The following is a 69,555-nucleotide window of genomic DNA, read 5'->3' on the forward strand; positions in this document are numbered from 1 at the left end:
AGTGCAAGTCTGTGGTGAAGATGGACCTTACCAGCCTGGCTTCAGAATGGCACTGCAGGCCTGGCATCCCGGGCCCCGACCGGCTTCCTGCACAGACGCGTGCAGTGAATGTGGCTGCTCGCTGGCCTAGCCAGGGTGCAGAGGGGGTAAAAGAGCGACAGACTTAACTCCCCGGACTGGCCCATGCCATCCACCAGTGCTCACTCCGTGCTGACTGGGCCACCTCACAGAACCCTTACTGGCCACTGCTGGTTGGTGAGGCCATTGGCTACTGGAGCTGGGGCCAGGAGGAGCTTGCTGAGGCTGTGAAAAGGAGAAAGCTGCAGGAGGAGAGAAAGAATTGGGAAAAGCTGCTCCCAGCCAGGGGACTTGACAAGATGTAAAATGCTCCTCATGAGCGAGAAAATGCCCAGAGAAACCTCTAGTGAAAGCAGCACCTAGCAGGTCCCTGCGGAGATATAAACTCCTCCATCCTGCTCCCTTCCCTCTGTCAATGGAGCAAAAGTGGAATGGGCAAAATACAGTGCAAGAAAGCAATCAGATCCAAGCCCCGGCTGAATCCCGGAGCCTGCTCCAGGAGCCAGCAAGGCGCTTGTTCTAATTGGCAGGGCAGTGAGGAGGCATTTGAGGTTGGCATGGCGCTGAAGGCAAAGTCCTTGCCTCTCCTTTCCCCCGACCCACCCTGGTATCCATGGAGACCCTTCCAGCTGCATTCCTGTGGCTTGCAGGGCTGCTGTCAGCAGGTGTCTGTTCGTGGAGCCAGGCGTCACCCACACTGCAAGAGCCCAGCAGCAACTCTCAAAGTGAGGAGTGAGCGAGCCCCAGGCCAGGAAGCAGAAAGCACAAGCGCCCCGAGCAGCCCTGTCCCCTGGGGTGTGGTCCAGCCCCAGCCCAGCCCCAGCCCCAGGAGGAGGAACCTAGAGCAGGACATGGCTGAGAATTGTGCAAGTGGGGACGGCCCCCAGAGGAATGTGAAAGCAACTTCCTGCTTTCTTGGCACCCATTCTCAGTTCCCTTTTCCACCCTGCTATAAACACGCCGGTTATAGCAGCAGGATCGGAGGGGAGCATCGGCCAGCAGCCAGCTCAGCACGTCTTGGTGGCTGGACGGTACCTCCGCACTCCTGTAAGGATGGCAACGCGTCACCTGGCCCTGGCTGCCTCGGTGCTGGCCATCTGCATGGTGCTCACCAGGGCCACTAACCCCGGCTTTGTGGCCAGAATCACTGTTAAAGGCCTGGACTACGGTAGGTTCCCAATCTAATTTGTGTCTGTCTCACACCGAGCCTGGCGAGGGGGGCCATGTGGGCAGCTACCCAAAATGCATTGTAAGGGGAGTACGATAGGAACCAGTCGGCCAGTGGGATGGACATGACATGCAGGTGCTAGTCACAGCTGTGAGGATGGGTCCCAGGACCGTGTGGAGTGGCCTGTTCCCTTTCTGGGGCAGTCTCTGGAATGGGCCTTTTCATGGCAATGTCTCCCTGTGAAGGCGGGGAAGGAAACCTGGCAACCCCATTAGGGCACTCGGAACTTGCATCTCTCCAGGCGTCTTCTCTGTGGGGTACATGGTGGTTACATGGGCAGCATCCTCCCTGCATTCTCTCTGAGTGTGGCGGAAAGTGAGTGCGCTCTGCAACCCGGCTTGGAGGGATCTTTGGGGCTGGGGACCCCTCCCTGTCTCCCTTTGGCCCCCAGCTCTTGCCCCGTGTACTTCCCATCCTGGCAGCGCATGGGGCTGGTTAGCTGGCGAGGTGTCTCGCTCCTTCAGTGCATGACACCAGCTCCCGAAGAGCAGAGAGACTCACCCAGGTCAATGAGCTCCCAGGCTGAGATGAGTCCGTCACTGAAGTGAAATCACAGAACAAGCTCTTATGCAGCCCTGTTATGGATTGAACGAGACGCAGTTCCTCCCTCCCCACCCCCCAAGAGCTATCTGGAGAGCGGGAAGTGCCTTTCCCTCCCAGCTAGAGCCGGGGGCTGTCTACACTGCAGTCAGAGGGGTGATTGCAGCTCGCACTAGCTTTCGTCTAGGTCACGTGACTAGAAATAGCACACGCCGGCACGGAGACTGGTGCAGGCTGTACAAGCCCGCCGGAAAGCCTGGGTACATGCTCATGTTGCTAACCCATGCCAGGGCCATGCGGCCGCACTTCGCTGCTGCTTTTCGCCGCACTAGCTAAATTCAAGCTAGAGCAAGCAGCAGTCCCACCTCCGGTTGCAGTGGACACACACCTGTGCTGATCTCAGGAGAACCCTGGGCCCATCCTACCCGGCTCGGCTGTGCCTTGTGCAGTGCTCCGCACTGTCAAAGTGAGTGCCGTGTGCGAGCACTCAGATCTGGGGCCTCTTTGACACCAGCGTTCCCCCTGCTCTGCACTGGGGTAAATGACTGCCCAGAGTACAGGGCTGTGAAGAATGAGGCTCACTAGCATCCATTAGGAGCTGGAATTCATGCACGTTTTGGCATGCAGCCCACTTCCTGGATTCCCTTTCCCTTGGCAGCCGTGCAGCCTGCCCTGTGCCAATTGTCCACCTTGCTGCTGCCTTCCCCCATGGGCCCAGGTTAATCAATGTCACTTAGCGCAGCCCAGGCTGTAATGTTAGGGTTCTTTCTCGCAATCTGAGGCTTCGCACTAATAATCACACGTGGGATGGAAACCAGCTCCCTTCACTTACTGAATCAGCAGGTAAGTTACTAACTGGTTGTTCCTTTTGACACTTTCCTCGTGTGATGGCAAATATACCAGGGCTGTATCCAGCTGGCTCGCAAAGGGCCAGCCTGTGACGTGCGCTTTGTGTCCCTGCAGCTCGTCAGGAGGGCATCACTGCCCTGCAGAAGGAATTAGCCAAGCTGAAGCTGCCAGACTTCTCGGGGTCCTTTAAAGTCAAGGTCTTAGGGAAGGTGCGCTACACATTCTACAGGTGAGACCTTGGGGCTTCCACGTGCAGCCGTCCCCCGCCCCCAGTACGAGCTCTGAGTGCAAGCTGCGGGGCAGAGTCCTTCCCAGGGTGGGGCATGTCCCTGAGGGCCATTCCTCTCCCGCCGGAGAGCCAGGTGCAAGAGGGTTCAATAAGGTGGAGCAAGAGCTCCTGATGGAAAGTGAATTGCTGTGGTTCTGCCAAACCCATTTATCCAAACCTCCCAGCCGGAGCCAGGTAATATGTGACTTGGAGCCCAGGCACTCAAGGTTGGGATGGTGTTTGTGCAAAATCAGACCAATGGGTTTTGCCAAAAAGAAAACCTACCCCCAGCCCAGTTTGTCCCTGCCTGATTCCACAGCTAGCCCTTCCCCGGGGAGCAGAGCCCACTGACTAGAGCTCCCAGCGCTGCTGGGATGACCTCTCCTTTCAGGAGACCGCGAATAAGCCCACCCCCACCTCCAGCCCGTCTGACACAAGCAGGTTCCTGTGATGGCAAAAGCACTTTGTGGCTCTCTCCCAGGAGCGAGGTCACCTTGCTACGCTGAGAGAACGGCGGGTGGCCGGCAGAGTATTGTGTTCACAGAAGGGGGCGTAGCCCCAGGGGTACAGCCCCTTCTTGTGCCTCAGTCTGTCTGGGAGGGGTCACTCGCAAGGGAGGAAAGGAGTTTGTTCACCCTGACCTGCTCGGTCCTCGGCCCCGTGCGACCAGCAGTGCTGGTGGCTGTGGGGACATGGAGGCCTGTGCTCAGGGTTTTCCCGGGGAAGCTCTGGTTTTCTGCTGATAGAATTTCTCTCTCTTGCAGTCTGAACCTTCGCAGTTTCCAGTTGCCGAGTTCGCAGATTGCCCTGATCCCCAACGTGGGCCTGAAGGTCTCCATTGCCAACGCCTTTGCCCAGCTGACGGGGAAGTGGAAGGTGAAGAAGAGATTTCTGTAAGCGCCGTCCAGCTCTGTGCACCCTTTGTGTCCCGAAACGGCCCCATCTCTTTTATCTGCCCTCCCCGACCCCCTGCACACACATATACACACACACACTTGTTTCTCCTTGTCATTTCCTGCCCCACTAACTTGTTTCCCACATGTAGGGGGCTGATTCTCCTCTCATACTAGTTTTACACCAGTGCTGCCTCATTGACATCAGTGGGGTTACTCCGGATTTACACTAGCATAAGCGAGAGAAGGATCAGGCCCATCATCCACAGAGAGGCAGGCCCCAACACCCACCCATGGGTGGGGGTCACCCATAGGGCCTGTCTCCCTGGCGTGAGTATTCACAGTGATGGTTGGAGGGCAGTACCCAAGCCCAGCTTCTCATTTCCGGAGGGCAGCATTCTCGCAGTGCTGGGCAGGGGGCTGTGTTCTTCTCTGGATCTCCTCCAGAGTCACTCCTAAAGCCCTCGTAGGCTCTGGCCTCTGACATAGCCTGGCCTTTGCACTTCAGCCCTGGGTGATCCGTTGAGGGGCTCGGTCGCGTGGCTCCGGGGGGAAGAGCCATGGGGATGAGTGTGGAGGGAATTTCTTGCTGTGTTCTCCCCCACTGCCTCTTTAGAAATAGCTAGTAGGTGACATGGGGCAGCCCCAAGCTGATGCTCTGAGCTGGTTAGTCGGAAGCACTGGAGAATATCCTGCAGTGAGCCTCCATCCTGGGCATGGAACCAATGGCCTTACAGGTTATTTCCCACTCTCTAATTCCTGCTATAATGATGGACAAAGGAAACCGCAGGGTGACTGTGTATCCCGAATATTGCTCCAGCCTCAGGGATGTTCCTCGTGAATAATCAGTGCTCCAGGGATTAACATACAAGCCCTTTCCACCAGCATATGGCGTGTGCAGGGGTTTTAGGAGAGCCCCTGCCTGCAAATGCAATCTCTTCTGCTTCTTCCTTTCCCATTAGCAGGGACAGTGGTTCATTTGACCTGAAGGTTGAGGGTCTCTCTATCTCTGTTGGTCTGAAGCTGGGCAGCGACGCCTCTGGGAGACCCACCATTACCACCTCGGAGTGTGGAACCCACATCTCCAACGTTCGGGTGCACATTTCGGGCAGGTTTGGGTATGTAACTGCCCTTAATTGTCATGGCTTGGGGGTCATGTTGATTAGCCCATCTTCTACAAGGGCCTCCAGGGATATAAGTTACCTTCAGCCCATCTCTGCTGCGCCCACAGGTCTGTAAGCAGCACTGCCAGCCCTTCCAATTCTGCCTTCCTTCACAAAATGCTAGCGGGGTAAACTGAGTCCTGAAGTAATTGGCCCAGAGGCCCTGTAGCTGCACAGAGAGGCTAATTAAGGAAAAGCTCTGATACTGCCCAGGAGATTGGTTGGTGAAAGACGAATTTAATAAATAAACATACAGAACCAAATCATGAGCTAATGAATTATCTTGCACCAGGTCTGAATTTGGCCCACGGTGTTGTCCCTTTAGGAGACATGTTTTCAGCCCATCTCTAAATTTGGGTGCGCACATTTTGCAAGCCTATCTGCAAATGCAGCCATTGTATTAAAACAAAGCAAAGCAGCCAAAGATTTCAATCCAAACCATCCTGGGACAACATGCCCAGCGGTCACACACCTCTCTAGTGTCGCCCCTTTCCAAGGAAACGCTCCTCCGATATCCTCCCATGGGCAGGAGCATGACTTGATCGCACTGTGTTTTTCTCCATAGCTGGCTGTACAATCTCTTTCACAAGAAGATTGAGTCCAGCTTCAGGAGGACCATGGAAGGCAAGGTACGATATGCTAGGAGCACAGAATACCAACTCTTGATAGTGACCCCTCGTCCACTGTCCAGCTCTCCTGCGGCACTGACATGATTTCCAAATGGTCTGTGTCCACACGCTCTTGCTCTCAGGCAAGAGCTCGGGGCGCGGGGGGTGTCCTGGAGCTCGAGTTCTTGGGGAGAGGTGTGCGGTACAGAGATCAGTGCTGCAAAGTATCGTGAAAAAACACATAAACTGCAGTCACCTCGGCAGTGCACAGTTCTTATGGAATTCTAAACTTGCAACATTTGCCGATGCCTAATATCATTGGTCTCAATTAACAAAGACTTTTCTTTTCCCGGGGTCGTTAATTAGATCGCATGCCTCAGCCAAGCTCAGATCAAAAGAGAGAGCCCACTTAGAGCGAGGCTTTCAACGGCCTGTCACTCGTAGAGATTTTTAGGAGCTTTGGGGTAGAAATTCTCATTGCTGGATTTACAGTCATTTACTGGCTTATTTTAATGGGGCGCAGTGGCAACACCCGGGTACCTACAGCACAGTACAATAGCCTACCCTCAGGAAACCTGCACCAAGACGTGGAAACAAGCTGTTAGAAATAATTGCTACATGGCTAACTGGCCCGACTTGCTACAGCTCTTGATGTGAACCTCATTCAGGAAGGAGGCAGTTGGAGAACAGGGAAAAGTCCATTTATACAATAGATTTAAAATGCTGGACTGATTGTATTGAGCTACTTTTAGTGCCATCTAGTGGCTTTTTAAGGGCCATCTGGAAGCCCTTGGAGCAGATGGGCTGTCATTCGAAGCAAAGCCCGGGCCTATCAGAGAGGTGCTTCTGTTTAAGGCTTTTGTCTCCTGCCTCTCTGGAGGGGACACTGCTGGGGAACATTGGAGACGGGGTGAGAATCTCTCAGTAACTCCCCTCCTGCTCCTTTTGCAGCACATCAGGGTCCCCATCACCACATGCGAGAAACTTCCCTTAGGCAGAGGCCTAGCCCCCTGCTCTATAGCACCGGTTCCCATGTTCCCTGGTTAATCTGCTCATGCCTGTCCCAAGGAAGTCACGGAGATGCTTTGTTTCCCCTCCTTAGAACAGGGGGTGCATCCCGTCTCTCACCCTAACTCCCTGCACCCCCCAGCTCCCTGTCTGTCTCAGGGACTTGCCCACACCCTGCAGAGCTGAACCTCCGTTGCTTTACCTCTCTCCCCTTCCCACGCTCCGCTGGGCTGGCTCCCCCTTGACACACTCTGTGCACGAGGAGGGTATATGCATGCACAAGGGCTGTTATATGACTCAGCCCCCAACAAACCTTTCCCATTTCCCCATCAGTCTCAGGCCAGGTTTTGGCACTCCAGGGCCCTGCGTGGATGTGTCCTGTCTCTGCATAGCTGGGGGAAGGAACACACCTTCCCGTTCACAAGCTGTACAGCAGAGAGGAGGGAAAAGAACTGGTTTGACACCTAACAGGTGTGAGCGTGAGCTGATCACATGATGGATAACGGGGACCCGTGGACTAGAATAGTAACCGGACAGCTCCTGCCTCCTACCTCTCGAGGGAATTCCCCCCTTGTGCTCAGCTCTTTGTTTTCTGGTTACCATGCCCCTGTCTTGTGAAGCACTGGCTATTGCTCTTGGCCACTGCTGCAGGCCAGAGGCCAGACTGGAAAGACCAATGGTCCGATCCAGCGCGGCGGTTTCTGGGTCCTTACGGGAAACGGGACTGGAGAAGATCCCCAGCAGGTATTCTAGTGCATTGGCAGGGTTATTCCCTGCAGTCCATTTCCGACCACGCTGTACACGCTGGTTCAGTCTCCCAGTAACACCGAAGTGGCATTTCTGCCGAGCCCCTGGAGCTGGGCGAGGAGAGTCAATAGCGTGCTGTCGCTGAGAGCACAGAGCCCTTTGGGTTTTATCATCCCACTCCATCGAGCTGTTTCTCTCCCCCTCCCCAGGCAAGGCTGAATTAGCCCTTTCTGGTTGCCTGGGTAGGCTAAAAACTTGGCTACCCAGCCTGGCTTACCCAGGAGCAGTAAGTTAAAGACACCCCCGCCCCCCATGTGCTGCCTGGGGCATGAGTGCTGCATTTGGTGAACAGCCAAACTTCCAGTCTGCATGGTGGAGCTTTGGACATAGAGGTCCAGTGATCAGAGCTCATCCAGAGCAGGTTGGATTCCACGTACATATTCTCCAACATGTCCAGTCTAGAACATAGAACTGGGACTTAGGTCACAAGTGAGACCCTTTTCAAAGGAGCTCAACTGAGCCACTAGGCTGTGCTTGGAGTTGTTTGCATGAGCAAATATTTGCGCACGCAGCCCCCCTCTCCCCCCCCCTACACGATGCATGCATGCATGTTGGGCAGTCAGCCAGACCGCTGCCTCATTTGCAGGCAGAAATGTCACTTGCGTGTGCAAACACAGGCTTTTGCATAAGTAAAAAAGTTGTGCAGCATTGCAGAAACTGAGAGGCGGTTTGAGGACTTGCCACTCGGTGTGTGACTCAGACAGAGCTGCTGGTCAGTCACCAAGGGGTCACCTCTGTTTTCCACAGGTCTGCGAAGCAGTGACCAGCTCTGTCACCACCAAGCTGCAGCCCTATCTCCAGACTCTGCCAGGTACAACATGATGATGGCTTTGGATTTTTACAAGTCTTTCCCCCAGGCCAGGCACATGCCATGGAACACTGTTTTTCACCCCGCATTTAGCCTCTGGCCCACACTGAGGGCCATGGGGCACCACATCACCCCAAAGGGACCGTGTGAGCTGCCTGGTGGAGGCTGTCCCCCTCTGTATGTAGTCAGCTGCTCTCAGGACAGGAGGGTGCAAAGCCCTGCCTCCTCCCTGCAGCCTCTGGGGAGCATGGCAGGACCAGGCCCAGGGCTCCCCAGACGTTGGGACTGCAGGTGTCCTTAGCAGAAAGGACCCAGCTTGACTCTCCGGGCTGAGGGCTAGTTCCCAGAGCTGGTAGCTACAGAAAAACCCTGTCTCTTTGCTCTGAACTGAGCTGAGGGAGAATAAACCTGGCTCCCTAACTCCCCATGCCACTGGTAACTCCTCACTGGCTTGCTGCTCTGTGAGTCCCAGCTAGAGAGAGGGAACAGCTCACCCCCCAGTGATTTCCACTGGCATCTCAGCCCATCGGGTTTGTGTCTCTCCTGTTCTGTAGTCACAGCAAAGATAGACAAGGTGGCTGGGATTGATTACTCCCTGGTTGCACCTCCCGCGGCAACAGCCCAATCTCTGGATGTGAATCTGAAGGTGAGATGGGAACTGAGGGACACACACAACCCTGGGGGGATCAGTGAAGAATATATGTACGTTCCATTAGCATTTCTGCCTAGCGAGGGCCTGGAGCATCAACTACCAGGTGCCAGAGCATCCTAGGAGCTAGGGGCTGAAACTCAGGCCTCATTGATTCTGTTCCCAGATCTGCCACTGACTCTCAGTGTGGAATTGTGACCATTGGCGAGTCACTTAACCTCTCTGTGCCTCCAGTGACTTAGCTGCAGCTAAAAATGGGTAAAATGAGTAAAATGCAATCCACCCCTCTCTGGTGTCATGTACAGGGCACTTGAGCTCCTTCCCATGACAAGCTCCAGGCCATTCCAAAACATTAGCATTCTTTATATTGATCCAGTCCCGGGTTATTTTTAACATGCTCTGGTGTGAGTGCAGGGTGGGGAGAGCGGTGGGTAGACCTGGTTTTTATTTTCTTCCTCTGAACGCTTTGCTCCCAAGCTGGGACAGTGAAAACCAAGTGAATTCCAGCTCCCCCTGTTCTCCCCTCCCGCAGGCATCATTCTTTCTTTCCTTCCTCACTAGGGTGAATTTTTTTCCCTGGCCCATCGCTCTGCCGTCCCCTTTGCTCCTCCCATACTGGCCTTCCCCGTGGATCATGACCGCATGGTTTACTTCGCAGCCTCCAGTTACTTCTTCAACACAGCTGGCTTTGTGTACCACAAGGCCGGGGTCCTGCTCTTTGAGATCACTGATGCCATGGTAAGGGGTTGTGGGACTCAGGAGACCTGGGTTCCATTCCCATCTCAACCACAAGCTTCCTTGGTCATGTCGCTGAGTCTCTCCGGCCCATCTGTGAAATGGTTGAATCACCCTACTGCATGGGGTGAGGGTGAGATCAACCCATTGAGGACTGCATGGCGCTCAGACACTGGTGGTGAGGGCCATATGAGTACAAGATGGGTAGGGGCAGGGGTGCTGGGGTAAGTCAGTGGGGGATGTTTTCTCTCTCATCGGGCACCACATGTGGTGCTTGCAGTCATCCCCTGACAGGGTAAAAGGCAAGATCTCACGGGGACCCGCCCTTAGAGGCAGATCCCACCTTGCTGCTGGCAGACATGGGATTGAGAGCTCGTCTCACCACTCAGGGAGGGTCCCACAAACCCTGGGCTATGGCTGCTGGAGAAGGAGGTGGGGTGGTTAGTCACAGTTCCTGGGCTAATGGCACCCCTGAGCCCATCCACTTTCAGGCCTTGGGCTGCAACCGCCCTCAGGATGGATGCAGGCAATTCTCTCACTCTCAGACGGGGCCCTGGGCATCAGCTGTGGTCACCTCTGCAGGTCTTAATTCCAGCGTGACAGGCCTATCATAAACATGCCACTCCCAGTGGAGTTAGGTCGGACAGGAAAGTCTAATAACCCACCTGAGGTGTAGCGTCACTTTCCCTGCCTGACCAGGTCACGTACCAGGTTCATACTGGGCCCGGCTTTACACAGCAGTAGGCTTAGGTTATTGAGGATAGCGGAGGTGGGTTTGGTGGCTGATTTTGCCTCCGGCTCTTCCACTTGTCATTCCATACGGCAGGTCATTGCTCTGTTGAATTGACCCTCCGGCACCATTTGTGTTTCTCCTGCCACAGATTCCGAAGGAGATTAAATTCCATTTGAACACCTCCACTTTTTCAGCCTTCATTCCCCAGGTACGTGTCCTGCTCCCCTGAGAGAGCGTCGGTACTGAGCCAGCTGCTGGCCTGCCACACACAAACGACTGGGCACCGTGGTTTGCTGGGGGTGGCCTCAGGAAAGGGGTCTTCAGGAAAGACATGTCTGGAAATGTTGAGGTGGGGCGATGGTCACAGGAGGAACATGATGTGTTGTTTGATTAAAGGCTGCATCAGATTCCATTTCTCAGGGACTTTGCTTTATCACGGTACTGAGCTTGTGCAAATCTGTCGTCACCTTCCCCGGTGCTGACTGGCTCTCCTCTGCTCCGTCCCCAGCTGGAGAAGATGTACCCAGACAAGCTGATGAAGCTCAGGATTAAAACCTCTTCTGCTCCGTTCCTGACCATCGCGCCTGGGAACTTGTCGCTTACACCTGTTGTGGATATCCAAGCATACGTTATCCTACCCAACTCCTCCTTTGTCCCCGTCTTCCTCCTCAGCGTGGTAAGTCTGGGCATGGCTTATGGATATTGGCCCTGGGTGGAGAGACCTTAGTGTGGTTGCCCTGCTGATGATAGAGGAGGGATCTGGCATATGGACCTGGAATAGCTGCTAGCTCTCCTAAGCGCATATCCCTGTGTCTCCCCCTCTAGCGAGCTGACTCCTGCTGGGATCGGCTGGGACTGGATTGGCCATGAGCTGGGCCCCATCCCTTTGCCAAGTGCAGCAACCCTACTGCATTCCTCCAGCAGGAGAGGAGAGGGACCCCCCACATAACCTGCCTGACTGCCTTTCCCAGCACAGCCGCTCTGGTCTCCTCCCCGGGCCAGCGTGGCTCCACGTGCTGTCAGCAAGGTGACAGTGCAGGCTGTGCCCAGCCCTTCCCCTGCAGGAGCCAGATCTCTCTCCTGGCTCCCCGATCCCAGGGAAGGGCCTCTGCATTCACAGTCCCAGTCTCACGGGAACTGACGTCACTTCTCCTATTCCTAGACCAGCAGCGTTTCAGTCAAAATTATGGTGACCTCTGCCCAGATAGGTGGGACCCTGGAGCTTGGCAGGTAGGAGCCACAGCGAGGGTCGGGGTGGGGGTGGAGGGGAGTTCAACCTTTGTCCTTCCCTGCTAAGCCGCCGTCAGGTCATAAGAGGCTCGTAAAGGCTTGATAGAGAGCAGGGCGTCTCTGAGAGCAGCGTGGATCCTGGGGAACGGCGCTGCCAGAGGATACGGCTAAACTTTCTGCAGGGCCCAGGAGGTGTCGGAGTTTCCGTTCTGGGGGTGAGGGCAGGGAGAGGGTGAGAAGGAGGCTGAGAAGCATCCCAGAGCTGCCAGACTCCCTGCTGGCTAGTGGGCTAGCTGTGGCCATGGCCTTATTGGTGGGGTAAATGCAGCCCTTGTGTAAGCTACATTGGCGACAGGCCAGTTGCACTGGCTTGCATCTGAGCTGAATTTGGCCCTGTACCTGCCGGTGAAGGCCAGGGGTCACAGAGGGCGGGGGAGTGACGAAGCTGGGATGAAAGCTGTGGGATTCAAACTCCCAGCTCCCCTGGTATGTGACCTTCACTCCTCCCAGCGTGCCTGGGCATTACAGCAAACACAACACTGAGTATCACAGTGCACCGCCAGCCCCGGCCGCACCACAGCACCCGAGTATCCCTGCCCAGGGCCCGCCCCCGGCCGCCCCACAGTACCCGAGTATCACCACAGTACCCAAGTATCCCTGCCCAGGGCCCGCCCCCGGCCGTCCCACAGTACCTGAGTATCACCACAGTACCCGAGTATCCCTGCCCAGGGCCCGCCCCCGGCCGCCCCACAGTACCCGGGTATCACCACAGTACCCGAGTATCACTGCCCAGGGCCTGCCCCCGGCCGTCCCACAGTACCTGAGTATCACCACAGTACCCGAGTATCCCTGCCCAGGGCCCGCCCCCGGCCGTCCCACAGTACCTGAGTATCACCACAGTACCCGAGTATCACTGCCCAGGGCCTGCCCCCGGCCGTCCCACAGTACCTGAGTATCACCACAGTACCCGAGTATCACTGCCCAGGGCCCGCCCCCGGCCGCCCCACAGTACCCGAGTATCACCACAGCACCCGAGTATCACTGCCCAGGGCCTGCCCCCGGCCGTCCCACAGTACCCGAGTATCACTGCCCAGGGCCTGCCCCCGGCCGTCCCACAGTACCTGAGTATCACCACAGTACCCGAGTATCACTGCCCAGGGCCCGCCCCCAGCCACCCCACAGTGCCCGAGTATCACCACAGTGCCCGAGTATCCCTGCCCAGGGCCCGCCCCCGGCCGTCCCACAGTACCTGAGTATCACTGCCCAGGGCCTGCCTCTGGCCGCCCCACAGTACCCGAGTATCACCACAGCACCCGAGTATCACTGCCCAGGGCCCGCCTCCGGCCGCCCCCCAGTACCCGAGTATCACTGCCCAGGGCCCGCCTCCGGCCGCCCCCCAGTATCCGAGTATCACTGCCCAGGGCCCGCCTCCGGCCTCCCCACAGTGCCCGAGTATCACTGCCCAGGGCCTGCCTTTGGCTGCACCACACCCTGCACCCAAGCCAGCCGTGCCCATCGCTGCCCAGGGCCTGCTCCTGGCCGCACTCCAGTGCCTGCTGCTATCACAGAGGGACGGCAGCGCTCTGCTTGGCAGCCATTCCACTCTCTTTAAAGGCCGGGCTGGCTGCGGGTGGGGTTCAGACGCGAGCCCCCTCCTGGGGCCGAGCCCTGACAGTAGAGCTCCCTACGCGAGGGACGTGCCAAGTCTCCGTGTTTTTCTGCAGGCTGCAGCTGTCACTGAAGCACTCGGACGTCGGCCTTTTCTCTGTGAGTTCTCCTTGGAGGGACTTCACCCAGGCTCTGCTTGGAGGAGCTGCTGGGCTTGATTCACACCTCTGGGTGTGCCCCCAAGGGAGGGCTCCCGGGGGAGGGGAGATGGCGCCCCACTGCCTCCATTCTGTGGGGGTGCCGCCGGGCCAGGGCAGCTGTAAGTTCCAGCCAGGGTGCAAGAGGAGCTGCACCGCCGGGGTTCGTCTCATCTCCCAGGACGCTCTGGACTCCATCGTCGCTTCAGAGGTGCCCCCCACCCTGCCCCCGGGAAGTAGGGTTGCCAGTGGCTGGTGCACTGTGACTCCCTTCCAGCCACCGGGGGTCCCAAGCTGGGCTCGCCGGCAGAAAGACTCTAGCCCGATCTAAAGCGGTGAGGTGATGTCCACGCTGCGCCCCTCCTCCACCTGCTGGGTCAGCGCTTCTGGGAAACTTCCGCAGGCCCATCCCTTCCTCCTCCCTTGAGCACCAGGAGTGCGTGCGTGGGTCTACACTGCACCCTCAGCCCAGGCTGGCACTCAGGTTTCAGCCCCCCCTTCCATCAGCAAGCACTCAGGACCCGGGTCCTGGGACCCTGCTAGGGGACTGGGTCCCCTTCTGGGACCCCTCGGGGGCTTGGGTCAAAGCCCTGTCATTTTGCAGTGTGGGTGGAGGTCAAGCTGCAGGCCTGAGTCAGACGGTCTGCGTAGAGCAGTGTGGATGCGTTAGCCCAGCTGGGAGACCCCGGTGCAGTAATCACAAGCCCAGGGTTACAGGGCAGTGCGGTTGCTCAACATGGGCTTGGAACCACTGAGTCCCCCAGCCCAGCCAGGCTTAGCGTGCAGTATAGACATGCCGCCTGAGACCCAGGAGCCTGTGCACCCCCACCGGGCCTGCCTGTGGGCCCGGGGACGATGCTTCCCTAGCCCAGGATGTTGCAGTCTGTTGGACTCGGTTAGTTTCCAGGACGGCCCCTGTGTTTCGTCTCCTTGGTTCAAGCAGATTCTTACCGAGTTCCTGGCCCCCTAACGTGCAGCCACCCCCTCTCCCAGGACCTCCTCTGCTGCCAGCTGCAGAGGGTTACGCTCTCCCTTGCATCCCCAGGTGCAGCTGCTGCAGGTACTCATGAACTTCTATGGCTCCAGCATCCTGATCCCACGCATTAACGGTGAGGGGCTGGCGGGCCCAAGGGTATCTGCATCAGACCAGAGCCCTGACACCTCACTTATCAGCAGTGGGCAGAAGCTGCCGCAGGCAGAGGAGACCTAGATCCCGGAGCTTCCACCAGCATCCTGGGCCTGCTGCACACACAGGGTGGGGGGCTGGATAGAGTCCATCTCGGAGCAGTGACACGCAGGGAAGAGAACACAGTGGAAAGAATGGGAACGGCGCACGTCGTAATGCCTTCCAGATCCCGTCTCCCTAACGTGCTGCTTCTCGTTCTGCAGCTCGCAGGGCCAGAGCACTGGGACCAGCGCCTGTGTGTGTGTGCAGGGGCAGAGCGGCATGCGAGAAGTCTCCCCGCTTAGGCAGCTGCTGGGGGGGCTCCCAGCTCCTTCCCCCAGGGAGCAGGGTGCTAACATGGGGGCAGGGCTGGGCAGGTGTGAGTCGATGGTGCCTGGTTCGCTGCACAACCCCACAGCGACTCTGATTGTTCTGCCCCACCATTGCTCTCATGAATGTTTTATTTTGCAGCGCTACTCAGGGAGGGCTTCCCTCTCCCACTGCCGGCTCGCGTCCAGCTCTCCAACCTCGTCATACAGCCCCGCCAGGTCAGTGAACACAATCCCCTGTGCTGGGCAAAGGGGCACCTGGGCAATAATTTGGGGCAACAACTAATGCCAACGGCAGGACGGATCAGAGTGAGGAGCAAGGTGTGAGCCATGCCTGGAGCAACCACCACTGGATACCTTAGTATAGGCCCAGGGAAGGGCAGGGGAAGGCGAGGTGGCCTAATAAACCCTTTTCATCACTAGTGAAGCTCTTGCGGGGGGTGAGTAGGGCTGGAGAGGGAAGGAAGGGGTCTCTGAGCTGACACCCAGGTTGATGGAAGTGCTGTGAGGAGGAGCAGTGCCGTTCACAGGCAGGGGAACAGGCAGGAATCGCCCTGATTAGTTGGTGCTAGCTGGCAGGGAGAAGCTGGTCTGTACTAAGGGAGGAGAATGAGAGGTTCCCAGACAGGATAGATCATGAGTCCAAGTGTCAGGACTCATGGTCAAGCAACACACAGACTCCATGGGTGCCCAGGTTCATATAAAGCCCTCGGTCTACCCAAGATACATCCCTGGATTTCCTTGGGATTTACTGGGAGTGGGCAGACGGGGGTGGGAAGTGTCTCTCAGACAAGAACTTAGGAACTGAGCTGGTCTCAGCCCTGAGCGTCAGGGTCCAGATTTTCACAATTGCACAAGTATAGTTGCACACCAATCCCAGAACTGAACGTTCAGAGTCAGCATGCAAATGTACATGTGGTTTTGTGTTTTCTGAAAATCTGGTCTTAAATTTCACACAGCTCTCAATCATAGAATAGAATATCAGGGTAGGAAGGGACCTCAGGAGGTTCTAGTCCAACCCCCTGCTCAAAGCAGGACCAATCCCCAACTAAATCATCCCAGCCAGGGCTTTGTCAAGCCTGACCTTAAAAACAAGACGCTGAAAGAAACGACAGATATGAAAAGACAACGCTCCTCTTTCCCCTGAGCAGCACCTGGCCTTGTGAATGGATAACAGGCTCCCACCTTTCCTCTTTGCCTGCACCGCACCCATCCTCATGCCCAGAGAGGGCTCCAGATTCTCTCCCTCCCCCTGCAATTCACTGCTACCAAAGCTGTTTGTCCAGGAGTAAAAAACATGTGATTTGTCTCCAAAGAAATTTATAAAGAGCAGAGATTTGCTGTGATTTTTGGCCCTAAATTCCCACCATCTCCACCATCACTAACACACAGTCTTGCGATGTGCTATGTGTGGGTTTTCTATTGGGTGGCATCCTTCCCTGTCCCCACCCCCATGTTAGCAGTGGCTGCATTCCAGTGGCTTTGGGTGCACATACAGGGCTCAAGCCAATGCACACTGATATCAGCGCAAGGAGTCCTGTTAATTTCAACGGGGCTTGGATCGAGCCCAGACCTTGTGAAGTAGTTGGGATCCCTCAGCATGAGAGGAACTAAGGAAATGTAACATGTTAAGGAACTGAGTCCATTGGGTGTTGGCCAGGCACGTTTGTAAAGCTCTTCCAAAGCAAAGCAGCATGAGACTGTCGGTGCCTGTGACTATTGCAGCACGTCCAGCCTAGGGCGAAGGAGTAAAGTGCCAATGACAGAAACAGAGAAACAGCTGCTCACACAATGCTGAATAAATATAAACTTGGGAACAATAGCTGGGGAGAAACATGGATTTCCCTCTGATGTGAAGCCAACTCACACTCTTCATGGCCTGCAGCGTGCACCATACACACATGCTTACCGGCTTGCTGCTCTAGAGTACATATTCCCTGATTAAAGAGAGCCCGGCATTTACCGCCGAATGCAGGTGGGCTCTGCTGTTCTGTGACCAAAGGAAAGGCTTTGCCAGTGGCTTACATCATGATCTCTCTCCTAGAACTTCCTGCTGTTTGGAGCAGATGTTCGTTACATGTAGAGACGCTGAGGACGAGACGCTGAAAGAAACGACTGATACAAAAAGACAACGTTCCTCTTTCCCCTGAGCAGCACCTGGCCTTGTGAATGGATAACAGGCTCCCACCTTTCCTCTTTGCCTGCACCGCACCCATCCTTATGCCCAGAGAGGGCTCCAGATTCTCTCCTTCCCCCAGCAATTCACTGCTACCAAAGCTGTTTGTCCAGGAGTAAAAAACATGTGATTTGTCTCCAAAGAAATTCCTCCCCTGCCTGCTCAGTCTGGATCACTGGGCACTGGATAAACAGAGGAGCAGCATGAGCATTTGAACAGAAAGAAAAACCAAGCAAACGAGCTTCCCTTCCACAGACTTTGACCAATGTACATGGTAGAGGGGCATTGCTGGCACATGACGGCCAACATATCGTCAAGGATCTACAACCTATCCTGAAGGACGACCCATCACTCTCACAGATCTTAGGAGACAGGCCAGTCCTTGCTTACAGACAGCCCCCCAACCTGAAGCAAATACTCACCAGCAACCACACACCACACAACAGAACCACTAACCCAGGAACCTACCCTTGCAACAAAGCCTGTTGCCAACTGTGCCCACATATCTATTCAGGGGACACCATCACAGGGCCTAATCACATCAGCCACACTATCAGAGGCTCGTTCACCTGCACATCCACCAATGTGATATATGGCATCATGTGCCAGCAATGCCCCTCGGCCATGTACATTGGTCAAACTGGACAGTCTCTACGTAAAAGAATAAATGGACACAAATCAGATGTCAAGAATTATAACATTCATAAACCAGTCGGAGAACACTTCGATCTCTCTGGTCACTCGATTACAGACCTAAAAGTGGCAATTCTTCAACAAAAAAACTTCAAAAACAGACTCCAGCGAGAGATTGCTGAATTGGAATTAATTTGCAAACTGGATACAATTAACTTAGGCTTGAATAGAGACTGGGAGTGGTTGAGTCATTACACAAAGTAAAACTATTTCCCCATGTTTATCCCCCACCCCCACACCCCACTGCTCCTCGGATGTTCCTGTTAACTGCTGGAAATGGGCTACCTTGATTATCACTACAAAAATTTTTCTCCCCCCACTCTCCTGCTGGTAATAGCTCATCTTAAGTGATCACTCTCCTTACAGTGTGTATGGTAACACCCATTTTTTCATGTTCTGTGTGTATATAAATCTCCCCACTGTATTTTCCACTGCATGCATCCGATGAAGTGAGCTGTAGCTCACGAAAGCTTATGCTCAAATAAATTGGTTAGTCTCTAAGGTGCCACAAGTCCTCCTGTTCTTTTCATGGATAAGTAACACATGGAAGCATTTACTGTATCTGTTGCTGTCTTTTTAATGCAGTGTAGCAGCTGGCAATGATGGGGGGTGGGAGAAGGAGAACTAGCACCATCTGACCTGCCAGCTTGCTGCACATTTTGGAATGATGAGAAAACCCTGGGAAAAGGGCGCATTGGAATTGTGAGTTCCTCAGAACAGGGCTCCCAACCCCGCATCTCCCCCGATCCACTTTTCGCTCCGACCAGCTGTAAGCTATTTATTCACGGTGCAACGTGCTCCAGTTGAAAGTATGTTAGAAAGAGGAACACACATTTTATTGTGTTGTTGGAAAATAAAACACTCTGATAAAGGCAGAGGTTGCAGAAGGGGTTTGTCATCTATTTCCGTGGCCCCTCAGCAGAATTTTTACTCAGCGGAAATACCTGACATAACAATAATACTTTACACTTACATGCCTCTCATATACACCATGCCAGCGTTTGCGTGTAACACACTAGCCAACTGGGAAATTTTCCACTGCCTTCGGTGGGTTTTGCGTCTGGTCCAGAATGGCTTTCATCCAAGCAGTTGAAAGCTCCATTACACACAGTAATGAACAGAGCTGACTGAAAACATTCTGTCAAAAAACATTTTTTTCCAATGAAAACCAATGTTTTGACATCCAGGAAATTTTGGGGGGGAAACTATGAAATCCAACAAATTTTCTGTTTTCAGTAACGAAAAACCAAGTGCATTTATTAATTAATTTATTGTTTAAAATGAAAATTTTTGATGATCAGGTTTTCAACAAAACAAAACAAATTAAGACTTTTTATGAGAAGAAAAACAACAAAAATCATTTTCTTCAGAATTTGTCAAGGGAGGGGTGAATCATTGTCCAAGCAGCACGACTGATTCAGAAGGTCTGGGGGGTAGGCAGCCACCTTACAGGTGAGTAAACTGAGGCACGGAGTGGTTAAGTCACATGCTCGGTTTTAGAGCAAAGCCAAAAATCAAACGCAGGAGTCCTGACTCTCAGACCCCTCCCCTACCTGCCAGGCGACACACAAATCTGTAGGAAATACTAACCCCGCATTCAGTAAATATTTTTTCTTTAGTAGTTTGAACGCAGATTAACCTTCCCACCCACTGCTGAACTCTGGTGTTACGTGGGTCGCTCAGAGCAGTCCCGAGACAGTAACTTCTGCCTGAGAGTCTCTTGAGGAGGGTAGGGACTGATTTCCCCAGCCCTGTTCTGTAATTCTCGGAGAGGATGGGGTTCAGGGAGCTGTTGGTGTAGGCAATGCTGGAGACCAGGGCCCTGTCTTCCCGCAAAGCAGCCCACACAGACCCCCCACTGCCAGAAGTATGCCGGGGAGGAAGAAGGATGCCCCTGCAGCCAGGCTGGTCCTGCAGGGCTTGAGGGAGGTTTGCCTGGCAGGCAGTGATGAACGTGGGCACAGCCAGGGTGTCAGAAGCATGAAAAAGCCGACAGCAGGACGAACAGACCTTGCGTTGGAACGTCAGGCCCGCATGTCACAGGCAGCGAGATGGTTTCCAGAGCAGCTGTCCAGGCTGCAGCCAGCGCTTAGAGGCAGGTTTCAGGGGCCCAGTTTGCTGGCGGTGGGATTCAGGCCATGGGGCCTGGAGGCAGGTGCTGTGGAGCTGAGATGGGTGAGGCGTGAACCCTGTGGAGGTCTGCGTCTGAACCACGGCAATGGCCCCCGCTGGCCCCACACTCCGATTCTCTGGCCCAGCTGCTGCGTGCTCCGGCACACAGAGACATTTGGAAGCAACGGAGAGTCTATGTGGGCAGGCTCGGCCTCTCTGGGAAAAGGCACCGAGAACACAGGGGCCTGGCACATCAACAAAGGGGAGCTGAGGAGCGTGAGAACTAGCCACAGCAAGAGGCAGGCCGGCCACTGGTTCCGGTCCCACCTCGGCTTCTGTACTGCCCCAGCCCAGCCCAGGGGGACGGCTGTGAGCAGCAACGTGTGGACGTACAAGAGGGAGACAAAGGCAAAGCTGTGCACTCGGTGGAACGCTCTGCCAAACGGCCACTAGCCTGGGCAGAGAGCTGCAGGATAGAGGGGCAAACACAGCAACTGGCAACTGCCAGGGTCAGGAACCAAATGGTGCCGCCCCCCCGCCCCCGGCTGCTTTCACCTCGACTCCAGTGATCCAGAACAGTCCCATTTCCAGCCTAGAGAGGTGACTCTCTGGGCAGAGCCGGTAGGAGAGGGACGGTGGAGCCACGAAGCGGGGAGGTGCCTGGTTCTGAGTGAGAACTGGGATCCCGGGAAGCAGGCGAGGCTGGGGTGACCAGATGCCCCGATTTTATAGGGACACTCCTGATATTTGGGGCTTTTTCTTATGTAGTCTCCTATTACCCCCACCCCGTTCTGATTTTTCACCCTTGCTGTCTGGTCACCCTAGGCGAGGCCCGCCTCACTGCCATCCACCTCCCTTTCAACCGGGCCCCTGGGCCAGTGCTGGCCGTTTAGCATTGAATTAAGGATCATCTTACAGCCCAACAGCGGGAACCCTGCCTGTGCGGAGGGGCCCTGGCCTGCTGGGTGTTTGCCCCACGCTCTCCTGCGGGGGTGGTTTCTGGGGGTGGATGTTCACTCTGGGGGGCCGTGCTGGGCCGGGGGAAGCTCCAGGCTAGGGGTCCGGGGACGGCCCTTTCGTGTAAGCAAGTGTCACTCCACTGCCCGCCCCAGGAGTGCAGAAGCCCTGTGCCAGGCGCCCAGCAGCAGGGGAGGTTTTTGTTTCTGGGAACGGCCGAGCTGGCCGGCGCCCCAGGGCGCTCGGCCTCCCGCCTGCCCCACAGCCGGGGGAGCGGGGCACGGGCTGAGTTTTCGGGCCAGGGGCCAGGGCAGACCCTGAGCGAGGCGTTGGGAGCCGCCCCCCCAGGGCGCCGGCCCCGAGAGCGGGTCCCAGCCGGGAAAGCTGTCAGCCCCCCCCGCCGCCAGCGTGCTCGCCTCCCAGGTGCCACCAGGCGGCCCCCTCGCCGGGGCTCGGCGGAGCCGGGCAGGCAGGAACTGCGCTCGCCCGGCGGCCGCCCGGGGAGCCCTTTGCGCAGCCACGAGCCGGGGCCGGCGGGCGGCCGGGCCGGGTCGGGTCGGAGCGGGCGAGCCGGCAGCGGGGCCGCGGAGCCGCCGCTTGCCCAGGTACAGCCTGGGCCGCCGGGCTGGGGAGCTCGGGGGCCTGGCCCCCGTTCGCCAGGGCGACGCAGCCCCAGCGACCCGGCCGGGCCCCGGGGCGGGGCTGGTTCGGGGGCGCCCCCAGGCTCGCTGCAGCCTTTCCGCCCCGCGCGCCCAGGGCGCGCCCCCGCCCCGGGTTCGCTGCCTTGGCTTGGCCGGGGCCCGGCAGCTCGCCCTGGCCCCCGGGGCGCCCGCCTGGGCTGGGGGCGAGGCCAGCGGCCCCCCGGGACCCGACTGGCAAGGAGGCCTCCCCAGCACTCCCCCCGCCCCCCCGTTAGCCCCCTCTCCGTTTGCACGGGCCCCAGGGAAGCGCGTCTCTGCATCACTGGAAAGGCTGTCAGGCCCCGATTCTGCAGCGAGCTCCGCCTGGGCAGGGGCCCTGCCGCCCCACTGGCGTCCCCGGCCCGTCCGCGCCGAGGTGCGGGGGCAGGAGCGCAGCCCGTGTCCTGAAACCCGCACGCCGGGGACTGCGCCCAGGTCATCGCAGGTGGCTGTCAGTGAAGTGGGGCTGGCTAGTGAATGCCCGGCTCTCTGGGCTTTTGCAGGGTGTCTGGTCTCTCGCCCATCGGCCGCGATGCTCCAGCCCTTACAACGCGTCTTGGGAGCAGCTGGGACGTTCCCCGGGAGGCCCTTGTCCTGGGCCGCTCGTTCCCAGGGCCGAGCTCGCCTGTCCACCCGGGGCCCGGGCGAGCGGGACGGGGGCCTGGCGGACTTCAGCGCCCGGCTGGCAGCGGGGCCAACGCTGCGGCACTTCTTAAGAAACGCGTCCCCAGCTCAGGGAACTCGCCATCAGCTGGAGGAGCCGGAGGAGCCAGCGCCCTATCTCACCTCCAGCATCCTGGAGGAAGCCAGGAGGAAAGGTCAGTGTTACTGCCCTGTCTGCGCCCCTTCTCGGCCCCACTCACCCCTTTCCTCAGGGCTGCCTCACACCTGTTCATTGCACCAGCTGTCTGGTTCTCCCCTGCGCCTGTCCCCACATCCTGGGCGTTGTGACAGGCCGCGGTCGTGCCAGAGTCCAGCCGTCAGTCACCTAGAGCTAGGCTGTCGTCGGGGGCTAGCGAGTCTCGCCCTGCGAACCAGTGACCGATGGGCTAGCGTAATCAGTCCCAGGGCTAGGCAGCGCTGGGAAGTGCCCAGCCAGGGGCTGTTCCTGCTCATTTCTTTGTCTGAAATTAGGAAAATGTGACTGCCCTTTCCCCTGTGTCTTGGGGTGGAAGGAGCCAGCGTGGAGGGTGAGGCAATTGGTGAGCTGTCTGCGTGAATCTGAGCCCAGGTGGGAGAGCAGCGGGTTGGCTATGAGAGGCACAAGGCAGAGCCAAATGTGACAGACGGGCTGAGTGATGGGATCCCGTCTCCCTCGAGCATCTGGCCCCAGAAACTGCTGCCTCTGTGCAGCCAACCACTTTATGCCTGTCGGTCAGGTGGAAGGGGCTCGTGTGTTCAGGGCTGCAGGTCCAGGCCCAGCTGGGGCCTGAGCACACGTGGCCAGTTCGTTACATCCTTGGCCTCCTCGCCATTCCAGCAGGATTTCCATCCTCACTAAGCCACTGTCATTAGGCTACGTTGGCTCTCTGGGTTCATGCAGCGCACCCAGGTTAGGGTACAACTTGTCTGAATCTTTCGGCAGACCACTGAGCGGGTTTGCCCAATGGGTGAGTCTCCGAACGCCCCCTGCAATCAGCAGGGACAGGTGCAGCCTTGCTTTGCCGGGTCAGGATTTGGAGAGCTTATCATAGAATACCAGGGTTGGAAGGGACCTCAGGAGGTCATCTAGTCCAACCCCCTGCTCAAAGCAGGACCAATCCCCAATTTTTGCCCCAGATCCCAAATGGCCCCCTCAGGGATTGAACTCACAACCCTGGGTTTAGCAGGCCAGTGCTCAAACCACTGAGGTATCCCTCCCCCCAAGGAGGAAGTGCAATTAGCATGTAAGGCCCTCACCAGGGGGCCCATGCCACCAAGTATTAATAGCTGTCCCCAGCCTGAATGGCTGAATGGCTACAGAACTTTGGGAAAGGAAACTGGAGCTGAACCCTCCCCTATCTGTCCCGGTCATGACCGGGAGCTGCCTTCTGTTTAATTGCAGTGTATCTGGAGACCTATGGCTGCCAAATGAACGTTAATGACACCGAGATTGCCTGGGCCATCCTACAGAAGAGTGGCTACCTGAGGACACACCAGCTGGAGGAGGTATGGCACTGTGTTAGCTATCCTGACATCCAGGGTCTGCACAAGGACTTGCTATGGTGCTGCACCATGAACCCCTGGGGCCAAGTCTCCCAGCATGGGTCGAGAAGCACTTTACATGAAGGGTCAGTGGGGTCTCCTCTGCAGAGCACCCTGCCGGTTCAAGTGCTATCTCTGTGGGAAGCCCTGCTCGGCAGCGGGAATGGAACAATGTGCTGGGCACAATAATAAAGCTTGATTTATATTTTTTAACTGTTGCGTCTGTCCTGGCTGCGAAGGGGAGTGGGCCCCGCGTGAAGCAGGTGGCCGGGCTATCGCTCATCCATTCAGTGGAGCACGCTGCCTGTTTTCCATTATGCTTTTTCTCCGCTCTGTTTCCTGGATCCCTGGGTGGAGTTGTAGCAATCGCTGACCTAGCTGGTAGCTGTGATGCTGGTGGTGCCTGAGTTCCAGCTTGCGTGGAGACCTGATCTTCCTTCTCTCATTTCTGCTGTCTTCTCCACTGTAGGCGGACGTGATTCTCCTGGTCACCTGCTCTGTCAGGTAAGGAACTTTGCTTTCTTAGAAAGGGTTATTTGGAAACCCTGGAGGGTGAATGTCCCGGAGATCAGAGCCAGGAGCTTGGAGACCTGGAACTGCCCACCTAAAGAGCTGGACTGACCTTATTACGGTGCTAGCCTTGTGGCACGTCAGCATTCCCCGTCATGGTCACCCTGGTCTCTGCTGTCGCGCAGGCCCGAAGTGAACATGAAATGGCAGGAGAGAGATCACTTCATCGTTGCCTGTTAGGTTCACTCCCTCTGGGGCACCTGGCATTGGCCAGTGTTGGCAGACAGGATGCTGGGCTGGATGGGCCCTTGGTCTGACCCAGCCTGGCCGCTCTTATGTTCTTAACATAACGGGTGTCCCTGTGACGACTGCCATCCTGGCTGACACGCTGGCGACTGAACCAAGGAGCTCCCGAGCTAGAAGTCGAGTTGCTACAGTCTGAGCTAAAGAGAGAAGGTTCTGTAGGTGGGACCTGTGACAACTCTTCTCCTCTGCCAATCAGTAACGAGAGGGCCCCACAACACACACTCACCAGCAGAGACACTTAAAGCAGCCTTCTACAGGAGGAAGCCACTTTCTTTTTACTACTTAATCTGCATCTGTTTTTGCTTCTGTGCTTCTCGCCTCTTTTCTCCATCTCCTCCTCTCGTCACAGTAGCTCGTGGGATGTAATCCAGTGCTTGTGGTAAAATTGCATGCGGTTTCTGAATGCATCGCAGAATGCTGATGGTCAGCTGGGATGCAGTTTGTGTCACCAGTAAAGTCCGATTTTTCCTCTGAAAGACCTCAGTCTCGCTGATTCAGAAGAATTTCCGCCGTGTCGCTGTGGCCTACTGGCAATACCTGTGCAAGCAAACAAAACAGCACGTGGTGATGCGGTGCCGAAATAATGCCGTCTGTGCGCTGTAACCGTGCCCACCCTGCACAACGGGCCCAGGCCATGGTACTCCGTCCCTACAAGTATCCTCCTTCATTTTCGTGGGGTCAGAATGGGGAAAAATTGGAAAGGGTTCTGGAAAGAACAACAAGAAGAGTCTGAGGTCTGGAAAACAGGCCTTCTAATGAGTGATTTAAGAAGCTCCTCAGTTTATTTATTGTATCCAAGAGCGGGTACGGGGTGCTTTCGTCGTGGTACGTCCCACGTAACCCGCATGGAGAAGCGGTTTCTGATAGCAGATGGCTCTCTAATCTAGCAAAACAAAACCTCATGAGTTTCAATGGTTGGAAGATGAAGCTGGACACATTGGGCCTAGAGAGATGGTGCAGGCTTTTACCAGGGGTGTGGGATTAACCATCAGAACAACTGACCTGGGCGTGTGCTGGGGTCTTGGTCTCTCGCATGCCCTAAGTCAGGACTGGATATTTGCCCAGTAGATCTGTTCCAGCTCAGCGCATGCTGCAGGCTGCATGCCAAGGGCACAGGTGAGGTTCTCTGGCACATGTGACAGGCCAGCTAATCGAAAGGGTCCCTCTGGCTTAATCTAGGGCTCCAGGGTGTGATTACAGTGGACGAGGTTCAGGGTCCAGGCTGCGGAGATGGGGGCTGAGCTCTTTCCCTGGCCGTGTCACACACGTGGGTGTGTCACTCGGCAGCCAGGTGCCTTGTTTGTGGAAGGAGGCTGATAACCTTCCCTGCCTCTAGTTCCCAGTGTTCAACCAGTGCCTGGGGCCCGTGGCTGGACGGGGCATGGGAAGAGCCGTAGGCGTCACTGACTGCCGTTTCTCATGGCTCCCCAGGGAGAAGGCTGAGCAGGCGATCTGGAACCGCCTGCGGCACCTCACGGCTCTGAAATCCAAGCGGCTGCGGTCCCAGGCACCTCTCCGCATCGGGATTCTAGGTACGTGGCCGTATGTACAGCGTTCCCGTGTGGCCACGGCAAGAGGTGGGTGGGGGTTACATCCATTGTTGAGGGGACAAAAAGCTACATCCCAGGACGCTGGCTTCATGGGGCACTGAGCCTTCTCTGATGGGGAAGAGCCGGCTGTGGGGGGCGGGGGGGTTTGAGGGTGAGGGGCCTCTCGACACTGACCATTCTCCTCTGGCCGCAGGCTGCATGGCTGAGAGGCTGAGGGAGGAGATCCTGCACAGGGAGAAGCTGGTGGATATCGTGGCAGGCCCTGATGCTTACCGTGACCTGCCCCGGCTGCTGACTGTGGCCGAATCGGGCCAGCAGGCTGCCAACGTCCTGCTCTCCTTAGACGAGACGTATGCAGATGTCCTGCCTGTCCAGACCAGCCCGGATGCCACCTCTGCGTTTGTGTAAGAGCCGAGGAGTCTCTCTCTCCCACCTGCCCTGCTCTGCAGGGCTCTGATTTCGGAGGGTCGTGGGGAAGCAGACGTGAGAGATGGCAGAGACCTGTCAGCTAGTCTCTGTACCGTGCTCGTCCCTGGCGATGCGGACCCAGGCCATCACCCAGCTGATGCAAGCCTGTTACACAGTCGCTCCTGCTTTATCCCCGGTGATCAGACTCCCCCCCAGCCCTGGTGAGGCTGCCTGACAGTTCTGACTGTCAGGGAGCTTTTCCAAATAGCCGGCCTTGGTTTCCCTTCCAGTGCTTGGTCCCACTACCCCAGCACCACTCCAGGCGATTCCCCTGCCTCTGATATTTGCACTTCTCCCAGGTGGGCGGCTGCCTCGCCCTCCCTGCCCAGTCCTGGGCACCCAAGTTGTGCGTATTTTATCCTGCCTTGTACATCGCTCCTTCCAGGGCAGCGCCCCCCTTTCTGCTACGGAGCCGCCCAGCTGTGAAGCCACGTCCTAGGTGTGGATGTGCCGTCGGGGTGCAGACGGGGTGGTTACCACCCTGCCCTGGGAGGGAGGGAGGAAGATGTGGGCACCTCCCACGCGGGGCAGGTTCGCCCAGAGGCAGTGGGTCCGCGTGGTGAGCGTGCTCAGCCAGTGGCTTTCCTAGCGTGACCGGCGCCCGCTCTTCGCCGTGTCCCCTCCGCAGATCGATCACGCGCGGCTGTGACAACATGTGTAGCTACTGCATCGTCCCCTTCACCCGCGGCCGCGAGAGGAGCCGGCCCGTGGCCTCCATCCTGCGGGCCGTGCGGATGCTGTCTGATCAGGTGCGCTGCCCTGGGCACCCTGCCCGGCCCAGCCCGGGGCAGTGGGAGCTCTTGGGGCAGGCTGCTTGGCAGTGCTGATCTTTGCGCCGGCAGCCCCAAGCGCCGCACTGAGCCAAGCCCCCGGAGGCGTGTGGTGACCAGCCCCGCGCGGGGATCAGTGGCGAGTGCTCACTGGGGCTGGTTCTTTAGATAAACATAGAGCCATGGCTCTCCCTACGGGACAGCCCAGAAGGGAGTGACCAAAGGCTGTTCCCTGTCCCCCCTACAGGGCGGGGCCCTTGGGCCCGGGCAGTGAGAGGGGGGCTGGCTGCAGAGCAGAGGATCTGGGACCAGCTGGCTCAGGGAGTTGTGCTGTGGTGGGGTACGGAGGCAGTCACCTCTTCAAATCCAGCCCAGGCCAGTGGCGCCCCCGAATCCTTCCCATCTGTTCGATGGCCCATGGGAACAGGTTGGATGGTCCCCGGCTTGTTCCGGGTGCAGAGGCGTCTACGTCACAAAACCTCCCTCCCGGTCTGTGCTCCTGTAGGCTGGACGGTCTTGGCCGAGAGGCCAAGGCTTGACAAGGCCGTGGAGAGGGAGCTGCCCCTTGGCCCTCGAGGGCATCACGCCGGCAGGGCGGTGAGCTCGTCCTGCTGCTCCCAGGGCTCTGGCAGGTCTGTGCATGAAGTGCAGGCGTCGGCCCCCGCCCCTTCCCACCAGCGCACCAAACCTGCCCCCTTGGCGATGGCTTTGCAAAGCTGGGGTTTTTCCGGAGGCTTGTCTTGGTTTGCTGGCTAGGCTTATATTTCCCTTTTGACTCGTCTTGACGGCTCCACAGGGGGTGAAAGAAGTGACCCTCCTGGGTCAAAACGTCAATAGCTTCCGAGACACCTCCGAGGTCCAGTTCCGCTCGGCAGCCGCACCTGGCCTGAGCCGCGGCTTTAGCACCATCTACAAGGCTAAAGAGGGGGGCTTGCGCTTCACACATCTGCTGGATCAGGTCTCCAGAGTCGACCCGGAAATGCGGATCCGTTTCACCTCCCCGCACCCCAAGGACTTTCCTGACGAGGTGCGTGTGAAGGGACTGCCCAGATCCCTCCCTGTGGAGCACACAGCTGCGGGATTTCACCTCCTCGCCATGGGAGCTGCAGCTCCCCTCAAAGGGAGCCAGGCTGAGATCATCCCCAGCGGCTGATGCCGAGCGGCAGCTGTGTCTTTGCAATTGCTGTTTGCTCCCCGTCGCTTAGGGAGGTTGTTCCCTTTATCTGGGCCAGAGCAGTGCGCAGCTGGGCAGCTCTGTGACCACCCGTCCGCTCTCCTCTCGGCAGGTCCTGCAACTCATCCAGGAGAGGCACAACATCTGCAAACAGCTCCACCTCCCGGCCCAGAGCGGGAGCTCCCGAATCCTGGAGGCCATGAGGCGAGGGTGAGTCTGACTGAGGGGACGCGTTCCCCTCCTGGCTGCACTGCAGCCTGCCCCTCGGCTCGGAGATGGGGGAGCGGGAGCCTTCCAGGGCCGCCGTCTCGGCCAGACGCAGCTTCAGGAGCTGCACGCTCCTCAGACATGGCTGTTGGCGTGTGTAATGACTGTGCGTTGGCCAGGCAGGCGTGGGATGGCAGCAAAGTCTGGTTCAGAGGCCCGGGGGAACATTTTGCCTGTCAGTTTAACGACCCCCCCCCCCGACGTTTTGGTGGGGGAGGATTCCGGCAGCCCCTCTCCAGCTCTGTCTGAGTCTCAGTCCTGACGTGGCGAACACGCCTTGCAGTCACGCCTCTCCAAGCAGTGTTCACTTCCGTCGGCCAGATTTTGTTCCATGCCCTTTTGGTTCTGCCTCAGCACCTCCCCTCGCAGTGTTTGCAAAGGCCGGTGCCCCCCTCTGCGTGGCCCCCAAGCCATTGCAGGGCTGTGGTAATGGTGCCTTGAGCTTTGTCATGGGCGTGTCGCCCGCCTGGCCCAGTGCGGCAGGGAGGGAGATGGAGGAGACGCATTCACCCGCTCCATTCCTCTTGAGCTTCGGGTCCAGCCAGAGGAATCCCCGGGTTTGGGGGAGACCCTGCAGATGCTGCTTTTGTTTCCTGTCTCCCTGATGACATCAGAGCTTCATAACCAACCCGTCCTTGTGCGTTTCCTGACAGCTACACAAGAGAAGCGTATTTAGAGCTCGTACAGCATGTGCGGGATTCCATACCAGGTAAGGGTTTCCTTTCGCCTGGACCTGACCTGTCTGTGTCTCACTTCCCCTGCTAGAATCCCTCGCTCATCCTCACACATGGGCAGCAGTGCTGGGATTGGCTAGATCAAGGTTTGGGCTTTGCATTTGAAGGGGCCCAAGGGAAGAACCAGGATGTTCCTCCAAATGAAACGAGATCAGCGGGGTGGCCTGCCCGACCCTCACCCTCTCCTCATGGCAGTGACTGTGCACCCAAAGCCAGCCCCTGGCCTCGCTCTGTCCTTATGCATGCTGGGAAAGGGTCCTGGCAGGTAGGGCTGATGGGGAATAAAGCTGCTCACAGCTGCCCTGGGTATTCCCTTCTTCTCTGTGCTTTGTGGGGCGAAGGGTCCACTCCCTGGCTGTGTAACCGTGTGCCTCTCGGTGCCAGGAGTGAGTCTCAGCAGCGATTTCATCGCTGGCTTCTGCGGCGAGACCGAGGGCGATCACCAGCAGACAGTGTCTTTGCTCAGGCAAGTCCGCTACAACGTGGGTTTCCTCTTTGCCTACAGCATGAGGCAGGTGAGTGCGGGGCCTGGGGGAGAAGCCTCCGTTGTCCCTCACGTGGTCATCCTGGTCCGTGTCAGCTCTTGCCTGTTTCCCCCTCCCTCCCCTCAAGTGAATGGCAGTGACAGTGTTATTGAGCCCCAGTCTCTTGGACAGCACCGTGCACGTGAATGGCTTGTATGCAGTCCCACTGTCAGCATCCGTGGGGCTGTGCTGCCCAAGTGAGGATGTTCCCAGCCCACGGGGATTATGGCTGTGGAGCATGAGCTGATACAGTCCAGCTCAGCAAAGCAGCCCGTGGGGCAGCCTTTCCCGGAAGCAATTTGTGCCCTTGCTCAGCGCAGTCCACGTGCGAAACGCCATGTGAGCATCCAGGCTGCCAGCTGGGGGAGCTGGTTTTGCAGCACAGTTTGCACCCCAGCATGAGGTGTGGCCCCCGAGCTGAGCCTCGGGGGCTGATCGCAGCACATTTGGCTTTGCTGGAGGGGAATTTTGCAGATGCAGTGCGTAGCCAGGTATCAGCCCTCTGCACGTGGAACTGGTCGGCTTTTGGCAGAAGAGGCAGGAGGTCTCCTGGTGGCTGTCCCAGGAGTGCCAGGTGGTGGGAAAGAAGGCGGGAGGTCGGCAGTGGCTGAAGGGGACAAAGGAAGATAAATCTCCTCCTTGGGGTGGGAGTTAACTGGCCACCTGTGCAAAGTTTTTTCCTGGTTTGAGTGGCATCTGAGCCCCGCTGGCTCAGACAGGACAGGGCTCCTACCCCTGGCAACCTGGCCGAGAAAGGGCTTTTAATCTGTTCATTGTTTCAGAAAACCCGGGCTTATCACCGGCTGCAGGACGACGTACCGGCTGAGGTGAAGCGAAGGCGGCTGGAGGAACTCATCTCCGTCTTCCGGGAGGAGGCCACCAGGGTGAACGGGGCCATGGTGGGTCGGTCACAGCTCGTGCTGGTGGAGGGGGTGAGTGGAACTTTAACACCACGCTGGGTCTGCTTCCCACCCCCGGCCCAAGAGGCTCTGAAGCCATTCGACCTCCCCAGCACATACGCCCTCGAGTCCAGGGCCAGTGATACGTACCTAAAGAAGTGCCCTGCTCTTCAGAAGGGCAGAGCAAAGTACTTAGAAGCACCCATTAAAAATCAGGCCACTTTTCTGTAGGGACATAACTCCATGCACTTGGTTTGGAAAATCTTGGCTTTGGGGAGGTCGTGAAATAGGACTTTTGGCAGGCTGCAGAAGAATTCTTTCAGGGTGTGGCTGCAGGGGATGCTTGACAAGAGCCCAGACTGGAGGAGTTGGTATAATATGTCTGTCCGTTGGATGCGTTACAGACAGATGTGAAGACAGGGTCCCTGCCCTGAAGAGTTGACAGTCCCGCTGGGGGTGGGGTTTAGACATGTCTCAAGTTGGGCACCCACAAGCAGTGGAGGCTTTTTGGCTGCCTCATCCTCGGTGTCCCTCTCCCAGCACAGCTGCTGCAGCCAGAGCTCTTGCTTAACGACATGGAAGGTGGATTTTAATACTGGCCGCAGCGCTCAACCCCCCGGGCAGTAGAGTCCAGCCGTGCGTCGAGGCTGATGCTGTGCCGATAATGCTCCCTGTCCCCCTCCCAGCCCAGCAAGCGCTCTGCCGCCCAGCTGTGCGGTCGGAACGACGGAAACATCAGAGTGGTCTTCCCCGACACGGAGATGGAGGACGGCCCTGGCTCAGGGGCTCTGGTCAGAGCCCAGCCAGGGGACTATGTGCTGGTGAAGGTAAGGCTCGTGTAGCTCTCGTTTCCAGGAGGGAGCGGCGTTCAGGGGGGTGGTTTTCAAAGGACCGGGGCCAGCTCTCCCTTTTTGCGTGTGCTTTTTTGCGCTTGCAAACCAAGAGTGAGCACAAAGCTGAGCAGACGAGCTGCACTGCCGCCTGCCTGGTGCTGGGGGTGCTGCGGGTTCCCTCTCCCAGGGATTCTGGCATGGCTGGGAGCGCCCGCCACTGCGAGCGCTGCTGCCCGGCTCCCTGCGGTGCCTGGTGGGGTGAGGCTGGGAGTTCACACACGGCCTGTGCACTGTTCATTCCTGCCAGCTCCAGGGCTGGGACTCCAGCAGACGTCCTCCTTCAGCATTCCCTGTCGTGAATCTGTCTCGGACCAGCAGAGCTGGGCCATTGCCCTGCCCCACACAGCCAGCTCTCCTGACCTGCTCCCTACTGCAAGGGGGGGGGGCGTCCCTCCCCGCTCCCAGCTCGTCTAGTGACCATCCCATGCCGCTGCCTTTCAGATTACCTCCGCCAGCTCCCAGACGCTGAAGGGAGTTCTGCTTCGCCGCACCACCCTCAGAGAATCAGCAGCGCGCCTTTGACGCCGCACAAGGGGCAAGCGACTCTTCCCCGGGCCGGATGGGGGTGGAGATGGGCCTGGTGTTTACTCCCTGAGATGCCCTCTCAGCTGGAGCCGTGCAAACTCCTGAGCAAAAGGCGACGGACACGTGCGCCCGCCCTGGGCAGAGCTGCTTGGAGTCCTTCGAGAATCGCCACAGCCAGGAAGTGTTTTGTTCCTGCTTTTCATTTGCTATCTTGGCTGCGCCTTCTTGGGCTTGGAGGCAGCTCACACCCCACACCCCACCCCACCATCCTACTAGGCAATTTCACGGGGGTGCGGAGGCAGCCAGAGCCGCTTAGCTGGGAGATTATTCCCAGCAATCTGTGCCCAAGGAATTGTTAACGTCCATCGGAATCCCAGATTGACTTGGGAATTCCTCGCTGGTTCTCCGCTGGTTTGTGGGGCAGAGCAGGGTTTTGAAATCAAATCAATACCTGTACCTGTTAGGTGGGGCTGAGCTAATTCCTGCAGTGGGTCACAGGACATAATGACCAGAAGGTGAGGACATTGATAAAAGATTCACACCGCCTATGAAATGTGTTGTGTTTTTAATTCTGTGGCAAGCTAAAAACTATAGCGAACTTTGTATGGAAAATTCAACAGCTCATCTCCCTGTAAAGTAGGAAGGAATCGACCCTATAACTGGGCCCCACCTGAGAGCCCCAAGCTGGGCTGCAGGGAATTCAGAGCTCCGCGTCCCTGAGATGGAGCCTGCACCGTGCCGGAGTGTGGAATCACCTTGACAGGGCGGTGGAAGGGTGAGCGAGGGGCAGAGACTCCACAGCTTCACTGGCCATGGGGCTAGGTCTGTGGTGGATCCCAGGGCCTGACCCACAGATGCTGCCAGCTGGAGGATGGGCAAATAATCTTCCTTCTCCCTCCAAATAATTGAGGCGCAAATCACAGAGGGGAATGTTCCAGAGTCCGTCCCGCATTCCTGCCCCCACGTTCTCTCTGCAGAAAGGGGCAGCTATGCCCCAGCTTCCAAACTCGGGGGGAGCAGCAGCAGTTTCCTCTCGGGGTTCTCGGGGTTCTCAGGTTCTTTGCTTGCTGCATCAGCGATGGGCAGCACGTTGTTTCTAAACAAACACCCCCCTCTCTCAATGAACCAAAACATGCTCTTTGCCTCATTTCCTCAGTGAAAAAGGAGGCAGACGGGCTGCCCTGAGAATTGGGAATTTCTCAGCACCAAGATACAAAGGCGCAGTCCCTTCCGTTGTGTCTGGTGCCGACTTTTCCTCTTGTGTGCACTGCAAAGTGGCAGAAGAGAAAGTCACTGGTGCAGTGCAGACATTGTGCTTTCCCACCCTTAGAACAACCCACTAGGGCTGCTCGGCGTGGGAGGGGATTGAACCCTCCTTTCCATGCAGGCTATGGCCTTTCCCCTCGGAGCGGAAGCACCTGCTCCCACGGCACTGAGCACTCCCACAAGGAGCGAGCCAGCCAGGAAGGTGCTGTCTCCCCGTCACGCTGGACACTGAGGTTCTTTGGCTGTAACTATGTGAAGAGGGGGTGAGCTGGGTGTGTATCGTCTCTCCGCCCGCAGACGCTCAGCTCAGCGCCCAGCTTGGGTGCTTAGTGTTAAAGGCCTGGTGAGTGACCTTTGGGGCTTTAAAGCATTTAGGAGGCTTCCACGGTGCCCCTTGGCAGCTGAGGCAGGCAGCACTGCCCAGAGCAGCTGTTTCACCAGGCGCGGTTTGGGGTGTGTGATGGGAGCTCGGTATTCCTGGTAGCGGGTTTGCACGTTTCCTTCAGCTGTAACATGCCCCATACCCTGTCCCGTGTCGCTTCCCAGCAGTGGGAGCAGGCCGTAGGCTGCCGTCCCAGGGCAGCAGGCTCCCCCAGAGACTGGATCGTGGCCAACAAGTGATCTCAGTGCTTGCAACAGCTACGGGCATCGGGAGCCAGCGGCCTGCGGAGCTTCGAACACCTGGGTGGCGATTGCGGTGGCGGGGCTCAGTGTCGCCATCAGGCATACTTCAGGGGGGCCGACTCGGACGCACAGAGCAGAGCCAGGCCGGGAACAGATGGCCTGGTGTGCCGCACAGCTGGGGTGAGAACAAGGCTGGTAAAAGGAGGGACAGAGGCGGTGGGGAGCTGGAGCCGGTTCGCGCGACCCGGTGGTTAACCCGCTTCCCTGCAGGGGGCGCTGAGGCTTCGCTGGGCTCTGGCTGGGAGGTGATGTGATTCCTCCTCCGGCCACCGGGGGCGCTGCGCTGCGGGAGCCATGTGGGCTGCCCCCTGGCCCTGGGGCTCCCGCTGCTGCCGGGTGGGTCCCCGGCTGCTCTGCTGGGCCTGGGCTGCTCCGAGCCGCTCTGCCCGTGAGCGCTCCCCACCCTGCCCGCAGCCAGCCCCGCACCCCTTGCCTGCAGCCAGCCCTGCACCCCCTGCCCTGCCCGCAGCCACCCCCTGCACCTCCTGCCCGCAGCCAGCCCTGCACCCTCTGCCCTGCCTCCAGCCACCCCCTGCACCCCCTGCCCTGCCTCCAGCCCCCCCCCGCACCCCTTGCCCGCAGCCAGCTCTGCACCCCCTGCCTCCAGCCACCCCCTGCCCTGCCTCCAGCCCCCCCCCGCACCCCTTGCCCGCAGCCACTCCCTGCCTCCAGCCACCCCCACACCCAGCCCCTGTCTCCAGCCACCCCTGCACCTCCTGCCCACAGCCAGCCCATCTCCAGCCACTCCCTGCCCTGTATCCAGCCACCCCCACACCCCCTGCTTGCAGCTAGTCCCTGCCTCCAGCCACCCCCTCACCCCCCTGTCCTGCCCGCACCAGCCCCTGCCTCCAGCCACCCCCACACCCCCTGCCCTGCCCGCAGCCAGTCCCACACCCCCTGCCTCCAGCTGGCCCTGCCCCATGCCCCTGCCTGCAGCTGGCCCCACGTCGACTGGTGTCCTGCAGTTCCCAGGGCAGTAACCCTGCACACCTGCTTCAAGGAGGGGGGCAGGGAGCAGCTGGGCCCCACATGTGCACACCCTAGGGTGACCAGAAAGCAAGTGTGAAAAATCAGGACAGGGGTGGGGGGGTAATAGGAGCCTATATAAGAAAAAGACCCCAAAATCGGGACATCTGGTCCCCCTAGCACACCCCCAAGGAGTGGCAGGGCCCCACACATGGGAAACGGAGCTCATTTCTAGCTCAGGCCCATCTTTTTAAAAAAGAGCTTTCGGCAGGGTTAACACACACCCATATTTTCCTGGACAGGTCAGGCTTTTTGGTTCTTAAATCGCCATCCGGGAGGAATTTTTAAATATGGTAACCCTGTGGGTGCAAAAAATACATACTGGGGCACATCCCTTACATCAGAACTTTTTATAGGGAACCGGTTGTTAAGATTGTGACAGCTCATCACTGGATAGAGGACAAGACCCCGTCCCTGTACTCACACCAAGGGACAGCAAAGATACTTGTCGCTTCAGACAATGGTAACTTCTGACACATCTGAGCTGGAGGGCGGACAAACCATAACCAGCATCATCTGAAGCGAGGGAGGTTCAGGTTAGATGTTAGGCGAAACTTTCTAACTTCGAGGGCGGTTAAACTCTGGAATTGGCTTCCAAGGGAGGTTGTGGAATCCTGGCACTGAAAGTTTTTCAGAACAGGTTGGACAAACACCTGTCGGGGATGGTCTAGGTCAGCCGTTCTCAACCAGCGGTCCGGCTGAAGCCCAGAATCTGCTTGCCAGTGTCCCGTTTTTCCCCCCCCGCCCCTCCCCTGTCGGGAGTTGAAGCTGTGATCCCCTGGACTCGTGTGCGGCTGAAGCCCGGAGCCCACGGGCAGAGTTGAGGGGCACGGGGCTGTTGCCCCCCCAAAAAATTGCAATGCAAGAACAGGATAGTACTGGGGACAGCTCTGGGGCTGGCAGCCCTCTGAGAACAGGGACCACAGAGGAGCCCTCTGGGCCCCCAGCCCCCAGCTACCTGCACCCTGAGCTACACACCCTGCCGCACACAGCCCCCAGCTACCCCCCACAGCTATCCCCCTGCCCGCACACAGCCCCCAGCTACCCCCGCACAGCTATTCCCCTGCCCGCTCAGCCCCCCGCTACCCCCGCACAGCTATTCCCCTGCCCGCTCAGCCCCCCGCTACCCCCACAGCTATCCCCCTGCCCGCACACAGCCCCCAGCTATCCCCCTGCCCGCACACAGCCCCCAGCTACCCCCGCACAGCTATTCCCCTGCCCGCTCAGCCCCCCGCTACCCCCACAGCTATCCCCCTGCCCGCACACAGCCCCCAGCTATCCCCCTGCCCGCACACAGCCCCCCCCAGCTACCCCCACACAGCCCCTAGCTGCACTCTGAGCTAACCCCCTGCCCACACACAGCCCCCCCCCAGCTACCCCCAGAGCTATCTCCCTGCCCGCACACAGGCCCCCCCCCCCCCCCCCCCCCCCCCCCCCCCGCCTGCACCCTGAGCTACTCCCTGGGAGTAGCATTGGGGACAGCGCCACTCCCTGCCCCCCCACCATGGCTCCGGGGCTGGCAGAGAACAGAGGAGCCCTCCGGGCACACAGCCCCTCGCTAGCCCCTCCTGCCCGTGCACAGCCCTTAGCTACCTCCTCCCTGAGCTAGCCCTCGCCTTGCACCTTGTGATGCCCCCTGCCCACACATGGCCCCTAGCTACAGCCTGCTTGCACCCTGAGCTTCCTGTGTGGGGGCGGGAGGGGGAGCTCAGGGATCTCAGATAGCTGGTATTGAGGAATGGTACAGGGAGGGGGTAGCGAGGCGATGTGTAGGGGGCAGGGGAGTAGCTCAGGGTGCAAGAAGGGGGGTAGCTAGGGGGCGTGGGGGGAGCACCCTGAGCTGTTTTCCAGCCTTTTGCACTTAATGCATGGTGTGTGTTTGCGGGGCGCTGGGGGGGGGGGCTACAGGCCCTCACGAAGGCCCTGCCAGCCTTCTATGCTGAGCCTGCTCCAGTGAGTAAGTGCTACGCACTATAAGGGTGAAAAAAAGCTGCCCTTGAATTCGCACATGAAGTGTCTTCCATTTCAAGGGGTTTTCCTAGCTGCCCGTGGCCTCTCGGCCCATGTCGCACGCAGGGCACTGACTTGCCGTGCAGAAACTGCTGGTATTGACCAGCTCATTGGGCTTCCCAGGCTCCGTTATACACGCGTGTGACACGCAGATGGATCCCCGTGCATGCCACCTCCCCCCCCCCCCGCTCTGCATGTTTCCCAGCACGCCTGACAGGCCCACCAGCACTTTAGTGATGCCAGCCCATTGCTTTGTCTGAACAAGGTGGCACCTGCCTTCTCCCAGCTGTTTGATTTAGCTTGGATTTTGTGTTATTTAAAGCTGGGGCCTGAGCCCCAAGGAGACATTAGTTGATATGTGTTTGGCAGATCCAGGAACATCAGTAAAACAATTAGCAGACGCTTTCGCAAGACTTTTTCCCCCTCAGTTGGCTGAAATTTGTAATAACCGGCCACTGCTCAAAGCTTTGCACGTAATGGCCACAGCCTGACCTGCAGCAACGCGGGGCTGCGGTGAGTGATTACTTCAGGCCTCCTTTGCACTCCCCTAATCCTGGGCTGGTTCCCCCATTTCTTCCAAAGCTGCACAATTCAGTGGTGCAATTCTGTGATGCTGAGATGGAGCAATTTGTCTGGAGAAAAAGACAATGTCTCAAAGCTCAGGCCCTGTCTGGAGGGAGCCAGGTCTGGCCCACAGTAAGGGGAGGGTCACTTCAGCTCTCTTCTCACCTTCCCAAACCTCAGGTCCCCCTGCCCCTGTCTTAGCAGGGCCCCCTACCAGTCTCCTTCTAACTCTGCACCTGGACAACCCCCCCAGTTTTGCAATCAGGGGGCTGCTATCGGCATACCCAGGCCGCTGCCCAGTGCAGCACATTGCTGGGAGAATGTTTGCCTGGCAAAATTGAGTGTGTGTGTGGGGGGCGGGGGTCATCTCAGGGCTGCCATCTTCTGCTGGGCCTGACCCACTCTCTTGTGCTTGGGCAGAGCGTTGTGCCGAGGGGCAGGCAGCCAATGTGTGAGCTGACACACACAGAGCACATCGAGGTCACCTCCTAACCCCGGGCCGGAGGCTTTACCCCTTCAACGCCTAGCAATGACTGTCCCTCTAGGTGTTTGCTCGGTGAGGTACAGGTGGGGCCTCAAGGCCTGTAAGACACTAGCTTAGCCAAACTCATCAAGGCAGAAGGCCCCAAAACCCTTAGCGTAACTGTACCCCAGAGTAACCCTAGCTCCTCAGCTACCCCACTGCGGCTGCAGTGACTGGACTGGTGGGAGGTATCACAAAGGGCTAGTTCAGTGGTCCCCAAACTTTTGAGGCTCATGCTCCCTTTTACCCCATCCACATGCCCTACCCGTTAGGCCAAGAGTGGGGCTGCGATTCGGGGAGGAGGAGACTCGGCCAGGGGTAAGGGGGCCGAGGCTGTGACTGCAGCTGGGGATGGGGCCAAGGACAGAGCTGCGGCCAGGGGCTGAGGAGGCGGGAGCGGAGCCACAGCTGGGCCGTGGTGGGGGGCCGGCAGCTGGGCCATGGTGGGGGGCTGGCAGCTAGGCCACCCGTGGGTGCAGAGTCACGCCGAGGCTGGGGCCATGGCCAGGTGCAGGGGCCACGGCCGGAGCAGAGCTCGGGGCGGGGCTGGGTCATGCTCCCTCCCTGTCCCCCATGGGGGCTGGCCTGGTCCCCACTGAAGATTCTGGTGTGCCTCCTTTGGGGGGCGCGCCCCACAGTTTGGGGGGCCTCGGTGCTAGTTTCTAGCAGCTTGGGATATAATTAGTTAGGGACATCAGGAAAGTCTGCCCACAAGAATGGTAACTGACTGATGTCAATGCTAATAAGCTGGAAGTAACAGGATGAGTAACCTGTGGGAGGGGGACACCCCAGCACTACAAAGAAGAGAACAGGGTGGAGGGAAGATGATTTAGTTGGGGATTGGCCCTGCTTTGAGCAGGGGGTTGGACTAGATGACCTCCTGAGATCCCTTCCAACCCTGATCTTCTATGATTCTATGTATCCCCCCGGTGCTGCGAGCCGGGAGGTGTCACCCTGGGGAGATGTCAGGAGGACAACCCCTGGTGAGGGGACGCTGAGAATGAACACTGCAGGTTGTTTGACAGGGGAAGGGGTAAGGCCAGGGATGCGCCGTGCTGCCTGCCTGGCTGGGGTGGAGTGTTTGGAAGTTTGATGGCTGTACTAATAAAAAGATTACAATGATAGTGTGAGGGTTGCAGCCATGCACACCGGGACAGTAATTCTGATAACACTGGGCATGCTTTTGGGATAGGAACCTACCAACTTTCAGAGTGCTAACTGCGGGGAGTAATGTAGTAATATAATCAATATACAATCAGTAGGTCAGCCAACATTACTCACCAAAGTAGACTCAGTGAAGCCAATAAGACTACTTGTGAGAGTCAGCACCGCTCACTGTGACGATGGGTTGGAGACTCTCACTCTCTGTCGTCGCTTTGAAAGGTGCTGGATTAGCCTGGCCCAAACGGTGTCTAATAAACCCATGGTTGCTGCTTTTTGCCCCAGTGTCCATATATTGGACCTGATTCTCATCATACTTCAGTCATGAGTACCGCCACTGAAGTCAACGGAGTTGCTATATCTTCGCAATACTGGCGTAAGTGAACTCAGAATCAAGTGCATTGAATCCCTTATTATATTCCTGGCATCTTCCGTACGAGTGATTTACATGCCAGTTTTCAGACATCAGTGTAAACACTGCTGTGACCAGCAAGAGACAATGAGAGAGGAGCAGAGCTACAAAGTCCTGAATGAATACAGATGCAAATGTTTCTGAACGTTTAAGGCGTTCCAGGGCCCATGTTTCAGTTACGCTCACGTATAGAGAAAAAGGCAGAGGTGGAACTGAGCTCTGAACACAGGTCTGAACAGGGGAGTTAGGATCTGGAATTTTGATTCAGGCCCTAATAATAAGACTCTAGGAATTTGGGAAACATTGGAAAAGGTAAGTAGAGAGGAAGAGGGAATAGCCTCTTTATTGAAGGAGAAATACTGTATCGTCATCCATGATATGACAATTTACTGTTCAGGGTAGAAGTCAATGCTGTAATTTTATATAGACAATTCATAGGATCAAACACCAGAATAGAATTCATGATCACATTTAGCATACATTTCCAAAGATTCAAAAGATAAAGAAGCATGTTTGTTTCCAAGAAATACCCTTAAGGGTTCACAACAGCGGAACATTTTGGAGGCGTGAAAGGCTTAAGTCGATGTTAAGGCAACAGGACAAACACAGCTCAGCAGTCTCCAGACATGGTGGCCCTGGTACTGAGGCTCAGTCTTGGGGGACAGGCAGCAGGGCAGCATTCTGCAAAGCAAGGAACAATCACAATCACTTCACATGCCAGAGACATTTGCAGCTTCTTGACAACGGCACCTTTATGATACACAGCATCCTGGGTGATGGCGCAAGTCAGAAATGGGTGTTCGTAATTTTTGTTTTCATTATGAAAAAGTACAAAAAGGGCGCAAGTGATAATGTTACAGATAAAAATTACAAACACCTCCCAGGGGAGAGGAAATCAATCGTTGCTTGGCCAGAGCTACTGCCTTCTGCAATTGGCAGTGGGACCCCTTGATCTAGCTTAGCTGAAATGAACAAATACGGCTTTTCTTTCTGCCCCAGCGGAAGAAAGCTGGCTGTATTGTTTCATGAGCCTGATAGATCTTTTCTGCCGATGACTGGAAATTGGAAGGGAACCATTATTAAAGTGTTGCCCGCAATCAGACATGTCCATTCCCATTGGGCAGATTTTCCAGCACAGGGACAGACAGAAGACAAGGCTTCCAGGACAACAAAGTGACTGGCAGCAGCAGAGCCACGACATCCTTAGACTGCTGTGTGTTTATTTCAGTCCTTGGTTGTGTCCTTAATGGTGTCAAAATGAACCTGCAAATATCTTTATACAGATTGTGAAAGCACATTTAATGCTGGTATGGTTGCTAGGCTGTGTGTGTCTGCACTGCAGGAGAATTAGCCATCGAATAAATAATAAACTCAGGGAGCTCTGAGTTGTATTGTTGTGCTAGACCAACGCACCCTATGTTACACTATGTTACACCAATGGCCATGGATTCTGGCAGTTCTCTTTTAGCAGCTGTACTTTGCTCAGGACACCTACCACTTCATCCGGCGGACGTTCATCCTGCAACCACTGGAAGCAACCCTGTAAGCAACTCTACAGTAGGTCCTGCTTAAGTGTTCCCCTCCCAATACATAACACAGGTTAGATTTTAACTGGTCAGACATGGTTCTCCAGCTGCTTTGGTTTCTAGGAGTGCCATCTGTCCACAGCGGCTCTGAAAGGTTTTCTGTGTTTCCATGGTAGGGAACGGGAAAGTTGAAGCAGTTACGCCGTGGGAAAAGCCTGTCACCAGAGAGGAGCGAGTGGGTGGCGTACAAATGCAACGCACTCACCTCAGTGGTATTTTCGGGAAGCAGAGGCAGTATTTCTTCAATAAGACTGCGACCCTGTGAAATAAAAGAGACCATGTGGTTACAAGCTAGCGCTCTGTTTAGCTTCCTGGGCAGGACCCTGCACCGCGCCCTTGGACACACCTCCCTGGCCTGGTCTCTGTGCAGGTGAACTGGGCCGCAGGCTGGCCCTGTACCAAGTCACTGCCTCCCGAGCTCCAATTCATGGCCGTCAGCACCCATGCCTCAGCTCCCCTCTCCTTAGGGTTCCTCACTGAAGCCTCAAAGGCTGTCTCGTTGCCAATGAGCCGCTTGCTTGGTCTGGTTCACTGAGCAAACGGTTCCAAAATAAAGTCCTCAACGTCCAGAGCAAAAGTAAGTTCTTCCGCCTGCACGCTTCAGCCAGCCACTCCCAGCCCTGCCTGCCTGGAGTCTTTGCTCCGCGGTGTCTCACGGTACCCTGTGGGCCCCTTCTAACGGCCTGCAGCCCCCCAGTCCGGAGTCTCTCCCCAGGCCTGCCTGGGTCACATGCCTTTCTTCATTTCCCCGCCCGGGGAGAAGCGTTGGTTGTAGCACAGGTGGGGCTGACCCAGAGCCCCCGTTAGAGGGCCAGCGATCCGGTAATGGGCCTTACATCTGTATCCCTGCCTGGCGTGAGAAACGGAACCCAGCTCTGAACGTGGAGGCACAAGGCAGTTCTTCTCAATCCAGCAAGCTGACAGAAAGGGCCAGTGAGGCCCCTACAGCGAATTACACACAGGGAAGGGGGCACTGCATGCTCAGGCATCTCCAGAGGGGAGTGAATGATAACAGGGACACTCAGTGGCCGCGCGCTTCCCCGCCGGGTACGTGGGAGCGATTGTTATGGGGCTCAGCGGCGTGCAAGCCAGACATGGCTCTGTTAACTCTCTCGGGCAGCGCCAGGTCAGCAGTGGGGCTGTTCCTCTGTGGCGGATGAGACGCCAGGCCGGAGCTCCTGGGAAGAGCAGCGTACGGGCGCGTTCCCCTGGGAGCCACAGCTCATATTAAAAAGAAAACGGCAGGCAGAAGAGGGAAAGTGTTTTGCTGAAAAGAAACCCCCTAAGGGAGTGTTTTATTTGCTACAAACATAGTGAGTTTGGGGCAATTCCTTGCCAGGTGTGAGACACCCCGCCTGGGGTCCTCTCCCCAGATCATAAAATCACTAACGCTGTGAGAGGGGAGCAGCTGGTGTGCGGTTCTGCCTGAGCTTCAGGACAGAGTTGTACTGGGCCGGAGCCAATGCCCAGACACTGGTGGAAAAACTCAGTGCGCCTTGGATCAAGTCTTCAGTCTTTGGAAAGTGATGCACTGAGCACAACGGCAGCCAAGGAGAAGCTACTTGTTCCTGGGACTTCTCTGCCTCTAAGCCACAGGGAACAAGGCAGCACCTCCAAGAAACAGAAGACTCTCTTGGGTCAGGAAACATCCTCGCTGTGTCTGCATCGGAGCAAACACATGTTATTCCTAGCCCAGCCTCTCTGGGACAGCAAATCCATTGACAGGGTAGCTGGGAGTCCCCAGACGCTCGATCTCCAGTCCCTAGCATATGGGCCAGATCCTCCACTGCTGTAGCTCTGTTGACTTCAGTGGAGCTGAGCGAATTGACAACAGCTCTGGATCTGCCCCTCCATAATTAGCTGATTCCTTCTGGGCCAGGAAGTCCTATGCTCCCCCTCATGAGGAGCTCATAAAGCCCGAGCCCTGCAGCAAGAGGTGCCCACCACACCTTTGCCTAGGCAAGGTGGAAGCACTTACGGTCAGTTCTAGCACGATGACGTCAGGGTCAAACGACATTTTAAAGACGGAAGATGGGCTGTTTCCTGCAGGAGGGGACGTCGCACCTGCAGAGACACAAAGCGCACAGGAGCAATGAATGTGGCCAAGCGGTCTGGCAGCTGCTGAACTCTCGGAGGCATAAAGAAATGAAAGTCCTAGTGCAGGTTAGCAGATTGGTTTGGGCTTCAGCAGTGACCTGAGAGAGGGAGATGAGAAACTATTGCCCCCTTCAGAGCCCGCCCCCAAACACCTGATCCACTGAAGGATTTTGCTCTTCAGGCCCTGGTACCGTTTCCCCCAGGAGTAGGAGACTGTAAATGTCTCTGGGGTACCAGTTTTGGGGTAATACCTTACTGCCCAAGCGGTGAGGGATGGGGAGGAGGGGCAGAATCTGGGCCCTGAAAAGAAAGAGGGAGAAGTAGCAAAGAAGGAACTTACGTCTTGCTGTGCTTAAGGATGCGTCATACAAGCCGGACACGACAGCATTTATCACTGGGCACAGCTGTAACACAAAGTAACACAAGCGTAGCCACCGCTTATCAGTCATGGTGCCCAGATAGCAGTGCGGACATGACACCGGGGCGGTTTAGTAATGTTGCCATTGTTTTTATCACTGAGATGTTTAATCAAGGGACTGATTAAACAAAAGGAATACAACTCGGAGTCTGCACTGCTTCCGAAGCCTCAGGTAACTCGGGTTAAAGGGCAGTGGCCCAGGCAGGCAGTTTGGAGAGCCTCTGTGTCTGTATTTCCCAACGTGTTTTCACTGGCACGTCATAACCAAAGCTTTCTTAAGTTAAGCCTGGGAAGGTGCCAGTCAGCTCCTTCACAACTGCCTTTTTCTTAATAAATCTGTGACCCTGACGATGTTCGTGGGGTGCAATTTAGGGCACAAGCTGGCCCGGGCCCGGGGACAGGCGGGATGACCTAGGAAGCTGACTTGATATTGGGCATCCCGGCAGGCTGACCAGCTCTGACTTCAAACCATGAAATCAGACTGAGCTTCTTCGCAGTGCGCCCCTCCTGTAGGTTGCTGTCATTGACCTGATGTTCCCATCGCCACAGCAGCTCTGCTCTTCTGGTGCTTTGGGGGTTCTGCTGCGTTTCCTCCTGGGAATCCCCTCCCACCCTGGGTCTCGCTTAGGTTTTTCCACCAGTGAGGTGCTATTAGGGTCTAGTTGTGGCTGTCTCCTGGTCAAGCCCTGCACACAACTGCTGCAACAGATGCAAGCAGCCATTGTTCAGGATTTAAGATAAGAATTGTGCCTAGTCACAAATACTCCGACATAGTTCACACATGACCCCGGCATCATGCATGTGCAGTCGGGCACTCGTCCTGGGATGGGTACGTTTACATTCTGGAGAGCTGCTGACATCCTGTGAGATCAACTGCTCCCATGAGACTTCATGTCAAACTAGTGGAAATCTCCTGAGCTTTGCTGATATTACAATAGTTCTGCCATCTTGAATGGTCAAAACCTCAGCACAGATCAGTTGTTCTGAAGAGATTCAGAGAAAAACACTTAACACCTGAAAAGAAACTTTTGATTCCCTGCCAGCTCTCTCTGGGCAGTCAGTGACAGCTGGAACTAACTGAAAGGCTAGTCATCCATCAATGCATTTTTAAGAGGTGTCCTTATTCAGCTCAACCTGGAGCAGAAACTCTTTTTAGACTTACAATCTTTTGCAGGATCTGAGGCAGGGTTCTGTCCAGTACACACGTTACGAGGGTCAGGATTTCATTCTCCAATGGCAGGGAAGATCTGCGTAGGTTAAACATTCAATGGTTAATAGCGGCAGCTTGCTTAGCAGTGGAGTTAGGAGTCACAATACAGGAGAGATGTGTTCATCCTAAAGCAGTGAGCAGCATCAAGTCTGGCAAGGCATTCCCATGGGCCCGCGATTGAGACTCCCCTTCATTCCACGCGCACACCAGGGTGAAAGGCTGACTGTCTCCGTAGTTCAGGATGCAGCTGAATATTGACTAGAAATCAAACCCTCCTTAAGTGTAAGAATCGTCCGTCACTCAATATTTCAGGGTCAGATGTCGCAAGCGGGATGGGTGCCCTGCAGCGCACAGTGTACCCCAGCTGTTTACTGAGCAATGCGGCTAGAGTCCAGACAGGTAGCTGTTACTTACGCTTCCAGAACTTTGATGTCCGTGTAACCAAGAGGGGTTTTGCAGTCCTCAAGGACGAGGCTGGTATCTCCCCTTCTCATTGCAATGGTGACGTTCCTGAGCACTTCAACTTCAATTATTTCACCTAAGAGGTCAAGGGGACTAAAGAAACATGCTAGGGTTAAACTAATCCCTAACTCATGCCCTTCATACAGTCTTGCAATCCGACTCTTCCAAAGAGAGACTGTTGGGTCATGGCCTAGCACAAGGACGTGCCGAAAACTGGCTGTCACTGACCCCACAAAGGGTTTTTATAAGTTTGTCACAACACTCAAAGTATGAATCCAAACAAAAATGCATGTGCTTCCCTACCTGCCATGTGTTGGCTTTCACATGGCCCACAAGCTGCCTTCCCTATGCAGCACTGGAAATTGTACCTCACAGGTCAGGACAACACTGCAAAAATAAACCCATAGCAGCAAGCCTGAGAGCTCCTCGGGTCAGCTGACTTGAGCTTGCACTACAGAACTAAAAATAGCAGCTTGCAGACTTCCCACTTGGGAACTTGGAACCCTGGCTCTGAAACCCCCCAGTGATGGGGGTGGGTCTCAGAGCCCAGATCCAGCCCAAGCCTGACAGCCCACATTGTTATTTTTAGCCCCATAGTGTGAGCCTGAGTCAGTTGCCCCTGGCTCTGAGACTTGCTATCCTGGGTCTCTCTTTTTTTTTTTTTCCTTCTCAGTGTAGCCGTATCCCAAGTGACCCATTAGCACTGAAAGGTCCCCATAAAAAGTACAGTTCACCAAAGCTCCTCTAAGAACAATGATGGGCAAAGCATCTAGATAATTTAATGGGCACTAAATGTGGAGTGCCATACGACGACCCATAAGTGAGGGGCAGGTGCCCTCACGACCTGCCCCTCCAGCTGCAGATGCAATGCCTCACAAAGAGTGCTGGGAGTGAAAGTGCCTCACGGCCTGTATTCTCATGCCAGACATCCAGCATCGAAAGGAATCCAGGGCCCAACATCCATGACCTGTTTGCATGGAGCCAAACGCCATGGTCTGAGAGCAGCTCTGGCACTTGCCAACCCTAGACATTTGCTAGGCAGCGCCCTACTGGGAGAATATATCACCCTGGGCAACTCATTAGCAACCAGGTGCCCCAGGCCAAATTTCTTTACTGGGGGAAACCCTATTTGCCCACCTGGCTTCATCACAACCTGGGGCTCTTTAAGAAGCAACTGTCAATAACCTAGTTTTTCCCCTCTCTGCTAGTTGAGATGAGTCCCAGAAATGCCATCCATGAATATACAGAGCCAGGTCCTCAGCTGGGGTAAAGCAGCCTGTCTCCATTGCTCCTGTATTTTACGAAATTGCTCCCTTAAACCACTGGACAGTTCAGATTACTGGTGCAGTAGTAGCATTCTCAGCAGCCTTTGGTGCAGAAGGAAATGGTTCGGAAAAGAATGGCAAACCCATGGCTACCTCCTTGCAAGAAACTAAAAAGGTCTGTATGAAAACCGTTTGCCGTCTCTCTGCATTGATGTCTTTACTCCATCTTTGGCATGCAAAACTTTGACTATGTGCCTGGAACACCTCTTCCTAAAGTAGTGGACATTTTATGCTAAATTCTTGGTGGTGTAAACTGGAACATCTTGATTGTTTTCAGTGGAGCTGCACCCATTAACATCAATGAAGAATTTGGCCCTTTCCCTCAAATATCAAATAAAGTAGATGTAACTTTGCTTAAGAGCATAGATCTACAGAGCAACCTGCTGCATTCTGGAGTCTTTCTGCTAATGAACAACAAAAGAAAATGCCAGATATTTACTGACCTCTTAACTGCAATGTGTAGTTTCAATTTTAAGGTAATTTCCAATACACTGTTAGATAAGACGTCCACTGTTACGTTAGGGGCAGTGACTTCCTCGATTCTCAGCCTGTAAAAGAAACTCCTGTGACTGGGTCCTGTATTTCTGGAGCAGGAAGATCTGGGCTGCAGCCTCACCATTCCCAAGATGTTTTGTGCAGCTGTAGTGAGCAGCATAGTGGCTACTGTGGCTTGAGAGGGCCTCATAATTGTTCTAGTAGGACAGAATCTCTAATCCACACTATCTGTTAAACCACAGCTCTCACATTGACCCCTCCCTGCACCTTGACACAGCCTGCATGGCTCTGTCCTGCTGGCTTTCTAGAATCATAGAAACCTTGGCCTGGAAAGGACCTCAGTAGGTCATCTAGGCTCGTGCCCTGCACTGAGGCACACTAAGTATTATCTAGAGGCTTCAATCTAGACCATCCTTGACAGGTGCTCTTAAAAACCTCCAGTAACAGAGATTCCACAACCTCCCTAAGTAATTTGTTCCTTTGCTTAACCACCCTGACAGTTGGGAAGTTTTTCCTAGTGTCCAACTTAAACCACCCTCTCTGCCATATAAGCCCACTGCTTCTTGTCCTGTCCTCAGTGGATACGGAGAACAATTTATCACCCTCCTCTTCATAACAACCTTAGAGGTACTTGAACCCTGTTGTCTAATGTCCCCTCAGTCTTCTCTTTCCAGACTACACAATTGTTTCAATCATCCCTCATAGGTCATGTTTTCTAGGCCTTTAATCATTTTTGTTCCTCTCCTCTGGACTTTCTCCAATTTGTCCACATCTGTCCCGAAGTGTGGTGCCCAGAACTGGGCATGGTGCCCTGGCTGAGGCTGTATCAGAGCGGAGTAGAGCAGAAGAATTACTTCTTGGTCTTGCTTACAACACTGCTGCTAAAACAGCCCAGAACCATGTTTGCTTTCTTTGCAGCAGAGTAACATTAGTGACACATATTTAGGTTGTGATCCACTATCACCGCAGATTATTCTCTTCGGGACTCCTGCCTAGGCAGTCCTTGCGCTGTTTATTGTTCCTTCCTAAGTGGAGTATTTTGCATTTGCCCTGATTGAATTTCATCCTACTTATGTTTCATCATTTGGGATTCAACTTACCCTACCACTTTGGTTAGCTTGGCGCCCAGCAGGCCTGCACTGCCGATGTCTCGCCCGGGAATTGGTCCCGTGACAGGTAGATCTCCAGCAGGTGGGACAGCTCTCTGATATCTCCTGAGAAGCGAATCTCCAAAGACAGGCAGATCTTCTCCCACAGACAAACCTCCACCGACGGGGAGGCCTGCTGTCACACTGAGCGTCCCTCCCTCAAGAGCGACATCTGTTCCTGCACTGAGCAGATCTCCACCTACAGGGGCCCCTGATCTCTCTCCCAACACACCTTCATCTATAGGGACATTGGCTACAGCACTGACTGTATCTCCTGCTCCCCCATCCAGTGTACCTTCACCTATAGAGACACCTACTCCCCCACTGAGAGGACCACCACATATAGGGACACCTGCTCCCCCACTGAGAGGATCTCCACCTATAGGGATGCCTACTTCCCCACTGAGTGGATCTCCACCTAAGGGGACACCTACTGCCCCTCCGAGTACATCTCCACCTATAAGGACACCTACTCCACCATCAAGTATCGCTCCTCCTATAGGGACACCTGCTACCCCACTGAGTGTCTCTCCACCTATAGGGACACCTGCTACCCCTCCGAGTACATCTCCATCTATTGGGACAAAGGCTACCCCACTGAGTGTGTCTCCACCTATAGGGAGATCTGCTACCCCACTGAGTGTGTCCCCAACCATAGGGACACCTGCTACCCCACTGAGTGTTTCCGCAACCGTAGGGACACCTGCTGCCCCACTGAGTGTCTCTCCACCTATAGGGACACCTGCTCCACCATTAAGTACATCTCCTCCTATAGGGACACCTGCTACCCCACTAAGTCTGTTTCCACCTATAGGGATGCCTACTCCCCCACTGAGTGGATCTCCACCTAAGGGGACACCTGCTGCCCCTCTGAGTATATCTCCACCTTTAGGGACACCTGCTACCCCACTGAGTGTATCCCCAATTGTAGGGACACCTGTTACCCCACTGAGTGTCTCTCCACCTATAGGGACACCTGCTCCACCATTAAGTACATCTCCTCCTATAGGGACACCTGCTACCCCACTAAGTCTGTTTCCACCTATAGGGATGCCTACTCCCCCACTGAGTGGATCTCCACCTAAGGGGACACCTGCTGCCCCTCTGAGTATATCTCCACCTTTAGGGACACCTGCTACCCCACTGAGTGTCTCTCCACCTATAGGGACAACTACTCCGCCATCAAGTATAGGGACACCTGCTACCCCACTGAGTGTTTCCGCAACCATAGGGACACCTGCTACCCCACTGAGAGGATCCCCACCTATAGGGACACCTGCTACCCCACTGAGTGTTTCCGCAACCATAGGGACACCTGCTACCCCACTGAGAGGATCCCCACCTATAGGGACACCTGCTACTCCTCCGAGTACATCTCCATCTATTGGGACAACGGCTACCCCACTGAGTGTGTCCCCAACCATAGGGACACCTGCTACCCCACTGAGTGTTTCTCCACCTATAGGGACACCTACTCCACCATCAAGTACATCTCCTCCTATAGGGACACCTGCTACCCCACTGAGTCTGTTTCCACCTATAGGAATGCCTACTCCTCCACTGAGTGGATCTCCACCTAAGGGAACACCTGCTGCCCCTCCGAGTATATCTCCACCTTTAGGAACACCTGCTACCCCACTGAGTGTCTCTCCACCTATAGGGACACCTACTCCACCATCAAGTACATCTCCTTCTATAGGGACACCTGCTACCCCACTGAGTGTCTCTCTACCTATAGGGAGATCTGCTACCCCATTGAGTGTCTCTCCACCTATAGGGACAACTACTCCGCCATCAAGTTCAGGGACACCTGCTACCCCACTGAGTGTGTCTCCACCTATAGGGAGACCTGCTACCCCACTGAGTGTTTCCGTAACCATAGGGACACCTGCTACACCATCAAGTACATCTCCTCCTATAGGGACACCTGCTACCCCACTAAGTCTGTTTCCACCTATAGGGATGCCTACTCCCCCACTGAGTGGATCTCCACCTAAGGGGACACCTGCTGCTCCTCTGAGTATATCTCCACCTTTAGGGACACCTACTACCCCACTGAGTGTATCCCCAACTGTAGGGACACCTGGTACCCCACTGAGTGTATCCCCAACTGTAGGGACACCTGCTACACCATCAAGTACATCTCCTCCTATCGGATCACCTGCTACCCCACTGAGCGTGTCCCCAACTGTAGGGACACCTGCTACACCATCAAGTACATCTCCTCCTATAGGGACACCTGCTACCCCACTAAGTCTGTTTCCACCTATAGGGATGCCTACTCCCCCACTGAGTGGATCTCCACCTAAGGGGACACCTGCTGCTCCTCTGAGTATATCTCCACCTTTAGGGACACCTACTACCCCACTGAGTGTATCCCCAACTGTAGGGACACCTGGTACCCCACTGAGTGTATCCCCAACTGTAGGGGCACCTGCTACACCATCAAGTACATCTCCTCCTATCGGATCACCTGCTACCCCACTGAGTGTATCCCCAACTGTAGGGACACCTACTCCACCATCAAGTACATCTCCTCCTATAGGGACACCTGCTACCCCACTGAGTCTGTTTCCACCTATAGGGATGCCTACTCCCCCACTGAGTGGATCTCCACCTAAGGGGACACCTGCTGCTCCTCTGAGTATATCCCCAACTGTAGGGACACCTACTACCCCACTGAGTGTATCCCCAACTGTAGGGACACCTGCTACCCCACTGAGTGTATCCCCAACCATAGGGACACCTGGTACCCCACTGAGAGGCTCTCCAATGATATGGACACCAGCTACCCCACTGAGAGGATCCCCAACCGTAGGGACACCTGCTACCCCACTGAGAGTATCCCCAACTGTAGGGACACCTGCTACCCCACTGAGCGTATCCCCAACTGTAGGGACACCTGGTACCCCACTGAGTGTATCCCCAACTGTAGGGACACCTGCTACACCATCAAGTACATCTCCTCCTATCGGATCACCTGCTACCCCACTGAGCGTGTCCCCAACTGTAGGGACACCTGCTACACCATCAAGTACATCTCCTCCTATAGGGACACCTGCTACCCCACTAAGTCTGTTTCCACCTATAGGGATGCCTACTCCCCCACTAAGTGGATCTCCACCTAAGGGGACACCTGCTGCTCCTCTGAGTATATCTCCACCTTTAGGGACACCTACTACCCCACTGAGTGTATCCCCAACTGTAGGGACACCTGGTACCCCACTGAGTGTATCCCCAACTGTAGGGGCACCTGCTACACCATCAAGTACATCTCCTCCTATAGGGACACCTGCTACCCCACTAAGTCTGTTTCCACCTATAGGGATGCCTACTCCCCCACTGAGTGGATCTCCACCTAAGGGGACACCTGCTGCTCCTCTGAGTATATCTCCACCTTTAGGGACACCTACTACCCCACTGAGTGTATCCCCAACCGTAGGGACACCTGGTACCCCTCTGAGAGGCTCTCCAATGATATGGACACCAGCTACCCCACTGAGTGTATCCCCAACTGTAGGGACACCTGCTACCCCACTGAGTGTATCCCCAACCATAGGGACACCTGGTACCCCACTGAGAGGCTCTCCAGTGATATGGACACCAGCTACCCCACTGAGAGGATCCCCAACCGTAGGGACACCTGCTACCCCACTGAGTGTATCCCCAACTGTAGGGACACCTGCTACCCCACTGAGTGTATCCCCAACTGTAGGGACACCTGCTACACCATCAAGTACATCTCCTCCTATCGGATCACCTGCTACCCCACTGAGTGTATCCCCAACTGTAGGGACACCTACTCCACCATCAAGTACATCTCCTCCTATAGGGACACCTGCTACCCCACTGAGTCTGTTTCCACCTATAGGGATGCCTACTCCCCCACTGAGTGGATCTCCACCTAAGGGGACACCTGCTGCTCCTCTGAGTATATCCCCAACTGTAGGGACACCTACTACCCCACTGAGTGTATCCCCAACTGTAGGGACACCTGCTACCCCACTGAGTGTATCCCCAACCATAGGGACACCTGGTACCCCACTGAGAGGCTCTCCAATGATATGGACACCAGCTACCCCACTGAGAGGATCCCCAACCGTAGGGACACCTGCTACCCCACTGAGAGTATCCCCAACTGTAGGGACACCTGCTACCCCACTGAGTGTATCCCCAACTGTAGGGACACCTGCTACACCATCAAGTACATCTCCTCCTATCGGATCACCTGCTACCCCACTGAGTGTATCCCCAACTGTAGGGACACCTACTCCACCATCAAGTACATCTCCTTCTATAGGGACACCTGCTACCCCACTGAGTGTTTCTGCAACCGAAGGAACACCTGCTACCCCACTGAGAGGATCTCCACCTATCCGATCACCTGCTACCCCACTGAGTGTGTCTCCACCTATAGGGACACCTACCCCACCATTAAGTACATCTCCTCCTATAGGGACACCTGCTACCCCACTAAGTCTGTTTCCACCTATAGGGATGCCTACTCCCCCACTGAGTGGATCTCCACCTAAGGGGACACCTGCTGCCCCTCTGAGTATATCTCCACCTTTAGGGACACCTGCTACCCCACTGAGTGTCTCTCCACCTATAGGGACAACTACTCCGCCATCAAGTATAGGGACACCTGCTACCCCACTGAGAGGCTCTCCTACAATATGGACACCAGCTACCCCACTGAGAGGATCTCCACCTTTAGGGACACCTGCTACCCCACTGAGTGTATCCCCAACTGTAGGGACATCTGGTACCCCACTGAGTGTTTCTGCAACCGTAGGGACACCTGCTACCCCACTGAGTGTGTCTCCACCTATAGGGACACCTACCCCACCATCAAGTATATCTCCTCCTATAGGGACACCTGCTACTCCACTGAGTGTGTTTCCACCTAGAGGGATGCCTATTGCTCCACTGAGTGGATCTCCACCTAAGGGGACACCTGCTGCCCCTCCGAGTATATCTCCACCTTTAGGGACACCTGCTACCCCACTGAGTGTATCCCCAACTGTAGGGACACCTGCTACCCCACTGAGTGTCTCTCCACCTATAGGGACAACTACTCCGCCATCAAGTATAGGGACACCTGCTACCCCACTGAGAGGATCTCCACCTAGAGGGACACCTGCTACCCCACTGAGTGTTTCTCCACCTATAGGGATGCCTACTCCTCCACTGAGTGTCTCTCCACCTATGGGGACACCTACTCTGCCATCAAGTATCTCTCCTCCTATAGGGATACTTGCTGCCGCACTGAGTGTTTCCCCACCTAGAGGGACACCTGCTACCCCACTGAGTGTCTCTCCTCCTATAGGGACACCTGCTGCCCCACTGAGAGGATCTCCAACGATATGGACACCAGCTACCCCACTGAGTGTATCTCCACCTAGAGGGAGACCTGCTACCCCACTGAGTGTATCCCCAACCATAGGGACACCTGCTACCCCACTGAGTGAATCTCCATCTATAGGGAGACCTGCTACTCCACTGAGTGGTTCTCCACCTAAGGGGATACCTACTCCGCCATCAAGTATATCTCCACTTATGGGGAGACCTGATCCCCCAGTGAGTGTGTCTCCACCTATAGGGAGACCTGCTACCCCACTGAGTGGGTCTCCACCTAACGGGACACCTACTGCCCCTCTGAGTACATCTCCACCTGTAGGGACACCTACTGCAATATTGAGTATATCTTCACCTGTAGGGACACCTGCTACTCCATTAAATGTTTCTCCACCTATAGGGACACCTGTTCCCCCTCCCAAGGCACCTTGATGTGTAGATACACCTGCACCCCCACCACGCAACCCCCTACCGCTACTTATTGGGACACCTCCTCCTCCACTTAGCGGACCCCCACCTACCCCACCAAGGGAATTCCCAGTTAAAGGTAACCTCACTCCCCTGCCTCCCCCAAGCAGCCATCTGATCAAAGGGAGACGTGCTCCCTGTCCTCTTGAGCCAAGTAGCCTCTCATGGACAGGCTGTCCTGCTCTCCTGCCTTCCATCCCGAGCATAGGTCTGGCCTCTCCAATCCCCCTCCCACCAAAGGCAGGCACCGCTCCAGCCCCTTGTGCATTGGACCGACGCCCAGCTCCCTGCCCACCTAACAGCCTGCCCACCGCAGACAGCAGGCTGCCGAGGAGCGATGGCTGGCTTTCTGCGATGGGTATGCCTCCAGCGTCTGGCAGCTGCCCTCCAGGGTCACCACGGAGCTGCTCATCCACCAGACTTTGCCCATGGAGCACGTGGGACACGAAGTCTAGAAAGTCTGAAAAGATTGCCAGTCATGTCACTGATGACCCTGCTGAGCCCTGGGCGGGGAGGAACAGGGCTGTACATGTTAGTATGGCCCATTGGGCCCCTGCATCGGGCACTCCTGCGGCACTGCCTACATGGCAGCTATGCCATCTCGCACGGGGCCCGCCTTTCAGAGGGGCTCAGCAGCCACCGCTCCTGCTGAGCAGGATCCCAGCACCCCTGAAAATCAGGGCCCAGCTACTCAGTTGTGTTGGCACCATCAAATAATGGAACACAGATTTCCAAGCCAGAAGGGCCCCAGCCCATCATGCTCATATAGCTGATCTGCTGCATACCATGGTACGCCGAATTATACCAAAGAATTCCTGCGTCAAGTCTAGAACCTTGAATGACTGTTGGAAAGAGAGACACTAAGTAGGAGACCAAGAGGTGTCCTCTGATCGCTGTGACCTCAGAAGACAGCTTACCTCCACCCCATCCCACGGATGGCTTGTTACAGTACCAGAGGAAAGACTCGCCGAGCTAGCAGGTTTCATGTCAGGCGGGGTGGGGAACGAATGGGACATTTTCAACTCACCTTTCTCAGAAGCCTTGTGCCTGATTATCAGCTGCGGCCTGTAGCCCTGCGTGCCTTGCGGCAGGGTCAGCAGAGCGCAGAAGAGGAGAATGCTGCAGGCCTTTAACATCTTCCCCCCACTGCCGGTCAGAGCGTTTCTAGTCAATGCTCCTGCATGGGACCGAGCGGGAAGCGGACAGGTACCACAGTGAGAACACAGAAAACCCAGTGAGACAGAAGACGATGTGCCGTATACGTTCTAGAAAGGGAAGGAGTTAGGTGCATACTCTAGATATGATGGGGCCGATCCTAGTCTCCCCCCCAGCACGGCTTTGTGCTGCTCTAGCGTTGCAAAGCCGCTACACAGCTGGCTGGGGGTCCCCTGACACAGAAGAATTCCCAGGTGGTGCAGAAGCAGCACCAGCCCGCTCTAGGCCACCCACATCCTGGCCCTGGCATAGGGGCGTGGCCTAGGGGACAGAAGCACAGCTGAAAGAAGACAAGGAGGACTTGTGGCACCTTAGAGACTAACAAATTTATTTAAGCATAAGCTTTCGTGAGCTACAGCTCGCTTCATCGGATGCATTCAGTGGAAAATACACTGTGCTCCAGCAATCTCCAGCTGTCAGAATGGCCCCTTAGGGGCTATTGCAACAGGGGCAACTTAGAGCAACCCCGAGCTACAGATCACATCCAATTGCTCCTCCTTTAAAGCCCTCTGTGCAGCCCAGACTTGTATATGGCAGCTCTAATGTAGCACTCCTTAAGATTCTCAATGAAATGGCGACCGTCCTCTCCCACTCCCAGAAATCCCAGCCACGAATAATTAAATGGAACAATGCGACTAGGACTCTGGGACAAAAAACATTCATGCTGCTGGCACAAATTTCAGTTTGTATTTCTCTCCCTCTTTGAGAGGGATGCTGGCACGGTGCAGAAGGATCATTTAGAGTAAGGGAGAATTCTATCAAAGGAGGAAAGAAATCCAAATGATGGGACTTGTCATATGCCAACACTACGTGTCCAATTTAGGCAAATGCCCAGCACACAGTATGTCACAAGCTACCCTTCTTGGTTTGGATGCGGGGCAGGGCCGTTTGCGGGTGATTTGTTACAGAGGAGATGTTTCACCAAGAGAGGTCTGTTATACATGAGCTATTGGAATCAGATCTGTAATTCTTGAGGGCCAGAAAGGTTGCAGCGCTGAAGCATCTTTAGAAGTGTGAGTTATTTTAAGTACCTTCACACATTAATCTTTGGGTCTCGGGGCGGGGGGTGGGGGTGAGGGGGAGTTAGGAGCCTCTCCTCAAACCGAGTGTTTGTTTGGGGCTGTAGGTTAGAACATGGGAGGGAAGAGGATGAAATAACAATTAGACTCATTTTTCATTTAATAACCTAGGAGGTGGCAGACTAACTGGATCTCCTGGAACTAAGTGAAGCATTTGAATTCTTCTTTGGAAAGATATGGCATTACGGGCCTGATTGAAACCCCCTGGAAGTCCGAGGAGAGAACTGACTTCAATGGCTTCTGGATCAGGCCCTAAACATGTAAGTGAACAGACTGATCCTAAGTGGGACTAGGATCTCCCTCCTGTCTCCTGCTCCAGAGCCCATTCCCCTTCTCTTTGCCTGCCTTTGCAGTAGGAGATACATCATCAAATCTTTCTCTTACCTTATCCAGTGAAAAGAAAAGGAGTACTCCTTTTCTTTTTGCGAATACAGACTAACACGGCTGTTACTCTGAAACTTATCCAGTGAGTCGTCTTTGGTAGCCATTCAGTAACTTCTCGTCCCTCTGTGGCTGCTGACACGGAGCGGGCAGCCCTTATATAACAAAACCCTGCTCAAGAATGAGGAACATCAGAGGAGTCATAAAAGCCAAAGATTTCATGCATTTAATTGACTCATTATGACATTTATTGTGTGCCAAAGTAAATCACTGCTAATTGCCACATCACTCGGGGACCCCGTTTTTTGCTTGCGTTCGTACAAACCGGATCAAAAATGGGCTGTGCGTGTCGAATTAAAATGTAAAGTTCAAGTCCGTGCTGTTACTCAAGAATTTCGGATTTACATAAATGAAAGTGCTGAAAACCTACAGTGGTCAAGTGGCAGGATTCCAGTTCAGACCAGTTGCTATCTGGCAGGAGGATGACTCCACTGATCTCACCATAGTCCGATGCTCCCCTGAGACCAGCATCGCAGCAAGGAGACTCCGGAGAGGCCTACTCGTCAAACGTTGCATCAGCACAGCTGCACAGCTGCAGCAGACAAAGACGCTCGAAGCAGAGGAGAGAGCGCATCTCACATTGCCGAAGTTAATCCATCACGCGAGAGGTGGGAGAAGCCCTCCCGTCCACACAGCACTATCTACGCTGGCATTTAGATGGGGATAACTCCATCACTCCAGGGTGTTCCACCAAAATAATTCTGTAGCGTAGACCAGGGCTCTGTGCTGGGTTCCTATGTAGCCTCCACTCGGTGCTCGCTGCAAAGTATGGGCTACGGTTTCTGAAAATATTCATAGAGCCATAGAATTTAAGGCCAGAAGGGACCATTAGCTCATCTAGTCTGACCTCCTGCATATTGCAGGTGACAGAATTTCGCCCACTTACCCCCGCATTGAGCCCAATTAGCTTATGGCTGCCAGCCTGGCAGGGGTGGAAATCGGCATGCACAAAACATAATTGTTTTTCACTTGTAAAGTCGGTGGTTGCACGCACAAACATGCAGTTAGACTTGTAATTACTCACATTTGCACACACAAATGCCAGCTTTTACAAGTTTAAACAGATGCTGCTGTAAATATTACAGAGAGCCTTTTAGAGCTCCTTCGAAAATGTGGCCTTCTCTGTATACCTGTTAATACTGGCTCCACACATTATTGCAAAAAATCCCACCTCTTTCAAAGACCCCCTACTCCGTACATTCTTCTCCATCTACGAGGAGGGCAAAGACAGTTTTCCTTCCAAAACTTTCTCTTCCCGCTGGCACAATATATAGATCGAGATTCCATGTAGCTTTGGGCCTGCACTCCCCAGTCAAGTGTGAGCGTTCTCTTGCACCCACCCAGGACCTCGTGCCCCATTGTTCTCCCCCTTGCTGAAGAGGGCAGAGCCCCGGCCACAGAGGTGGGCCAGGCTGGGGCGCTCACTGAGCTAGTCTGAGCCCAGGCAAACTATCCATTTAATGGCAAGTCATCAGCCTGCTAATCTCCCTAAACAGCCAGCTGGGGGAATGTCTACACAGGGATAAAAAACCGCTGGGTCAGCTGATTTGGGCTTCGGCGCTGAAAAATTGTTGTGTAGACATTTGGCCTTGGGCTGGAGCCTGAGCTCTGGGGCCGTGCGAGGGTGGAGGGCAGAAAGAAGACTTAGCAGCCGCACATATGCTATCTCCCGTTAGGAGCAGGCATGATTTTTAACCAGACTAAGATGCATTTCCCCATGCGTGCGTGGAATCAGCCGCACCAAACACGTTGTAACGTGGCAGGGCAGGGCAGCATCGTCGCGGGCACTTACAGGGGCTCTGCTGTTCTCTGTGGGAGAGAACTGGTCTTGCAGCCCCTGACTGAGTGGAGAGTCCAGCTGAGCCCTGGTCTCCCGTCGCCAGGATGCAGACAGACACGAATGAGAAACTCGACTAAAAAGAAATTTGCTTAGAAAGCGGCTGAGTTTGGAGAAGAAGCAACATTTGTGTGCAGCTTGTGATACCCCGAAGTCGGTCAGCTGACCTAGGCCCCTCCAAAGCTCAGCTGTGTGCAGTGGGACTTGTGTGCACGTTCATTTCCGGTTCGTGTTCGGGCCGTTGCACCTCCAGATTGTTCAGGGAATTCCTTGGCTTGGGGATGTGGCAACCACCAATGGAAACTGGAATTGGGCTTGAAGTAAAGCCTTTCTAGCTCACCTAGGGCTATGTGCCGAAATGAGTTAGCCATCAGAACAGGCTCACAAGCTACTAAAACTCAACTGCAGTTGAACCTTATCTGCAGGTTGGACTGAGACAGAGAGAGAGAAAAACAAGACGTTTGAGTTGAGAGTTCATCTCCTCTCCCCCAGCTCCCCTATTTGGGGTGATATGATAACAGTCACTTCTAGGCACTGCCTTTGATGTTTGAAAGCCCCTGGCTAGGTGCTTAGACCTTTCCGTTTCTTTGTCCTTCTTGTGCCACACAATTCTTATCACTTCTACAGAGCATCACTCAGGAAGAAAAGCAAACAAACTCCTTTAGTTTCTATTAGATCCCCAGCTCCTTGGGGCTCCCGCTGTACACTCCCTCCTGCCATGGGAAGGAACAAGGAACAGCTGCTCACAGCTCAACTGAAACGTACCGATAAGCACGGGCCCCTGCTCGCTAGCAGTAGGCATCCTTCAGTCTCGAGCCCCCATGGGTACGCGCCCGGGAGAGGAAACGAATTCACTCCGCTGGTTTTATGTCAGCTGCGGTGATGGGTCAAGAGAGACAATCTCTGCCACATCTGTCACATTTAAAGGCAATGTTTTGACCCTTTGGGCTCTGCCTTCTGTGAGCAACTTCTCCTCTGCTAAGCTGGACGGCTTCCTGGTAACTCCGAGGTCTAAGGCACAGTTTAACCTTGAGGAGCTCCACGTTCACAATGTCACCCCTGCAGAGAAAACAGAGGCAATAAAACTGCCAGTGGCCACAGCAACTAAGGAGAACAACCCAAATTCTCTAGGGCCCCAACCCCCACTTCTTTGGTTCCTTAAAGAGCTACTGAAAATGAAGTACGAAGACATCTTTCTAGGGGCAGGAGCTCTGGGCATTTGAAAGAGCCCTCTTCCCTTATCCGCGGTCCCACCCAAAAGGCACACACCTACAGGGAGCCCCTCAGAAGCTCCACACAAAGATTCCAGGTTACCCTGGCCCAGGCTGAGATACCCAATTGCATTCTGGGTTTCTGTCCTTCCCCTTTAAAGATCTTCTCTCTCCCACCATGAATCAGGACTGGCCTTCAACCAACAGCTGAATGGTGTCATTAAACCTGAAATTCTGCTCTCTCAGCAGCCTCCACAGGGTGATTGGGAGTCCCGCATTCTCCAGCCAGCAGCCACCTCCAATCTAGAACAAAAACCTTCTTTGCTGATTGACTGCTCCCTTTCAATACACGTCTTCCTGCTTTATTGCTTTGCTCACCCGAGGATGGGTTCCACCAGGCGCTCAAGCAAGTCTCCAACAATGGGCAGTGTGACGCCCAGTACGCAAACCTCCATTGGTTTGCTGTCACTTCTTACCAGACCCTGGAGGGGCTGTCCTCGGAGTTTTTTCATTATTACCATTAAGCTGCCCTGAATATACTGAAAACATTACCAGGAGGCCAGACTGTATGTTTCTAACATGACATGTATCGTTGTCACTGTCTGCAGTAATAGACATACAAATAGCACCCTGGTAATAAACAATTTTATTTACAGAGCCTTTTAAGGCGAATAAAGATTCAGCGTAAAATTCAGCAGTCACAGCCTCCGAATAACCTTAAGAATGCAGAGTGCTACACTTCAGAATTACCATAGCTCAAGTGCAACTTGAGTCCTGGCCCTGGGATCGGGTCCCTGCAGGCAGACCTAGACCCCTGCACCATTGACTTCAATGAAGTTCCTATGGGCATATTTAGGCACCTAGGTAAATTGTCTGATTTTCAAAAACGCTGAGAATCCAGCAGCTGCCACTAATGTCAGTGGACCTGCTCCTGGAAGTAAGCACTGTGGGTTGATAGCATGGTCCAATCCTGAGTGCTGCTGAAGGCCATTCACCCCCATTGACTTCAGCAACTTCAGCATCTTACAAGTTCATTATTCGGTCCCTTTTTGTTTCTTTTTCTTGCCTAGATTATTTCTCCAGGGAGCTCAGTGGAGGCTAGGTTGAAGCCCCGTAGCACAGAGACAGGCATTCAAGGGTATCACACCATTCTGCTAGAAGCCCAAATGAGACACGACCCACATTGTTCCCAGAATTTCCAGGTTTATGCTCAAGATGGCCTGAGGGTTCACATTTCCTTCGAGGGGGTCAGCAGAGCACAAGAGGGGCAAGGCCCCAGAATGTAACCGTGTCCAGGTCCGATGCCTGCTGAGAACGTTGCCAGTCAGCACAATGTCACAGGCACCACCAAAGGAGCTGGATTAATACACAGGCCCAAATTCAGGGGGTTTGCTGGTTTTTACCAATGTGGATTTGCCATGACGAGGGGCGGCCGGGCGGAACCTGAGCGGTGCTGAAACTGTGTGGGCCAGATCGCAATGCCCCTCGCTTAAGTTCTTTCAGTTTCTGCACAAATCCGCCCCAGGGGATGAGGGGGCAGAGACGGTCTTCACTCACAGCTGAGCCTCGTGCTGCCATTCCCAGCAGAGCCCAGGAGAGAGGAGGGCAGCGGGTAAAGAAACGCTTTCCTTCCCCAGCAGCCGTAAGCGGGCAGGCTGGGATGGGAATTTACTGCAGTGACATGCACAGGAGGGAACATTACGGACATGTATTTTTTCCTCTGCTTTCCATTTATCAGCTGTGTGTTGTTATTCATACTAGCATGTAGGGGCCCAGAAGCGAATGTTTGCCAGGGGCCTAGTGAGCATTAATCCAGCCCTGGACACCAACAGCCTCTGAGGGAAATGCAGAAAAGGAGCACGGAGAAGGTAGCCAAACAGCACAGAAATGCAGAGCTCAATCCCTGCAGAGATTTAGCTGAAAATTTACAGCCCCGACTGCCCCAGCTCTCAAGCCCGGCTAAGCTGTGCTCAGTACAGGAAGGAGAGAATAAAGGTGATGCTAGTTCTCCCATTCTGAGGCTGGCAAGGGGACAGTTTCATACCTGGGGAAAATTACAGCAACCTTAGGGATGTTTTAACTTCTGCCTGCTGCTAGGGCTGCCAACTTTCTAATCCCACTAAAGCGAACACCCTTGCCCCGCACCTTCTCTGAGGCCCCACCCCCACTCACTCGCTCATTTGTACCTGGCTGGGGCAGGGGGGTTGGGGTACAGGAGCGGGTGAGGCCAGAAATGCGGGGTTCAGGGTGTGGGAGGGGGCTCTGGGCTGGGGCACAAGGTTGGCATTCAGGCTCTGGGCTGGGGCTGGGGATGAGGAGTTTGGGGTGCAGGAAGGGGCTCCAGGGTGGGGCAGGAGGTTGGGGTGTGGGGTACAGGCTCCGGGAAGGAGTTTGGCTCTCGAAGGGGGAGCCAGGCTGGGGCAGGGGGTTGGGGCACAGGAGGGGGTGTGGGGTGCGGGCTCCAGGTGACGCTTACCTTGAGGGGCTCCCCAGAAGCAGTGACATGTCCCTCAGCTCCTAGGTGTCGGGGTGGCCAGGCGGCTGTGTGCGCTGCACGCTGCCTCCAGGCACAGACACCGTCCCCAGAGCTCCCTTAGCTGCAGTTCCCAGCCAATGGGAGCTATGGAGCCAGCACCCAGGGTGGGGGCAGTGCACAGGGCCCCCCGAGCCATGCCTGCGCCTCGGAGCCAGAGGGACATGTCCCCGCTTCCAGGAGCTACGCAGAGCCACGTAGGAGCCTGCCAGTCCCGCGCCAGCCGGACTTTTAACGCCCCGGTCAGCTGTGCTGCCTGGAGCTGCCAGGGTCGCTTTTCGACTGGGTGTACCGGTCACAAACCAAACACTGGAAACCCGAGCTGCTGCCCATCGCCCCAAGGGGCCAGTCCCACAGCCAGGAATAGCCAGAGAGCTGGGACGCTAGGGCCATGCCCTGTATGCCGAAGACAGTGTGCGCAGGGAGGTCGCCACAGAACGGCTGTACCAGCTGTATGCACCCAGGGATTTTTCCCTACATGGGAAAGCCCCTGTGCAGCTTTACAACCCCTTCGTGCCACCAGGAACCAGGCCCGCTATTTTTTAAACTTTGCTCAACAATGTTACTGAGCAGAACAGAATAGCTTCCTTTGGGCCTTTCCTACTCAGACTATGCTGGGCCTGCCAACACAGAAGCCAGTTAGTGCTAGCTGGGGGGAAGACATCTGTCCACGAAGAACTAGACACCAGATGTTATCTCCACAGAAATCACTGAAGAGTCATCGGCTGACAAAGGCATTAGTTCTTGTCAGCCTGGAGCGGATGCAAATCTGGGAGAAGACAGATTCTCTACCCCAGTACCAGACTCCTGAGCTGTCCAGATCCCTGACCCCCAGTATGGCTAAGTTATTTATAATGTCAGGATATTGATGGAATAATAATTTAGGAATCGTACAAATCCAAACCGACAGACCCTACAATCAAAATCAGTTAAATGTCACTGGGGTCCGTTAGTCAGACAAGGTGGGGGCGGTAATCGCTCTGACTGGAGCGAGAGACAAGCTTCCAAGCCACGCAGAGCTCTTCTTCAGGTCTGGGAAGGGTGCTCTGAGTCTGTTGTAATAATTGCGTCCACACATTGACCCGAATTGTGAGCTCAACTGTAAAAAGCAAGTAGATGTTCATAAAATGCCACAAGAACGTAGAACAACAAACGTGAGGGGGGAAAGGACGAAAGGGAGACAAAATGACTGAATTCATCCAAAACAAAAAAGCCCTCTGATATAACTCAAGATCTGTGCTAAAATCATGCCGGGCAAGCAAGAGATATTATGAACCAAAAATGAAAAAACCAACATTGGTATGACAAATATTCGGGCTAATTATGAATAAAATAATGAGGTGATTGCTATTCCATCCATCAGTCCCTTCAGAAAGAGATTTGGGGGGGAATGAACTACCGCAGCAAGCTTCACCATCACGGCTGCAGCCATCTCCTTGGACCCTGGGCCTTCGTCGTCCTACACCTAAAAAATACCCTGACCAGACCGGGCCAGAGAGAGAGGGAGACAAGCAGGCAGAGCAGTTGCCATCTGGCAGAATGCTGGGTTAGGAAAATATTGCAGAAGCCAGCAAAGGAATTGGAATATTAGTTCCGGGGGGAGCCCTGTTCTGCAGCTTTCAATCTCTGGCTAGCCCCGTAGCCTCATTCTGAGAGACCACGCAGCCACAGAATACAGGTGTAATCCTAGCGACTTCTGTGCACACACTGGATGCTCTGTGAGGGGCAGCAGGCTGTTTTTATCTCCTTTTCACAGAGCTCAGCTGCAGTGGCAAGATTCCGGACTGATTCAGGTTTGACAGTCCATGGTGGCTGGAGGAAAGCAGCCCTAGTGGTGTGAAGAGTGGAGGAAGAGTGAGTCGTGGCTGTGAACAGCCTACAAGTTAAAACAGGGGTTACTCAAAGATAACCCCGCCCGGCCTCAGTTAACAGCACTAGCCGCTAATAGCAAAGAGGGATAAAATGCAGCTGATAGGAGACAGTTTAGCAGGTATTTAAAACATTGTATGTATTATTTTTCTGTATAAATTAAATTAATTCAATTAACTGGAATATTTGTATGAGAAAATTCATTGGTTATTTTAGCAACTTTGCCATTTTGCTGGCACATTAATCTCAGGGCAGGTCTTGGGCCAAAGGGCTTCCAGCCGGGCAGGGCTGTGTTTGCAATGCACGTACATTGTGGTCTTAAAGCCTGTCCTTAACCTGCCCACTTGAACTCCGAGGTGCAAACTGGGGAAAATTTGCACTCGGCACCTTACTTATGTAACTGTCCTTAATACGAGGCTTATATAATTGCCTTTGGGATTTTGTCAAAAATCTTCTCGGAACCCTCGGCGCCTACCTGCTCCTTCCGTCCTGTCAGTCCCCTCACCAGCACTTCCTCAAAGAGCGTAATTAGCCTGGTATTTCTTGGCCTCTCAGCACAGCAGCAGGATAAAGTTTCTTTGCTAAACAATTCACTTTTTGTCAACAAAAAGATAAATGGATTTGCTAAGCACCGTGAAGTTTATAACACCGTGTCTGTCTGTCTGTCTTTGAGTAGCCCAACTAATGCATAATCTTTCGTCATCACAGACTTAATAAGATTAATCACTGATACCACAAACTTTTCTCAGTACTGGTGCAAATGTCACTAGTTTCCCTGTTCCTCCCTTGATTAGTAGCGGTGGTGGGAGTGGGGGTAGCAAGTTGAGGGTTGGCTTGGAGTTAGCATTTCCCCAGAATCTAAGTAATTTGTGGCTGCTCTTGCAAGACAGAAATAAAATATCCCTGCTCGGGGGAAGACTTAATTGACAGGGAATTGAAGTGTGTTCCCTTTGTGACAGTAATTAGTCTGGTTGGCTGGAAGCCATTAAAATCTTGACAGTCACCATGCAAGTATAGAAGAATATCATACGGGCTTGTCTACACAGTGTGTTAGTGCATACCAGGCTGGGGCTGTAAATTCTAGCACGCACCAGGATGTCATACAGTACCTGGCTGCGTGGACCCTGCTGGCATGCATTACAAGTTCTCCTGGGTACACTTACAAACTATTGTTTGAGACAGGATTGAGTACTATGCCAAACAGTGAAAAGCTAGGGCATCAACTGGCCCCCAGCGTTGCTCTGGCATGTATCCGGCAGGTCCGTCTGCCAGGACACAGGGAGAGACATGGGTGGTGGAAAGTACGGAGCCCTGGGAGCATGCCCCTTTCAACTGAAGAACATCAAAATATGATGGATGTTTCATGGTTATCAGTGTGTCCCAGGTGCCTGTGGAATTCATAAACGTGAGGGAAATTAAATGTATCGTTAGGTTTGAGAGGCCAAGGGTGTTAGCGATGCGACAAGTGTCGTCTGCCCAGCAAGCCACTGTGATTTTTTACAGGTCTTTTCAGACAAACCTTGCAGTAACACTCACTGGGTACAGTGGGATTTTTGCCTGAGCAAGGACTGCACAATTTGTTCCATCAAATGTGTCTCATTGTCTGTGCCCATCATAAAGCCCAGAGCTAACTTGGCCTGCTGCATTATCTCACGGAACAGCAGGAATGGAGCCCAGTGATTTAAGGGTGGAATTCCTAGAGGGAAGAAGCCACTGAACCATATGGACAAATGTGCTTGGGAGGGGAGTGAATGCAAAACCTCTGCAGCTCCTATGGTGTCACTGGCTCTGAGTATTCTGCCCCCATATGGCAGGACTGGTAGGGGGTGGGCAGGGGAAGAGGTGAGCAAGGGATCCACAGGAATCCAGGCTGTTATTCCCCATAGATCCTGCCCAGATGGTTGTTAGAATTCCCCTCCACATGCCTCTGCATTTCCCCTCCCTGCACACGACCAGTAGCCTTGTAGCCATTGACTGATGGCCCCTGCCTGTGCTCGGTGCCTATGGAAGAGGCGCTATTCTCCATGGCTTTCCCGTGGCATGCCTGCTCAGAGGAAGTCCATCACGGAGCAGGGCTCCCCGGCCGTTCTGGCCCTGCCTGCTTTTCCCCATGCAGCTCACAAGCTGCACTGGGACAAACGTTTCGTGGCTGGGATAGCACTAAGGCTTTTGAGCCAGGGAGCAGGTATCATTCACAGGGGTGACTAGTGCACTTCTGCAGCATCAGGATGAGGGGCAAGAGGCGCTGGGGACCCTGAGCAGCACCCCCTGCATGCCATGGAGCCCTGCAGCCCCCCAGTGTGGGATGGCCCTGGGGAGGAATGGGAGCAGGGCTGGTGAATCTGTGACCACTGAGGAAGAAAATGGGGGGTTCAAGTGACACAGAGGCTACTGCAGACTGTCATTATGGTCACAGAGCAGCCCTGCTACATCCCCCCACCCCCCATCATGCACGGAGATTTGGCTACTGAGGCTTAACACAGGGGGAAGATTTGCCCAGAATGGAAAACAGGGACAGAATAAATCTGCATACATGCAAATCAGGGCAATAGTTATTCCTCCTCATCTGCTACCTTTTCCCAGCTACTTTAAATTGAGAAAAACCCCGATTCCTTCAGGGCGAGTTGGGACTTGGTCTCCGGTCCGTGTTCTCCCACCTCTCAGACAGACTCATCTATTAAACATTCTTGGTGCTGCAGGGTTATTTCGGTAGCTTCTAGGCGAGGTTAATAATGAAACCCTTGCAAGCGCTAAAATCCTTTGGCCATTTGGAAAAGACAGTGACGCCACACGCTGAATGCAGATGAAGATGAATCCTTTAGCGTGAAGAGGAACAGAGGAAATGTGAAACAACCCTACCCACAATGCAATGCTCTTCCAAAGCCTGTTGAAATTAACAAACCAGGATAACATGGACTCTGATCATTTCAAAGCATAAATGTTAGTGAAGGAACTAGCTGTATATTTGGATTGTTTTGGATTCTTGCTTTTTTTTCCTTTTTTTTAAATGTCAAATCACCAGAAACAATACCATTTGCTTTGCAGACGGTCAACAGCTCTAAATGCCAAAGGAAAGGGAAGAAGTTCAGGTTTCTTCAGTCTTGCTTCTCACTCTCTTTCTTTAGGGGGGTGGAGGGGTTGGCAAAGGTCTCGTCTAAGAGCTGGATTTTCTGCAGCAGGAGGAGGTCCCGTCCAAATGGAACACTTCAAAATGCTTAACTCACCCTAGTCCTTAGGCCTGATCCTGCAGCCCCCAACTCAATGGGAGTTTTTCATGAAGAATGGAGGACATAGGACTGGAAAGGACCTCCTGAGCCATTGAGCCCAGCCCCCAGCTGCTGCAGGCAACCCCGCCAGACCATTCCGTTCATAGACCTCGGCTGTTATCGATGAGGACAGGCTTCAGGATCAGACCCACATCCTCCCTCCAGGATTACTGGCGTAAAGAACATCACAGCCAGGCCATCATATGGATGCAATGGGAACAAGAGAGAACTATCAAAAGCACTTGCTTGCTGAACAAGAGGTTAGCGTCTTAGCTCCTGTACAGAAGTGTGAGCACGAGCAACGTCGAGGTTTACCAGGGTAGCCTGAGGGGGCCACCTCATTTTTGGGGTGCTGAAATTTAAAATAAAAGTTATTTCCATCTTTTCCTAGCTGATTCAGCCCTTTCCCCCCTTTTTTTTTATGGTGTCTCCCTCCCGCCCCCACACACACCCCCTTGAAGAGCAGTGGGAACCGCCTGCTCCATTTCCACGTAGGCATTAATATTTCTGCCAGTTCTAGGCCACTGCACTGGAATTTCCCTCTCACGTTTGCAAGATGCACATTCCTTCAGTTCTGAGCTTGCCCTGTGTTCACTGCTAAATGGAGCATTGTTGCAGATTCTGTGACCCTTTGCTGGGGCTTTGCTTTAGGCCATTTCATGGGCTAGCTGGATGAGATTCCTTGACCCTACATGCAAATATAACTTGGTGCCTTCCGGTGCACTGAACCATGCCTCCAACTGGCCTGGGGAAGCCGAGACTTCCAAATGCATAATACTCTGCATTCCTATGGGGCTGTATTCAAAGGACCCCAATCAGCTTTACAAGCATTAATGGGGCCACAGCATCCTTGGAACCAGGTAAGTTTTATTAACACTTCTTGTCCAGATAAGTAATGAGAGTCACAGAAAGGGGAAGTGACTTTCCCAAGGTCACATACAGAATCAGCAAGAGAGCCTGGAATAGACCCAGGAGTCCACACTTGCAAGCCGCTGGCCTAGCCACATGATCACACACCTGTCAAGTGCAGCAACCCCCGAGATAGCTGACAAGCAGCTTTTACTTAAACAGGTTAAACAAGGCAGGATTCAAACCTCCTTCTTTTCCAGGCTCGGGTAGCATCACAGGAGTGAGTGAGGACCAGTGGGTCAAAGCCAGTGCAGTCTAGGAGTGGGTGCCGAGGCCTGTACTGTAAGGAAGAGGGGTAAACTTCATAATGGACCACTGGGACCATCTTTGCCAGGGAATTCTCATGGAGATTTTCTCAGAATGCCCCCTCGCGTAGGTTTTTCTGCAGCAGGGGATGATCTGGGAGAAGCTCCTCTAACAAATGATCATGAAGCCAAAGACAAGTCACACACAAGATGTCACAGACCCAGAGATTTTATCTGACATTGATACCAACACGCCCAGTACCTGTAAATCCAGTTCCACAAACTGCCCTGTTGACACTGCAAAGGTGGAGAGAGCAGCTTGGATTTTCCCAAACAGCCGGAAGTAGATCATGCCTACACATGCAGAGAAAGCTCCTTAGAACGAGAGATGGTTTATTTCACGAATCAAAGAGTCACAA

General features: G+C 54.9%; 2 protein-coding genes across 9 annotated transcripts; both read left to right on the top strand.

Moving 5' to 3' along the window:
• The first annotated feature begins 1,071 nt into the window (after positions 1-1,071).
• On the top strand, positions 1,072-18,255 carry LOC144273672 (bactericidal permeability-increasing protein-like). Of its 5 annotated transcripts, XM_077832360.1 has the most exons (15): positions 1,072-1,246; positions 2,810-2,924; positions 3,728-3,856; positions 4,819-4,974; positions 5,585-5,648; positions 8,190-8,253; positions 8,805-8,896; positions 9,461-9,637; positions 10,516-10,575; positions 10,876-11,043; positions 11,530-11,597; positions 13,322-13,364; positions 14,448-14,511; positions 15,039-15,115; positions 16,941-18,255. In XM_077832360.1, the coding sequence occupies exons 1-15, from the start codon at positions 1,132-1,134 to the stop codon at positions 16,977-16,979; spliced, it is 1,431 nt and encodes a 476-aa protein (XP_077688486.1). In that variant the 5' UTR covers positions 1,072-1,131; the 3' UTR covers positions 16,980-18,255. The 5 variants fall into 5 exon arrangements, 4 of the variants coding, with proteins under 4 accessions (XP_077688486.1, XP_077688485.1, XP_077688487.1 ...); XR_013347780.1 differs by lacking the exon at positions 11,530-11,597 and having other exon boundaries at positions 16,941-17,003; XM_077832359.1 differs by lacking the exon at positions 14,448-14,511.
• Positions 18,256-21,368: 3,113 nt separating this feature from the next.
• Positions 21,369-32,871, top strand: CDK5RAP1 (CDK5RAP1 mitochondrial tRNA methylthiotransferase). Of its 4 annotated transcripts, XM_077832074.1 has the most exons (14): positions 21,369-21,439; positions 22,018-22,332; positions 23,559-23,662; positions 24,168-24,202; positions 25,946-26,046; positions 26,258-26,468; positions 27,161-27,281; positions 28,099-28,329; positions 28,589-28,686; positions 29,397-29,452; positions 29,862-29,992; positions 30,784-30,933; positions 31,587-31,727; positions 32,235-32,871. In XM_077832074.1, exons 2-14 carry the CDS (start codon positions 22,047-22,049, stop codon positions 32,313-32,315), a joined length of 1,746 nt encoding a protein of 581 aa, XP_077688200.1. In that variant the 5' UTR covers positions 21,369-21,439; positions 22,018-22,046; the 3' UTR covers positions 32,316-32,871. The 4 variants fall into 4 exon arrangements, with proteins under 4 accessions (XP_077688200.1, XP_077688203.1, XP_077688202.1 ...); XM_077832077.1 differs by lacking the exon at positions 28,099-28,329; XM_077832076.1 differs by lacking the exons at positions 31,587-31,727; positions 32,235-32,871 and adding an exon at positions 31,446-31,579.
• The last annotated feature ends 36,684 nt before the right edge of the window (positions 32,872-69,555 follow it).

This window comes from Eretmochelys imbricata, chromosome 13, assembly GCF_965152235.1.
Source record: "Eretmochelys imbricata isolate rEreImb1 chromosome 13, rEreImb1.hap1, whole genome shotgun sequence".
Lineage (NCBI taxonomy): Eukaryota > Metazoa > Chordata > Testudines > Cheloniidae > Eretmochelys > Eretmochelys imbricata.

Bases quoted from the DNA above. Each gene is read 5' to 3' on its own strand.
- CDK5RAP1 (XM_077832074.1), top strand. From the start codon at position 22,047: ATGCTCCAGCCCTTACAACGCGTCTTGGGAGCAGCTGGGACGTTCCCC. The intron at 26,047-26,257 runs GTACGTGGCCGT...CTCTGGCCGCAG, and splicing joins TCTCCGCATCGGGATTCTAG to GCTGCATGGCTGAGAGGCTG. The intron at 26,469-27,160 runs GTAAGAGCCGAG...TCCCCTCCGCAG, and splicing joins GATGCCACCTCTGCGTTTGT to ATCGATCACGCGCGGCTGTG.
- LOC144273672 (XM_077832359.1), top strand. From the start codon at position 1,132: ATGGCAACGCGTCACCTGGCCCTGGCTGCCTCGGTGCTGGCCATCTGC. The intron at 8,897-9,460 runs GTGAGATGGGAA...CTTCCTCACTAG, and splicing joins CTCTGGATGTGAATCTGAAG to GGTGAATTTTTTTCCCTGGC. The intron at 11,598-13,321 runs GTAGGAGCCACA...GTTTTTCTGCAG, and splicing joins GGGACCCTGGAGCTTGGCAG to GCTGCAGCTGTCACTGAAGC.